The following is a 72,089-nucleotide window of genomic DNA, read 5'->3' as shown; positions in this document are numbered from 1 at the left end:
CAAGATAATGGAGCAACTGATACAGGATTCTATTAGTAAAGAATTAAGTGAGGGTAATATAATTAATGCAAATGGGTTTATGGAAAATAGATCCTGTCAAACTAAATTGATATTTTTTATGTGATTACAAGTTTGTTTGATAAAGATAATAGTGTTGATATAATATACATAGATTTCTGTAGAGCATTTGACTTGGTACCATCTGATACTTTGATTAGAATCATAGAATATTAGGGTTGGAAGAGACCTCAGGAGGTCATCTACTCCAACCCCCTGCTCAAAGCAGGACCAACCCCCAACTAAATCATCCCAGCCAAGGCTTTGTCACACTGGGCCTTAAAAATCTCTAAGGATGGAGATTGCACCACCTCCCTAGGTAACCCATTCCGCTGCTTCACCACCCTTCTAATGAAATAGTGTTTCCTAATATCCAACCTAGAACTCCCCCACTGCAACTTGAGACCATTGTTCTTTGTTTGGTCATCTGCCACCACTGAGAACAGCCTAGCTCCATCCTCTATGGAAACCCCCTTCAGGTAGTTGAAGGCTGCTATCAAATCTCCCCTCACTCTTCTCTTCTGCAGACTAAATAACCCCAGTTCCCTCAGCCTTTCCTTGTAAGTCATGTGCTCCAGCCTCCTAATCATTTTCGTTGTCCTCTGCTGAACTCTCTCCAATTTGTCCACATCCCTTCTGTAGTGGGGGGCCCAAAACGGGATGCAATACTCCAGGTGTGACCTCACCAGTGCCGAGTAGAGGGGAATAATCACTTGCCTCAATCTCTTGGCAATGCTCCTACTAATACAGCCCAATATGTCATTGGCCTTCTTGAATTAAAAGACTAGGATGATATAAAATTAACATGTCACTCATTAACTAGATTAAAAGATGGCAAACTGATAGGTTTCAAAATGTAATTGTAAATGCAGAATCATTATGTAACTGGTGTGTTTCTAGTGGGTTCACAAAGGAATATGTTCTTGGCCCTACATTATTTAATATTTTTATGAATGATCTGGAAGAAAACATAAAATAATCTCCGATAAAGTTTTCAGATGACACAAAAATTGAGGGAGTGGTAAATAATAAAGAGGACAGATCACTGATTCAGACTAATTCGGATTGCATGATAAACTGGGCACAAGCAAACAATATGTGTTTTAATATGTAAATATATGCATCTAGGAACAAAAAATGTAGGCCATTACAGGATGGTGAATTGTGTCCTGGGAAGCAGCGACTCTGAAAAATATTTGGGAGTTGCAGTTGATAATTAACTGAACATGAGCTCCCAATTGCAATAATGTGGCCAAAAGGGCTCGCTAATGCAATCCAGGGATGAATGCACAGGGAAATTCCGAGTAGGAGTAGAGAGGTTATTTTACCTCTGTATTTGAGACTGGGGTGACTGCTGCTGGAATTCTTCAAGAAAGATGTTGATAAATTCGAGACTGTTCAGGGAAGAGCCACAAGAATGATTAAAATATTAGAAGACAGCCTTAAGGAGCTCAATCTATTTAGCTCAACTAGGAGAAGGTTAAGGAGTGACTTGATTACAGTCTATAAGTACCTACGTGGGGAACAAATATTTGATAATAGGTTCTTCAGTCTTTCCCTGCATATACCATGATCCAATTGCTGCAAATTGAAGCTAGACAAATTCAGACTTGGAAAAAGGTATTAATTTTGAACAGCCAGAGTAATTAACCATTGGAACAATTTATGAAATGTGGTGGATTCTCCACCACTGACAATTTTTAAATCAAGACTGGATGTTCTTATAAAAGATATCCTCTAGGAACTAGTTTTAGGGAAGTTCTATGGCCTATGTTATATACAAGGTCAGACTAGATGATCACAGTGGTCCTTTGTGGCCATGGAATCTCTGAATAATCCTAGAAATGTAACATATTAATTATTTATGCTCTGATTCTGAATGAGAATAACACAAATCTAGGATTATTTATCCCTGCTCCAGAGTCAAGAGAAGATTCATTCTTCCACTCATCTGACAATACCACTGTGATATGCCAATGTATTATCAAGCTATACTGTCAATAAATGGCAGAGGATATAAGAAGCAATTCATAGTGCATGAGGTGAGCTACTGTCTGAACTTTATGCTTTATATTTATTTTGGTATGTAGGGAAACACAATTCCTCTGTTCTTTATTTTATTTCCATTATAAAGAAACATGACTTTTTTTACTGTCATCTACTGGTTAAATAAACCAGAATTATAACATTTCTGCTTTTCTGTGAGAAGGCCTTGTCCATCATAAAAGAGTGCAAACACACATCCACGCATCATAAAAAGTCAATAAATATAGTGTTTTACTTTTTGCATTTTATATCTCAGTATGAAATTGAGCATAAATGCAGGACAGGGTCTTAAATTTTGATCCCACATGATTAGCTTAGACCCTGAAGAATTGATTCTAGAACTCCTTTTTTTTTCCAGTTTAGGTAGTCTAAACTTGGATCTGTAACAGCAATGATGGCATCTGGAAGGCATTTTAGTAACAGAAACACAGCCAAAGTATCAGCGGAATGCAACATGTGGACAAAGTGTGCTAACTTCAGTTATGTGGCTAGGTACTTAGCTGCTCTGTGGCATCAAGGCTGCAGACTACCCTTTGATGTAGAACACTAGGATTGTAATATAGAATGTGTTCACGCTGTATGAATTTCTTTTAAAAATATTAATGTAGTCTGCAGTATATACCATAACCTGGTGGTAACCCTTTAAAGATGGTTGACAGCCTTGAGTAGATGAAAAGGGGGCTGTATGTAGGTTTCATTTTTACGTTTGGATAAAATACAGGCTGTTTTTGGCACACACTTTTGGAAGTCTAAGGTTTTTGCTCATGTCTAAGATACACTGTTATCCTTTATGCAAATGAAAGAATAATTCATAATGAATAATATACAGTATTTAACAAAGTTACATTGTTTTCTGTTTGCAGATGGTCAGAATAGGTCACAACATTCTCAGATGTTTTCCCCCATTTACTCAGTTCTGTTTGAAAGGACTGATTTAGTGTGACTCTCCCGTCTAGTTTCTGGTTCCATTATACTTGCACATTTAAGTGTATCCTGAGTGCAGGGACTATAGCTGTGACATACACCGGAGGCACTGTTGTGTCCCACCTTTCCCTGCATAAGGTCCCGTTGCGACCTGGCCTTTACCCATTTGTGACGCTTCTTAAAGGAGGCTACAGAAGTTGTACTGTACTGTATAATTTATCTGAACTTTCACATAACTTTATATTGGTCCACAAGATGACAACAAGTCATGAAAATCTATGTTTACAGAGAAGAGTGAATAAAGAAGTTGGCAATAAAGAAATCGCACAGAGTATTGTTATAAATTATTACTAACTGGGGAAACTAATGAAGCGTTATCCTGTTGAGTACATTATTTTTCTTGATCCTCTGCTATTTTTAATCTTGACAAATAATTTAGATTTAGGGCCCCTGTGTGGGGTGGAGATAATCACTAAGATTTTAACAAGCAAAGTTCAAAAGACTCAGGATTTGCTTTGCAAATGAGATGAGGACATGTGGCAAAATTAAATGTAATGTTGACAAATGTGAAGTAATTTGCATTGAGCCAAAGAATAATAAACACAGGTACCAAACAAATTGAACTACAGGAAGAGCACTTTGAAATGGATGTTGTAGAATGAGTTTACTTTACTCTACTTTAAATCATGGATCATGAGGAGAAGCAATTAAAAAGGCAACTTGCAATATATCATATGCCTTTTCTGTCTGGGTCTGAGTGCACATGCTCAAGATCAGTGCTGTAATTTATTTGAATATCTGACTGTCATGTGTAACATCAGTAGGATTTGCAATTTTATGCTTTTTAAATTAATAGTTTGAGGAGATTTTTTAAAAATAAAGACTGTGGTAAAATTTTCTAATGTCTCATTTTTCAGAAGTGACTTAGACACTTAGGAAACAAAGTCTCTTTGAAAGTCAAATGTTTCCTTCTTTCAGCCTTTCCTCATAAATCTAGCCTATCAGCTATTAATATTTTTGTTGTTGTTGCTCTTCTACAAACTGCATTTAAATTGTGTAGGCTGCATGGCCATCCCTCCCTGTCAGTCTCTGAGGAAGGCCACGCCTCATCACTACTGCGTACCTGTAAAGGTGAGCTCAAAGGGGGGAGTTAGCGTCAACTAGTGACGGCAGTCTACAGTACGGCAGTCTATGAGCTCCAGGCCCAGTCAGGGCAGGGCAGCAGAGCAATCAGTGGGCTCTGGCCCCAGCAGCTCCTCAGTGTCTCGGTTGGTTGGCAGCCCGGGGAGCTCTGGCCAGTCCTCAGGTGGCAGCTCCGGCAACTCCTCAGCATCTTGGTCAGCCAGCAGTCCTGGGAGCTCTCAACAATTCTCATGAGGCAGCCCCGGCAGTTCTTCTGCAGGCTCCAGCAGCAGGTGGGATGCATCCATCTCCTTTGGTGGCTCCACTCAAACTGAGCTGCAGGGCCCACCTTTTGTGCTTCCCCTTTCTGTCCTGCCCTTCCGCTTCCGGCAGGGTGGATGTGGCTCTCTTGGTTCAGCCCACCAGGGGCTGTGTTGTGGCCCCTCCTCATCAATCTCTGAGGGAGGCCAATTGTTAACAGCTTTCTGATAGAGAGAAGTCCACAAAAACAATATTCTATGTGTAGTATCATCAGCGCCATACAGGGAGGGACTCTTACCTCCCTGCACCGTGACAGTGTCTGTGCAATTTTATTAGCAATTTTGGGTGGGCCTGCAACACATTTCATGTCAACTGTCCATCCCACTCCAAAGATAACCTAATCCTCTCCTCCATTATCACCTCATAGAGCTGACCTAAGGATTTTAAGGAGGGTTAGGATGATGATTGTTCAGAATTAACCAGCTCATTTTACATTGAAAATGTGTGGGTGGGAAATATCTTTATCCCTATCTCATCCCAGCTTCCTCCCGAAGAAATTGAGCTGGTTGCCCTAGGGATTGGTTTACATCAGTTTGAACTCGCAGCAATTTGCATTCCTGTGCAAGAACAAAGGCTAGAAACTTACTCTTTTTAAAAATAAAAATGAAGCTATTCCTTTATATTTTTAGTTCTCTCAGATCAGAGAACCTCATGACTAGCTTTATGGCAATGCACTTGTATCCCCAAATTAACTTCATCACTGCAAGATCACACTACAAGTTGTTCACTATCCCTCCTAAACACATGAATAGTTCCATTGATTTGAATAGGAATACTCACATGCTTACGTCGCTTACAGAACTGGGGCCTACGCATCTGTCTTTCAGATTATTTCCCCCAGATATATTATCTTGCATCTGTCTAGTTTGGATCTCATTTTCTTTCTTGCCCATAATTCTACTTTTTCTAGGTATCTTTATACATATATCTCTTTCCTTGCTGATGGTCACAAAACTTCCCATTTTAGACCATTTTAGTGTTACCTGTGAATTTAATTAGCATGCCATGTAGACGATCTTCCAGATCATTATGATGTTAAATAAGATTAGGCCTAGCACTGTCCCTGCAGCATGCTACTAGACACCTCATCCTTCTTGTTGTTTTATGCTTTGCTTACAGTATTTCCAGCCAATTTTATTCATGTGAGAGTGCTCATATTTAGCCAATTTGAGTTAATCTTTCAAGTAAAATGTCATGACTTTGGGACATGATAGCTAATGATCAAATAGCACTATAGTCCAAACTGTCTTGTTACTTCGCCCAACAACCTTGAATACACCCTAACTAGGAGTGATTAAACAATCTTGCAGAACTGAAAATGAGAATATTTAGGGCAGATGAGTAATTGCTCCAAACTGGCTACTGAGATCACGCTGCGAGAATATAACAAAGACATTTTTGCAATCCCCTGTACCGTCAAAGCATGTAGGTAAGTCAACAAAACTTTCTAATAATGATATTGGAGCCTGCAGGCAGATCTAAAAGCATCAGCAAGAATGCCTGAAATCTAACCATTGCTGAGAGCTGGTTGATCAAGGGTAGAAAGGAAGGGAATTGTGATGTCACAATTCCACGAACACATGCATTTCTCATACTTACCAACTAGCATTATATAAGATACAAGAAAAAATAATATTTATTATTCTATTCCAAAGATCATATAAATGTTAATGGCTGCATCTTTTTTTTTTGCAATTTTATTTTAATATACATTTTAATATTAAAACACCTGTCTTATTTTCTCTTCAGTCTTTCAAACAGGATTTAATTGGGGGAAGTCCTATACCCTGTGTTATGCAGACGGTCAGATTAGATAGATGATCACAGTGGTCTCTTCTGTCCTTGAAATCTATGAATCTTTTTTCACTCATGTAAAACAGAAACTGTTTTTTGGGTGGCTTTTCTATATTATACTTACTTACATAGACCAAACCTTCTTCCCAAAACTCCCATTGACTTCAATTAAACTAGGGCCAGTACCAAAATCATTATTTTTTTAAAGTGGTTCATTACTTAATCTTTCCAGAAACATGTTTCGTAAATACAATGTCACTTACCGCTACTTATCCTATCTTGCAATCCTTTTATAGTCTTTCCCACGCTTATTGCAATATTGTCCTGAAAATGCTCACACTCATTGGTGATGGCAAGTCTAGTCAAAAGACTAGACTTTATTCTTAGTCACACCATATACGAGTTCTTAATCATTTAGTACAGTATCTTCTTCCAGTATCATCCTGTAATGTGTGCCTATTTATTGGTTAGTTTGTTTCTCTGTAAATGCACATAGATCATGTTTAATACAAACTGCAAACAAACTTTTCAAAAGTGATGCTCAACTTCAGACATCTTAAAGGGTGCTGGTTGTCAAAGGGCGGGTGTTTGTTGCTTTCCGAAAATTTGGCCACTTTTAAGATGACTCGAGCTTGGCAACCAGATATTTAGGCACCCAAAAATCAAAGGTTATTTGAAGATTTTATTGCCTCATAGAGTTATTTTTCTTATTTATTTGCATAAAGAATAAGATGGGTTCCCAGGATAAGGTATCAGATGACAAGGTTTAGCCCAGGAATACATTTTTTATTATGAAGTTCAACCTCTCTGAAATTTGGGGTTATTAATGGAAATACTGATACCCTTAACTATAGTATTGGGAACTGAAATACAGTCATAAAAGTCTACCAAAGTTTTATTGAAATCTCTACTTTCCTGTACAAAATGCTTTTTAATTAATTTGGAGACTGTGGTAGTGCCGTTCTCACTTATCTAAGATTACTGCTGCCTACTTTTTCCGTCAGAGCCTCTGAACTTGAACCCTGTTTGTTCCATTACATCTGAAAAGGGGCTTTATTTCTCATTACTTGTCTCCTGTTTAACCACTCACGGATATCAATGTACAGTAGCCTTTCATTAAAATAGGTCCAGAATGTTGTATTATGTGAATGGTAAAGATCCCTGCATAAATTACAGTAGGTGAGACATATTCAGTATATTTTAGGTTTTAGTAAATTAGTATATTGTAAAAACAAGGAGGTTTTCATTGAATCTGTAGTAAAATATTCCCCTAAATTATGAGTCCTGATGAATAAGCCTAAAATGCTTTACTTAAAATGTTTAAAGTAGGGCTGTCAAGCAATTAAAAAAATTAACCGTGATTAATTGTGCAATTAAAAAAATCACAATTATCTGCACGATTAATTGCGCTGTTAAACAATAATAGAATATCATTTATGTAAATATTTTTGGATGTTTTCTACATTTTTAAATATATCGAATTGATTTACAACACAGAATAAAAAGTGTAAAGTGCTCACTTTATATTTATTTTTGATTACAAATATTTGCACTGTAAAAAAGAAAAGAAATAGTATTTTTCAATTCACCTAATACAAGAACTGTAGTAAAATCTCTTTATCATGAAAGTTGAACTTACAAATGTACAGTTATGTACAAAAAATAACCGCATTCAAAAATAAAACAATGTAAAACTTTGGAGCCTACAAGTCCACTCAGTCCTACTTCTTATTCAGCCAATCACTCAGACAAACAAGTTTGGTTACAATTTGCAGAAGATAATGCTGCCCGCTTCTTGTTTATAATGTCATCTGAAAGTGAGAACAGGTGTTTGCATGGCACTGTTGTAGCCAGCGTGGCAAGATATTTACATGCCAGATGCGCTAAAGATTCATAAGACCCTTCATGCTTCAACCACCATTCCAGAGGACATGAGTCCATGCTGATGACAGGTTCTACTCAATAACCATCCAAAGCAGAGCGGACCGACGCATGTTCATTTTCATCATCTGAGTCAGATGCCACCAGCAGAAGGTTGATTTTCTTTATTGGTGGTTTGGGTTCTGTAGTTTCCTCATTGGAGTGTTGCTCTTTTTAAGACTTCTGAAAGCATTCTCCACACCTCATCCCTCTCAGATTTTGGAAGGCACTTCAGAGTCTTAAACCTTGGGTCGAGTGCTGTAGCTATTTTTAGAAATCTCACATTGGCACCTTGTTTGTGTTTTGTCAAATCTGCTGTGAAAGTGTTCTTAAAATGAACAACATGTAATGTGTCATCATCTGAGACTGCTTTAACATTACTTATATGGCACAATTTGGGTAAAACAGAACAGAAGACATACAATTCTCCCTCAAGGAGTTCAGTCACAAATTTAATTAAGGCGTTATTTTTTTAATGAACATCTTCAGCATGGAAGCATGTCCTCTGGAATGGTGGCCGAAGCATGAAGGGGCATATGAATGTTTAGCATATCTGGCACGTAAATACCTTGCAACACCAACTACAAAAGTGCCATGAGAATGCCTGTTCTCACTTTCAGGTGACATTGTAAATAAGAAGTAGGCAGCATTATCCCTGTAAATGTAAAGAAACTTGTTTGTCTTAGAGATTGGCTAAACAAGAAATAGGACTGAGTGGACTTGTAGGCTGTAAAGTTTTATATTGTTTTGTTTTTGAGTGCAGTTATAATAACAAAAAACATCTACATTTGTAAGTTATACTTGCACGATAAAGAGATTGCACTATAGTACTTGTATGAGGTGAATTAAAAATACTATTTCTTTTGTCTATCATTTTACAGTGCAAATATTTGTAATAAAAATAATAATATAAAGTGAGCACTGTTCACTTTGTATTCTGTGTTGTAATAGAAATCAATATATTTGAAAATTCAAAAATATTTAATACATTTCAATTGGTATTCTATTTTATAACAGTGCGATTAATCACAATTATTTTTTTAAATCACAATTAATCTGTTTTTAGTTAATCGCGTGACTTAATTGCGATTAATTGACAGCCCTAGTTTAATGTCATTAGCTGTAGTGAGTCAATTCACATCATGAACTTGAATGTACCCATGAGGCCCACACTTTTAAGCAAGCCCCCAATATAATAATGTTTTGTCACTATAAGTGTGATCAGAGTAATATTTAGACTATTAAAAATGGATGGATATCATTCAAAACAAGATAATTGCATTATTATGTTTAATATCACATGGAATGGGAACAGTGTGTCTATATTACTATAATTTGGGGGATAGGTATGCATCAGTGTGAGAGGCAGGAAGATTGTAAGCCCTCTGACGTAGGGACTGTTTGTTTTTTTTATGTTTATACACTGCCTCGCTCATGCCTGATCCATGATTGAGGCCCCAGTCACTACTGAATTACAGATAATAAATAATAATAATTAAAAAGAGAGGAGCAGAGTGCCTGGAGCAAGTGTTTACAAAATGCAAACATATACTATGACATTATGTTTAAGTATTTTAAACCCACCTAAAAAGATTGTTTAGTGCCAGTGGCCACTAGCTATAAATTCATTTTAAGCTTATGAGTTTGAGCTATTAATGGCATTATGCACACACACACACAAAGCTAAAGTTGGGTGGTCACAAGTTGTCACATGCTCTTGTTTTAAGAAAAAATTCTCTCCAACCTGTATAATTCAGTTCTGATCTTCTACTCTTTCTGCATGCATGTGACTTCTATGGATTTCTCTTACACATGTGTACATGTACAGAGGGCATAATATCACAGTTGCAACCTGCTGGATAGATCTGAGATGAAAACTTTTCGCTTAATTTATAAATATTGTTCTTATTAATAAGGCTGAATTAATTGTCAAACATTCATTGTCTGAGATTACCACAATTCCTCCTATGGTTAGAATTATTATTAGTCAATACGATGCATTTTTCAGAAACCCTCCCTAACATGGGCCTGTACCACTAGGAGACTTTTTCAAGCCAGCTCCCTTTAAACAAACAAAATTGAATTGATTCATGTATTATAAATCCCCCTGGGCTATGCTGTTTTCATGACTAATTTCTTTCAGTAACCACAGCTTCAGAGCCTATGACCTTACAACAGCAAGCATGCTGTATGAAAACATGGACTTGTTGTGAGGGTTATGCTTTTGCTCATGTACTGAGCCCCTTGCGGCTTGTTAACTATCCACACAAATACTACTTCAGTTGCCTCTGGGCCAAATGCAGTTAAATTTTGAGGGACCGTGAAAGTAACCTGCCTTCAATGGATGGACACTGCAGTTTAAAAACAAAATAAGGAGTTTAATGACTTTGAAAACAATCTCATCCTAGATTTCAGCCATATGTATAATCTAGAAGCAACAGGTAGAATTCTTCAGAGGAAAAAAGTAGGAATTATATTTTAGCAACAACCTCCCCTCCCGCAAAAAAATACCCTTATTCTTCTACAAAAAGGCTACATATCTCTCTTGCTTTTTATATAATATATGATATTAAAATCGATCGGAGATGGAGAGTAGATGAGAGAGGAGGAGAAGGAGTTGACAGTTCATGTTGGAGTGAGAAGGCGTAAAGAAGTCGTAGGATTCTATAGGATACAGTATAATCATTTATGGTGATATGTCATAATTACATCCAAGTACAATTATAGGAAGTATATTTTTCTGCAGAGAAGAAACTATTAAACCATGATTACAACATTTGTAGACCTGTTTCTGCATACAGAAAGGTATCATCTTTCCTTTAAAGGAACTGTCTCATTACCTCTTGAAAAGCAACAATAATGCATGTTCTGATTTCCTGATAATTGTAGCTTTGGGGAAATTGTCCTGCAAAATAAAAGAAGTTGAAGTGCCCACTTGCTTTTGAGCCAGCAGTTCCTGATACTATACAAGTGACCAGCTTTGGTCAGAGTGCTGTGACGAAGCATATAAAACTGGTTTTGTCCTTCTGAGAGCAGGATTTTTTCTGTTTGTATATTTCTTTTGTAAAGAACAAAGGGGATTGGTCCTAGTGCCACTGCATTGGATGGAGTGCATCTAGTACCTTATAAGGATGAGAAGAAACTGGTATTCCCACCAGCCAGTGAAGAGTGCTCATAAACTCTCACAAACTAAATAGGTACTAAGCTGGTCATTATTTGGATACAAGGCCTAAATGTTGGAGGAAGTGGTGTATGTGGTAAAGTCAGTTGGTTCTTCCCTCTGAGTCACTCCTGAATCAGTGTCCCACCATGGTGCTGGGGCATGATTTGTTGTGGATAAATCATAAGACTGAAGTCATACCCTCTTGTATTCATTGGAAATCCCATAGCAATATTCTCCAGTAGATGACATGTTAACCCTGTGTTCTGGCCAAATTTTGGTTTAGGCAATTTGAATCTGTTTGGGCAATTCAGTGTGGGTAATTTTCCATACTACTCACATATCCGCAGACTCATTAGGAGAGATCATTCTTCACTTTCCTTCTAAAATCTGTTTATGTAATGTTGCTAATGCAGTTTCCACCTCCGCTGTCTTAGAGATCGTCTGCCAAAGGCTGTGCTCTATGGCCAACTTAAGAACTCCAATACAGCAATAAGGTCAAGCAAGGCTTCAAGACATTCAGCATTCCCATTGACAACTGGGAAAATTCTGCCCACAATCATTCAGTTTGGAGAAACCATGTTAAGACTGGTGCAGTCACTGCAGAGATACATCAGAGAGTCCAGGCTGAGGCCTGCAGGCAAGCTAAAAAACAGAGTATGCTTCAACTTCCATTTGGCAAGTGAACCTGTAGCCACTGTGCAAAGGTCATGCATACGGCTCTTTTCCCATAGCATTGCTAAGCACAACTGACGGATCAACTTTAGAATCACAGAATATCAGGGTTGGAAGGGACCTCAGGAGGTCATCTAGTCTAACCCCCTGCTCAAAGCAGGACCAATCCACAGACAGATTTTTGCCCCAGATCCCTAACTGGCCCCCTCAAGAATTGAACTCACAACCCTAGGTTTAGCAGGCCAATGCTCAAATCACTGAGCTATCCCTCCCCCGAACCCCCTACCTCCATCTCGCCTCAGTGGCTACTGCCAGTCACCATCTAGCTCCTACTCACTGGGGCAGATTGCAGTCTATAAACCACTCATCATCGGCAAGGGGGGTTGGACCTGCTGCCTCTGCCTATCTATGGGCTGCCTCTCTGCAGCCCCAGTACCCTTTGTGGGCCCTTAACTCAGCCTGGAGCTTTGCTAGGCTGGAGCTCCCCAGCTCTCTCTGCCCTTCCCCAGCACTGTTCCATCTCAGGTACCCTTCTCAGCTCCCAGGCAGACAGGTCCTTCTCTCTCCAAAAAGCTAGAGACCGAGTGTCTCTTCTTGAGCTCCTGGCTCACAACCCTTTTATAGGGCCAGCTGTGGCCTGATTGTCCCCGATCAGCCTTTCCCCAGCCACAGCCCTCTCCAGAGCTGCTTTTAACCCCTCTGGGCAGGAGCGGGGTAACCACCCCGCTACAGGACGTACAATTCTCCCCCAAAGAGTTTAGTTACAAATTTAATTAATGCACAGCTTTTTTTAACAAGCATCATCATCATGGAAGCATGTCCTCTGGAATGGTGGCTGAAGCACGAAGGGGCATATGGATGTTTACCATATCTGGCACGTAAATACCTTGCAATGCCGGCTACAAAAGTGCCATGCAAATGCCTGTTCTAACTTTCTGGTGACATTGTAAATAAGATGAAGGCAGTGTTATCCCCTGTAAATGTAAACAAACTTGTTTGTCTTATCAATTGGCTTATCAAGAAGTAGGACTGAGCGGACTTCTAAACTCTGAAGTTTGACAGTTTTGTTTTTGAGTGCAGTTATGTAACAAAAAAATCTACATTTGTAAATTGCACTTTCATGACAAAGAGATTGCACTACAGTACTTGTATGAGGTGAATTGAAAAATATTTTATTTGCTTATCATTTTTACAGTACAAATATTTGTAATAAAAATAATATATACTTTGATTTCATTTACAACACAGAATACAATATATATGAATATGTAGAAAAACATCCAAAATATTTAATACATTTCAATTGGTATTCTATTGTTTAACAGTGTGATTAAAACTGTGATTAATCAACAGCCCTAATTTATACCTAATGTACAAATGTGACACGTTAATATGACATCAAAATTCCACTTTTGGAAGTTCCAACTCAGGGTATGAATGGCAAATATGAAATGTTGATCGCCTATTTAAGGACCCACATTTGAAAATTAGTCTTCCCATTGACAAAGTGATTTGGGATCCTTCTGGACAGATATGTACTTGTATGTGTTTAATATATTAATTATTATTAAAAATGAGGACAAATATGTTGTAAGGGTGAAAAAAGAGAAAGTAGAAGTTATACTGACAGTATTTTCAGTTGCAGCATATTCTTCTATCTGGTCAGTTTCTGACAAGAAGTTAATTTGTTCATGTGGAAAACACTCTTATTTTATTGAGGTTATCAAAGACTGTGTTTTATGAAGCTCTCTTCATGCCCTCATTTTTGGAGCCAAATTACAGCTGGGTTTTATAATCTGTATTGTAGAATTTTTTATCTACTTCTATGGAAACAAAGTTGTTGTTTTAATCTTTGATCACATAGTGATTTTCTACATCTGGTCCTGCTTGGTAGAACAAATCAAGAGACTGAACTGAGTTGGGTGAACACAGTCATACACAGTGGACTTCTGCAGACAATGTTCAAATTCAACATATGCTAGTTAGAAAGTATGTAACTATCAATGCTATTTCCAGCAGCTCATTTGCCTGTCTTTATGGTGAAAGTCCTTCTTTGTGGACTCAAATGTAAGACAGGCTTTTTCCTGGCCCCTGTGGGGTAAATTTTACCCTGAGCAATCACCTGCTTTTAAATGTTATAATATTGTTATTTAGTTTGATCACTTTAATCAAAATTACTGGCCTGTGGTCAATAAAGGGAGGCTTTTATTTTAACCATCAATCCCTTATTGATGATTAATCAGATTTTCAATTTCCAAATGTCGCTGCTTATGATTTTGATATATAGCATGGAATGGTTAAAATAGGATGAAATAATTTCACCAGACCTTAAAATAGTGTGAAAAACTGTTGTATTAATATAACTTGCAATTTGTAGTAATATCACAATCATGTATTATTGCTTGTACCTGTTTTGAAGTTGTGGTGGTGTGATATTGGCAGGATATGGAAGATAAAGTTTATTTCCCTAGACCAACGTTTACCCACCTAAGCTTGCAGCATATACTTTTGAAATTAATAATTTTTTTGTAATGATTTACAAGCTCCACCCCTTATATTTATAGAATTGGAACCTTTATTTCAAATGAGATTGCTTAATGAAAGACTGTGGGGACAGTTGAAACTGCGATACAAATGAATGATGACCTTTTGATGACCCTGAATGGAAAAGATCACATTTCAGATCTGGATCTATTTCTCCACACACTGTCCTTTAATGAATGGGTGAAGCAAATATCAAGATATTTGCTCACCGGCTACATGTTTAATTGCATCAGTCAGATGGTGACTGACCTGTTGCAAGTATATATATTATATTAAGAAACTATAGTGAGTTTGAAACTATGGATATGTACGTGACCTTTTCATTTCATTATGAAGTGCTCTGTTAAATTTCACTATATGGATGCATTCTTTAAAAAAGTTCTGGCTTGATAGAGTGATTAATTTGGTGAATTATTACTATTTAGTGAGTAATTTTAGCTGGAACTTGATAACTCTGGCTTTAAAGTAATATACTTTGCTTCATTTCTTAAATGCAATAAGCACATTTACAATGGTAGAGGAAAGGAATTCTGAAAAAAAAGGGGGATTATAAAATGCTGAAAAGATTGATCTTGACTCTTCATTGATAGACAAAAGAGCTGATATAGTCTATTGAAATAATCCCAAGGATCATAGACCTGTGAGTCAAGAGACTTGGATTCTCCTCACTACAGTGCCTTGTAGTGTGATCTTGAGCAAGCCACTTTGGCCCAGCAAAGCATTTATGCATGTGTTTAAGCAGAAGAGTAATAGTGAGAAGAGCTACTAGAATGCTCAAGGAAATGGAGGGCCTCATCTTGTGAGAGGACTCTAATAGAGCTTGGCTTGTTTAGCCTAGCAAAATGAAGGCTGAGAGGAGATGTAGTTGCTTTCTATAAATACATTAGAAGGTAAGCACCCGGTAGAGGAAGATCTATTTAAGTTAAAGAATAGTTTTGGCACAAGAACTAATGGGAACCAAAGGATTCCACCCTCCACACAGATACACGCAATGTATCACAAGTTTTTTTTTTTTTTTCTTCCCCTGAAAAATCAAGGATGTCCACACCTGGAGATGAGGCACGGGAAGGGGTGGACCGGTGCTCTGAGGTGGTACAGAGAATTAACTCTCTCAGGTACTTGGTTCGCTGGTTCTTGCTCAGCTGTGCAGAATCTAACTGATCACCATAGGAGGGGTTGGAAGGAAATTTCCCCCCCAAGTCAGATTGGCAGTGACTTTGGGTTTTGTTTTGTTTTTTTTTACCTTTCTCCTGCTGCATCGGGCACAAGTCACTTGCCAGTATCTTCTGAGTATATCTCATTTAATCAGTTGGAGAGGTTTGGGGTATTAGTACAACTCGCTCCCTTCTATTCTCTGCCTGTGTGGCACATAATAGTTTGGTCTCCTGAGGGCTGTTATACTCTGGTCTAATTTCAACTGTTGGGTTTAATGTGTAGTTCTAGGAGGTGATTGGGGCCTGTGATATACGGAAGGTCAGACTAAATAATCTGATGGTCCCTTCTGGCTTTAAACTCTGTGACTCTCTGACTCCCTATTCAGCAAAGCACTTCACTTCAATAGGACTTAAGCACATGCTTAAAGTTAAGCACATGCTAACTGCTATGATGAATAGGGTTGGACTGCTGAATGCAGACCCTAATTTCCCTATCTCATTTACATCTTTGTAAATCTTTGTTTTTAAACAGGTGGATAATATTTCTTATCTTTGTAAAGCACTATTGACTTAATCCTGAAAGGTGCTGTGCACCTTAAACACCCCCCCACACACACACTGAATTCAAAGCGAGTTGAGAGTGCTCAGCAACCTGCAGGGTCAAGGGCATAAACAGGTGCTGGGCCATTACAAAGTACGACCATTATGAAATGTGTGTATGGCTTCAGTGAGCTCAGACCTTTGTTACGTCACTTAAACTACACTTGTTATGGCCATTTTATGAAACATGTTGTGTTCATACTTTTTTATTCTAAAATGGACATTTATTGAGATGGTATTTTTAAACTAAATTGGATGAGCACATCTTAAAAATATGATGGGATAAATATTCAGCATGGAAATGTAGGCATACAATTTTGAGCATGGTGAATGGAAAATGAGGTTCACAGTTTTGGTTATAATCAATATAGGAGATGGAGTCAAGTCACAGAATGCAGATCCAGACTTTGAAACTTTGACTTCAATGGGTGCTGGATCAGACACTAGACAGTCCAGTCCAGTTAGATCAGGGCCTGGACTAAAGACTTCTGGGTCCTTCGGTCAGCTGTGTCCCTGACTAACTGCTTCATACAATTTCTCTGTTTACCTGTCTGTAAAATGAGTATAATGGTAGTTGCATCCCTCACATGAGGCTTGTGAAGCTTATTGCATTTGTAAGATGTTTTCAGATGCTTGGGTATAAGGTACCATATGAAACTGAAGGAACAGTGTTATTGTTATTGTCTGAGATGGTAAAAATACTGAACATGGAGGATGGATAGATTATCAGAAAGTCATTTGTAGCATTATAATAATTGTACTATTTCAGGAGAAAGAGGTTTGCCTTTTATCACAATTTTTTTCTTATATGGACAAATCAGGATTTTTAAAATAATTTTATGCCAGTTCACATCAGTTATCATAATGGAATATACATCAGCTATCAATAAAATAACATTTCTCTTGTCTAAGATTGCAGTCATACCTGCAGTGCTGTGAGCCTTTGAGTTCCTAAAGACCACAGTAAGCCATATCAGACCTATTGACTGTTGAATGGACATCCCCAACAACACCTAGATACTGCAGAAGGTGATGCTGGTGGTTTCATAGGTGACCAATGTCTCTCTGAACCAAGTGCCCAGTACGGTGCTAGGAGATATTGTGGTATTGTAACTGCTGACTTGGGGATATGGACCCTCTTTAATGCAACAGGAATCCAAAAATTAAAAAAGAAAAGCCATGAGGCTCCAAGAATGTTCTCTTTAGTATCCTCTAAAGGACAAGAAATTTGGTGGAAGGGCTTTGGAATTTGCAGGTTCTCAATCTTATAGTTTCTGGGGTCCTGGAAGGAAGGAAATTCCCAGGTCCGTGAAGGCAGAAGTCATATGCATAGATGGCTGTTGCTTTGTATGGTTGCACTGGCCCCATTCATCCATGGCAGCATGGGTCTCCATGTGGTTATAGAGTAGTATCTACAGTAGAGGCCAAACAAAAAAAATAAAAACAGCTGGGATCTGTATTAATTGTTGACCAAATTTCCCCAAAGAAATCTGATTTGTCTGAAAAGTCAGTGTCAGAGAGAGTAGTTGGTCCCCATCTCTGCCCCTAAAACTATGTGGAGCCCCTTCTGCACTGGGTCCACATGGAAGTCTTCTGTGAGAGCCCAGAAAGGGGAGTAGTGTGGAGTACTGCCAAGGAGGTGCATACACTCTGCTGCTGGGTCGGGGAAAGCATCATTGGAGGAGAATCGTCTCTCTAAGGCTAGGTCTACACTGGGGGGGATTGAATTAAGATATGCAAATTCAGCTGCACGAATAGCATAGCTGAATTCGACGTATCCTATTCAACTTACCCCCCTGTGAGGATGGCAGCAAATCGAGCGCCGCGGCTCCTCCGTCGACAGCGCTTACTCCTCCTGAGGTGGGAGTACGCGCGTCGATTTGGGGATTGATTTATCCATCTAGATGAGACGCGATAAATCGATCCCGGAGAGATCGATTTCTACCTGCCGATCCGGGCAGGTAGTGCAGACTAGCCCTAAGTATAAATGGAAGGGATGAGCCAACTCCTGCTCACTGAAGATCCCATAGCACTTTTTGTAAAAGGAGGGATGCCAGACCCTATAGTCTAGCTAAATTCCACATTTTTATTTCCTTTCTTCATTGATGATCTGGAAGAGGAAGTTAACACACTAATTAAATCAGCAGATGACTTGAAATTGGAAGGAGTTACAAATGCCTGTCAATACAGAGGGAGAAAAATCATCATACAGAGGGAGATTCAGCTTGAAAAAAAATTCAAATACATTTGCGGGGTGATACGTGCATTTTGCAATAATCAGTGGGAGGGGGAATTTGAAAAGTGGTAATATAGAGAGACATAATTGTGGCAGTGGTCAGCAAATTAGACAGAACATACAATGTGATATAGCTGCCAACGAGGCCAATGTGATTTTGTATTACCAGGAACATGACGCCCCCTGAGATAATAACCCTTCTCTATACAGCTCTGGGATGACTACAGCTGGAAAAATGATGGAAAGATATGAAAAAAGTGAAGGGAGAAAAGTATGTGTAACTTGGCTAAATGGCAGCTAGATGTTGGATACAATAACTGCCTACAAACATTCACAGAAACACAAAGAGAGAAAGTGTTCAGTATGATACACAGTCTTATAACTTAGATGAAAGCAATGAAACCAGAAACAGGAAAACCTTAGCTGAAAGTCTGATAAAACTTCCCGACAGTGATGTGTATTAGGTTTTGGAAAAGTGTCCCTAGACAAGTGGTAGAAACCCAAATGTCTGGGTCATTTATCACTTGCCAGGACAAAATAGTAGGAAAAACTGCCATTGAAAATAATACTAGATTGGTAGGGAGGTGGACTGGGTGATTCAATCAGTCTTTTTTGTGTGCGTCTCTCTCTATGTTTTTAAGGTTTAAGTCACCCTAGTGTATAGTTAGGGTTTCCATTTCTGCAGTTTCTAAAGAGCTTGTAACTTCTAATACTCATATCTTTCTAAGATGAGCCTAATTTATGCCTGTGAATGTAACTCCTAGAATTAAATGAGACACATCTTTCTACTAAGAAATGTTGCCATTCGTAACTTACAAAATGGTTGGTCTCTTGTACAACTTTATCTCTTGTCAGGTTTAAGCAACATTATTTCCTTAATACATCCTGTGTTGTTCTCACCCAGAGGTATATGTCCCCCCGGGTGTACTCAGAGGTCTTCCAGGGGATACATCACCTCATTTTGATATTTGCCTAGTTTTACAACAAGCTACATTAAAAGCACTAGCGAAGTCAGTACAAACTAAAATTTCATACGACTTGTTTATACTGCTCTATATATTATACACAGAAATGTAAGTACAATATTTATATTACAATAAATTTATAATTATATGGTAAAACCATGGCCAATCGGAGCTGCGGGGTGGCGGTTGCAGGCATGGGCAGCGCGCACTGCACAAAGCCGCCTGGTCCCTCCACCTAGGGGTCGGACTTGCTGGCCACTTCTGGGAGCAGGGCGGAGCCAGGGCAGGCAGCGAGCCTGCCTTAGCCCTGCTGTGCTACTAACCAGGAGCTGCCTGAGGTAAGTGCCACCCAGCTGGAGCCCTCACCCCCACCTGCAACCCAACCCCCGGCCCCAGCCCTGAGCCCCCTCCTGCACCCTAATTCTCTCCCAGATCCCACACCCTGAACCCCATGCCCCAGGTTTGCACCCCCTCCTGCACCCAAACTCCTTTCCAGAGCCTGCACCCCCTCCTGCATCCCAACCCCCTATCCCAGCCCTGATCCCCCTCCCAGAGCCTGCACCCTGCACTCCTCCCGCACCGCAACCTCCTACGACAGCCCTGAGCTTCCTCCCACACCCAACTGCCTCCTGGAGCCCGCACCCCACACTCCATCTCGCAGTCCAATGCCCTGCCCCAGTCCTGAGCCTACCCCTGCAGTCCAAACCCCATTTCCCCAGCCTGGATCCCCTTCCTCCACCCCAAACTCCTCATCCCCAGCCCCACCCCTAAGCCCGTACCCCCAACCAGAGCCCTTACCACCTCCTGCACTCCTGCCCCAGCCCAAAGGCCCCTCCAGCACCCTGAACCCCTCATTTCTGCACCCCAGCTGGAACCCTTACCCCCTCCCACACCCCAACCCCGTGCCCCAGCCCAGTGAAAGTGAGCGAGGGTGGGGGGAGAGTGAGCAACGGAGGGAGGGGGGCTGGAGTGAGTGGGGCCGGGACAGGGCCTCAGAGAAGGGGCTGGGCAGGGGTCATGGCAAGGGCATGGCAAACCTAGATGAAACCTGGAGGTACACAAGACAAATCAGACTCCTGAAAGGGATATAGTAGTCTAGAAAGGTTGAGATCCACTGTTTTAGACAAAGACAAATGCTTTTCAAAGCTGCTAATTTCACATGCCTATTGTTCAGTAAGATAACACTATCAGAGACATAATTAAAAGGTTTTCCTTTTAAGATATAGCTGTCTTATTGGAAGGGGCAAAGTACCACTGCCCCCTACTAGAAAGTACTTCTGCCTTCTGCTGGACAGGCATCACAGTTCAAATTTAAAATACTCATGATCAGGGCATAGAGTAGCACTCTACCACTATTTTTTTCCCCTTAAATTCAAAAACTGGACAAAAAAATGTTTCAAGTGTTGGTATTTTTAATGAAAACAAGAAAATGTTGTCATAAATGCATTTTTTCACAAACATATCTGTTAATTGATAAGCAATTTTCCATTGAAAAAAGTTTTCACAAAAATCTCTCAACCATCTCTACCATAGACTAAAATAATAATTTAAAAAATCATAAAATATACTTAAATACCAATGACAAAAATGTAATCTCCTTGTGGCTATTCTTCAAGGAGAACAAGAGGCTAGATTCAAAATACAAATTAATCATTGTCAATTATTTATTCAGCTCTATCAGCTGGTCTTATGTCTTATCTGGAAGGGTGCACATCCAGCCATGCATTGTCTTTTTGGGGCCCAATTTTGGGGCATTGAGTCAATAATGATTAACATAGGATAATGCCTATCAGCACCACTTCCTGCAGCACTCTGGGTTTTCCTTGGAGTTCTTTCATTCAAGTATTGACCTGGCATAATATCAGAGATTTTGCAAGATAGCAGCCCAGGTGATAACAAAGTTCATGTATTACTAAGCCAAGAAGTCATGAAATAAAATCAGGTATCTGGAATTCCTAAATATGATCATCTGCATTGTGTAAAATGTACTTATGTGAGAGTGTCATACTGTATTTCAGACTAAAGTGAACAGGTAATTATGGTATTATTATAGACAGCTGAATGAAAACCTCTGTTCAATGTGCAGCTATGGTCAAAAAAGCAAATAAGATATTAGGATGCATAAAGAATTATTTTGTTAATATAGAGACTAATCTACTGCCTTTATATAAACAACAGTGAGGCCTTATTTGGAATAGTATATGTAATACTGGTTACCCCATAACAAAAAGGATACTGTTGAATTAACAGGGGTTCAGAGAAGGGCAAGGAGAATGGTTAAGGGCCTGGAAAACTTCTCATATGAAAAGAGATTGAAAAAAGTGGGATTTTAAATTTTTTTTAGAAAGGAGACAAATAAAGGAGGCTATGAGAAAAATATATCAATGAATGGTATACAGAAGACAGATTGGGAACATCTCATCCTTGTCTCATCACACAAGAACAAAGGAGCATTCATTGAAACTAAAAACTGGTAATTCAAAATTGATAAATGTGTAATAAAACTGAAAATCACATCATGTGTAATTAAATTGTACTCATTGAGGCCAAGAACATAATAAAATTTTAAAAAGAATTGGATACGTTTATGAATATCAAGACTATCTAGAGCAGTTTTAGTTAATTATAACAAATTTTAGAAGGGAGTTCAGTCCCCAAATCAATTTCTAACGATTAGAGATAGGGACCAGACTTAGTTTGAGAGACATATTATCTCTCATCTACTTCTTGTAGGGTTCTTACACCTTCTCTATAGCATCTAGTACTGGGCACTGTCAGAGCCAGGATACTGGATTAGATGAACTTGGGGGTCTAATCCAACCTAGTAATTCCTATGTTCCTTTAATGCCCAAATTATACAAAGGCAAACAAAGAATCAGACAAAGGTCTGATTCTTCTCACATCTCACTGTCATTACAGATTGTCATTTTTGCACATTTTGCCACCTCTGCTCATATTTCCGTTTCAATAATTACATTCTACTTTTCTAAAATTCCTCCTGCGGTTTCAGCTGGACACAGTATTTTCCTGCACTTATTGTACCTAACAGTTATGCAATGTTCCTGTGTGCTTGTAGGATATGTCTACAAAGCCAAAGCGTCTTAACAAGACACAATATATCGATCACTACCCGTTGATACGGCGGGTAGTCTGGACGTACCCAAGCACTAATCAGGGTCTGTGCCAGGCATTTCCTATATGTGTTGAAGCCCATGTTGTGTTGTCTTCACTGCTATTGTTACCTGTACTAGCTGGATTTAAGATATCTTGGGTAGGCTAGTTCATGCACAGCTCTGACATTCCCTCATGAGATAATGTTTTTAACTCCCGAGACTACTCCATTCCAGCAGCGGCTAACTGACAAATGTATAGAGCTAAGATGTTGCAGTCTTTAGTCAGGGAAAACTCCTTTTGAAGATTGCAGGATTTGGTCTAGTCTGTAGAACACTTTGGTATTCTTTGGAGTGAAAGTTACCATCAAATCGTGACTTGCTATATTTATTCATTGATTGATTGATTGTTTTCAAGACTCATAAGTAGAGGAGAAAAATATTAACAACAAAACTGGGGCCACAACGTTTCTCCAACTTTTTTTTTCTAAGCAGCACTAAAATATGTAACATCTTCCTTTGTTAACAAAACGACACTGATAATGTAATGCATTTGGGGCCAGATTATTGAACCCTCATTTACGGTGATGAATACCAGCTCACACTAGGAGCGCGACTGAAGCCAATGTCGTGAGTAAACGCTTACCAATGTACATCAGGGCTCCAACATGTAATCCTGCAGCCATTGTCAGATAATTGTGATAACAGAATCATGAAATTAAAAAATATGACACTATGCTGTACATTTTAATGTTTAAATTCTTTTTAGGGACGTGTTCATTACATCAGCGTTGCTATTCTTTCTTATTGCTGTGGTCATTGTTAGGAAACAGCTTTCATGTACTGTTAACCAAATTAGGAAATATAATCTCACAAAAGATTGAAGGTTTTTTTCTCCTTCAAAGGAAGAAAGAAGGCTGCTAAACTCTCTTTTAGAATGTTATATGCATCTGGAGTTTGGTATTATGGAACCAGCAGGGATTTTTATCAGTGTTCTTCAGAATGGGCAACACCTGCAGCCTATTGGGGATAATGCACTTCATCTCCTCTGGGAAATACACAGTAGACTATTTCCATCCACTAAAATGTAATTATGGCCCTTTGTATCAAAGAAGAGGTTGATTTGAGAAGTTTTTTACATTTGTCAAGTGTATTTTGAAATGAAACCAGCCAACGAAGGGCCTGATCCAACATCAGCTGAAGTCAATGGATGGGCTCCCATTGATTTCAGTGGGCTTTGGATCAGGCCTTAAATGGTACATGCAGATGTACATCTTTTCATGATGCACGTCAATACTGCAGTGGAAGGGCTATGTGTTAATAATATACTTTAAATTACAGTATGTGATTGAATATTAAAGAACGTTTTGAAATGTTGAGCTCCTTTCAAGTGTTGCAACATCAGCGAAAACTTTAAGCATCTCACCTTATTGTTTTTTTCTCTCCTTTGCGCTTCATTTTTGCTGTGTAGCCTATTTTCTTTTTATGTTCAAATACTTTTCTATTTGCAAAAAGATAAACATAGCAAAATACCATACTCAGAAGGAAAAGGATAGGCATATATATTGAAGTTTTTGAGTCTCTGGCTAGTAATAAAGGAGATGGGTAAAGGATATCAGGACAATGAACCTATTAAAAAAGACAATAAATATGCCTATGGATGGTTTAAATATGCTGAGATGGTTAATAGTACCTGATAGCAACAACCCTGTCTGAATGCAATTCCAAATTGCCTTACTGATTTACAAAACTCTCCCTGGATTCATTAAAGCCGCTGTTGTCTCTGCAATGAAATGGGAGCAAATAGTGTCTCGTTCTCTATATCCAGGATACATTAAACTCATTAGGAGAACTAATTTTCTACAATAATAATTATTCCCCACTTATCTAGCCCCTTACATTTCAAGGTGCTAAACAATTAATTCTCCTGACATTTCTGCAAGGTAGGTAAATAAGTATAAATTTCCCCATTTTATACCTGTGAAAAATGAAGCTCAGAGAAGTGAAGTAAACTTTCCCAGTGTCTCGCAGTGAGTCAGTGTCAGAACTGGGATCAGACTTCAGGAAGTTATGGCTTCCAGCCTTTTCATTAGTTCACTAAATTTTGTTGCTACTCTGAGGGTACGTCTTCACTACCCGCAGTATCGGCGGGTAGCGATTGATTTATCGGGGATCGGTATATCGTGTCTCATTAAGAAGCAATATATCGATCCCGAACGCACTCCCTGTTGACTCCGGAACTCCACCGGAGCGAGTGGCGGTAGCGGAGTCGACGGGGGAGCCACGGACGTCGATCCCGTGCCGTGTGGACCCCAGGTAAGTCGATCTAGGATACTTCGACTTCAGCTACGCTATTCACGTAGCTGAAGTTGCGTATCTTAGATCTATCCGCCCCACCCCCCCCAGGGTAGACCAGCCCTGAGTCAAGGTATCTGGTGTTTGTGTTGCCATTCACATTGTAGAAGAACGGCTCTCCACCTCATCAGAAATGTTCTCCTGCACAGGTTATTTTCTCTTCTGCTATGTTGTGAAGCTTGCAGCACACAATTAGAAGCTTTCATATGTCGGAGGCAAGAAGTCCTTCCACTTTCTGCCTAGGCATGGAAGCACAATCCCATCTATCCAAGAGTTCACTTAAATGACAAGTTGAGTGTCAAGGTGTGTTTTTCAGGTTAGTACAATGTATAGAAGGGGTCAGAAGCTAGTGGTTATGTGCTTCGGCTTCCTTCTCAGAAGCCTGGCCAGCTGTCTCCTATGTATAATGTATGCATTGAGACAGATGGTTAGGGTATTTGGCAAACATATGTGTGATGACCTGTATGCTGTTACAGGTCACCTACATACTCCTGCTGTGGAACTGCTTATAATTCCTGCACGTGGGTTTGTCCCCATGAGTAGGGTCCATAGTATCTAACACATTGGGAAATCAAATGATAGGAAAGAATTCAGCTTTGCCGCAACTCATTCTTTAGCAATGTGTTGGGGAAATGGATATAGCTAACATAAGGACTGATCAAACAAAGGAACCAGGTGCCAGGTGACATGAGCTGGATATATAGCCTTGGCCTCTGAACTGTTCCTGTGGCAAATAAACTTATGACACAAAGTCTCTTTTGATGGAACTCTACAATATAAGTACTCTCCCTTTTTAACACTGAGGTCCAACGTAGTTTTAGATTTCTTGTATATAGCTTTTGACCAGTGGATATTTGAGAAGGCATTCTAGTTAGTTAAACTGCTGAAGTTCTAAAAAGAAAAGCTTATTTTCTGCTTTTGGCACATTGAAAATCATGAACAGATCTTTCAAATGTCATTCCTTTTGATAGACCTGAGTCATTTTAGTCCCACAGTTACTGTCTCATTAATTAGTTTCTAGTCTCATTGAACTCAGTAGGATTACTCACAGGCATAAAGTTAAGCACATACATAAGTAGTTGCAGAATCTGGGCCTTATATAGAACTCTTCGCTTTTGCTGAGAGCTTTATCCTCTTCTGTGACTTTCTTTTCTTGGTGGCTTAAGTATCCCATGGTTGAAGAAGACACAAGGGAATTCAGGGAATAACTAAAGGGAGATCTTTACTATGGAAGGGTAAGTGTATTTCAGACTATTTAGCCATATTGTATAAATACATAAAAATGATATATAAAATCCTGAACAAATTATCACATCTTTTAATACAGGGGCTTGAAAGATGAGAATGTTTACTTCCCGCTCTCGCCCCCCTCACACACACCAAGAAGTCATACTTCTTGCCATATCTGTGTTTTTTTTTCTTAGGATATCTATAATCTAAGCAGTGGGAGATTGGAGTGTAATACCATAGCACACTGAGAACATTGTGTTATCTAGCAACAGCCAATATGAGTGTAATAACTTTTTAATGGTTAAACACACATGTGAACAGCAGGTCCACTAGCCCTGAATAATTATTTTTCACAGCAAGATCTAGATCCTGGCCCCTATCTCCAGGCAGGCACTTCATTTACTGACTGGTGTTCAGTTCTTTCTTTCAGTCGATAATGCCAGTTTGAGAAGTATTTGAAAGAAAGTGTGTGTGTGGGGAGGGGGGGTTTAGAAAGTTGTATGCAGAACTTTTTCCACACCTGATATCGACAAGATCCTATGCAATGGCATTTCAGTGTTTGCATCATCCCTAGATTCTTCCCTTAAAACATTTTTTAAAGCTAAGTTTAAACTCTGATCAAAACAGCTAACGTGAGAATTCAGAAAACAGGCCACTTACATTCAGTTGAATCTTAGTTGAATACTTTAAAGTCTGTTGTTAAAATGAGGACATATACTTAGTAACATTTTAATTGGTTACAGGCTCAGACTGGATCTCTACATCCCCCCTGGAACTTCAAGAAATTCAGAACTGGATCCAGACTTTGCATCTTTAATTCTAATCCATTATAAAGAACAATGGGGCCATAAACATTCGGGGGGCGGGAGGGGTGATTTGAGAATTGGATTTTTCTTTTCTCATCAATTAATTTTGGAATGGAGCCCTCATCGTCTGTTTTAAAGGTTTAATTATAAACCCTATAAATATTCCTTTCTCTTTTTATTAAACTTTTAAAATTTAATTTCTTTTTACTCTTAACTTTACTTCCAAACATATGTGTCAATATCTTACCCCTTAGAAGTATATGCTATCTTGGTTTCCAGCTATAAATTAAGAAATCTGTAGTTAATTTTAAGCACCAGAACTCTCTTCTTAGACTATATGATTTCCAATTATATAAGTACACAACCAGTTCCTACTGTGAAAACAACATATTATTTTAATAGAAGTTCAAAGATATTATCACTTTGCCAAGAGGAAAAAAGTAGGGAAAAAGGCAATTATCATAAATAAAAGAATGCAGCGAATTTGCTAGTCAAATGGACCGTGGGAATTAGCTCCAGTTGTGCATAGGTCACAGGAAGGGAATTGCTAAGGATTGATAGTCCCCTCTGACTACCATTAGTTCTAAACACTGGTCCAATGCATTGATTTCAGCACAATTGCTGCTTATATAGTTCCTGATCCAAAGCTCATTGAAGTCCATGGAAAGGCTTCCACTGACTTCAGTTGGCTTTTGGTCAGGCTCTTATACCAGTGGAAATAAGGAGAGAATCAGGTCCAATATCCATGCAAGACAATAGTCTACCTGTTAGACTCTGCTCTAGGCATTTCTACTATGCACTTACCTTCACCTCCCACAGTTCAGGTCCTTAGTTTCAACTGATGCATTTCTGGACGATATAGAGTTCTTTCGATGATAAATGTTAATTATTACCCCTAAAGTAGGTAGCGACTACAATGCCTCTCTGTGTCTGTCTAATATCTGGAATATTTGCAGTACATTTTGATTAAAAGATAAGGTGGACTTCAATCATGTCTTACATTATCTAACTGCCCAGCTCATGGTAAGAGAGCGGAGCATTCTGCTGAAAGCTTTGCTCTTTTAAAATGTTCCCCAGCTATAATGAAATTGCACTTAAGAATTCCAGCAACAGCTGTGAAGATTACTGTTTCATTTTTGAGATATAAAGAAGTGTGAAAAGAGCAATACCAAGAAATAGGCAGCAGCGGATGAATATTAACCCCATGGCATGGCTAATCTGTATGCTAGGAATCATTTGTTCTAATAATCAGAATTTAATGTTATGTACCTGCTGATGAGCAGAAACATATTTTTCTTCCCTAAAATGAAAAGCTTTCTAGGCTTCCTGAAGCCATTAAAGAAACTGAAGCTAAATTTCCACTGGTGTCTGTGTGATGGATTAGTCATGCAACTGCTAGAAACAAGAAGTGTTGTGTATTTATTCCATTGCACACAACACGGCAAAACATCCCCTTAAGGACTGAGTGCCATATGTTCCCCTTTCACATCAAAATATGCGAAGAAGAACAAAAAAAAAATCAAAAAACCCACATGACTTTTGAAACACAGACAATGGACTGAAATCTTCCCCATTCCACAGCATTGGTGGGTAAATGATGCAGGAAATGGGGGAAAGGCGTAGAGATCGAGAAAACCTGAGAAATCCTGTCCTGATCCCCACTGATTCCTGGCCTTGCAGGCAGATAGATTTTACCTCCAGAATTTCTCTCAGGGGCCCCCTTAACAACAGTAGCATTGTTGACTCTAGCTATTTATCTTAGCTTAGAAGGTATTTATATGGCCCTCATTACCACAGTATCTGAGCATCAGTCAGTCTTAATGTATTTATCCTTATAGCACCCCTATGAGGTAAGGAAGTGCTATTATCCCCGTTTGACAGATAGAAAACGGAGAAAGAGAGAGAGTGACTTGCTCAAGGACACAGGAATCCTGTGGCAGAACAAGGAACTGAAGCCAGGTTGCCTGAGTCCCAGCAAGCACTGCTAACCATTACCCTCTTGCTCAGATGCTAGCGGTGTAGGTCCAATGCCTGCACTCTGGGACCCACTCAGATGGAGCTCACTAAGGGCCTGTTCCAATGCCTGTCAAAGTCAGTGTATCAATGGCAAGTCCAAGACCAAGTGTCAGAGGATTAATTCGTGCTAGTTTAAGCAGCACTTACTAATTTAGAAGGGTTTTTAGCATGGAGTTTAGTCTATGGAGCAGTGAAATTCTGCTATGCAGAGCGTCAGTTCCAACCTCTTCTGTTTCACTGCCTATGCTTCCTTTCTCTACGCATTCCACGGGGCACAGAGTTTTTGCAAAGGGAACAGAAGCAGTTACATAGTGGGCAGGAAAGCTCCTATGTAGCCACCTTTTCTGTCTGCATAGCTACACCGAAGCTTTCTGTATAGGTTTTGCTTCCCTTGACATTGCACAGTGGTGAAACGCTGTACCCTAAGTAGACAGGTTGATCTTCTTGTTGATATATTTATAAAACTCCCATGGTCAGCAATAGAATTTACATGGTTGTAGAACCACCTCAAGGACAGAAATATCCCCGTTTTTATATTGGTTATTTTAACAAATCAAGTACCTGAACTGAACTATCTACAAATTAAGGCACAGACTGCAATGCCAAGAATGCAGTAATTCCTGGGTTTCTGTCTAAATTCGAAGATTTTTAAAAATTCTAAAAACGAATGCCACAAAAGAGAAATATGGTTTATGATGCAGATTAAAGACCCTACTTTCAGGCAGAAAGAGATGGGCATCTGGTAGATAATAAAAGGATTAATCAATATGTCACTTGACTTTTCAAAGGGATAGGATAATTTAAAAGCACATATCACAACTTTATTCCAAAACTGTAGACTGGGCTCATGTGTCATTTTTCTACCATAGCTGACACTTTTTGAATCATTTTTTCAGGGTATGTCTACTTAAGTAGGAACAAAGAGAGGAAATGTTCTTCCTTTAAAAAAGTAATGGTACAAAAAGTCCCTCAAGGCTTTTCTTCAGCTCATTAAAAGCTACAGGGGAGATTTTCAAAGGTACAAAATCTGTGCCCACATACCATTGGAAATCATTGAGAGCTGTGTGCTTAACTCCCATTTGTGCCTTTGACAATCTCCTCCAGCTCTTGCAATATGCCAACTAGTGATATTCATAAGACATTACTGTGTTGGGCCCTGTGGAGTGTGCAAAAAGGAGAAGGAGGGTTCATGCCACTAGATTCCCTACCCATGTGCACCTGTATAGGGCCAGGGCATAATGTAGGCCTTGCACTTTCCTGATCACAAGAGGTATGCAAGCCAATGCTAGCCTCTCTAAAATGTGTGGAATATAACAAGGCTGCACTGATCCTTCTCTCCTGAGGCCATCATTGCTGCTCAGACAGAGGAGTGCACTGAGTCCGAACTCTAGCATTCTAGGAGGCGTTGTGCTTGTCTGAGGCACAGTGGGGTCTGGAACTCCTCTTGGGGCAGTGTACCTCTGCACCATCCTTCATGTGACACTGCACCTGCAAGATACAATATAGCTCCTAATCTTGGTTGCTCATATTCTTCCCTTCATCTGCCAGAGGCTAACTATTTACATGTACACATACATGCAGTTAGTGAGCCCTTTCCAACAATCCTCAGTCATGGACAATCCCCATTGAAGTCATGAGGAGGGTAGGATCTGAAGCAGTCTTAACAGCAGCATAGTTACTGTAGGGGCTTTTTTTGCATCGGGGATTGACTACCTGTGGAAATTGACTGGCAGAATTATAGCAGCATAACGATATCACTGTAGCTATGCTGGTATAGCTTCCTGTGTGGAGATGTAAAAAGTGACTCTATTCTATTCTGATGACTCTGCTTCTAAAGCCATTCAATTTTGCCATGAAGTCAAACCCTAGTCAATAGGATGGTGCTAATGTTGTCTCAGTTTCACTGGCAGACCATCTCTCAAACAGACCTTCGATTTCTCCCAGTACATGGTAAGCTGTCTTCAGGAATCTGAAAAGGAACTTTGAGGGCTGGAAAAAGAAATCTTTTAAGGAAGTAAAGAGTTTTATTGACTGAGGATGAAATGATTCCATTCAAGGAACAGACACTTCATAATTGAGTGTTCAAAATGCAAACGCTTTAGCTTTTTCTCTGACCCCATGTCTCCGCCAGGTCATGGGCGGCCAGATCTAATGGTCAGAGCTGGAGTCCAGTCACAAGACAGGGGTCGAGAGCCAGCTGGGCCAGGATACCAGGAGATCAGAAGCAGGAGACAAACCAGAGATCAGAACCACAAGTCAAACGCCTGGAGTCAAGACAGGTTGGGATGTCAGGAAGTCAAGCTAGGGGAGCAGGAGCAGAAAGCACACAGTCCAGAGCAGGGTGGATCCCAGGGGTTCAGAGAACTTCCTGTTCCTGGTTTAAGTAGGGTCAGTAGGACAATTGGCTGCTCTGGGACTCAGCCAATAGTATCTCGAGGCAGAGCCTCAAACTGGGGCTGGGCTTCATGAGTCCTGGGTAAGCAGTTGTTAGCAGGCTGCCAAATGAAGGATTAGAGCACGACTGCTCATGTGGACCTGGTTTCGAGCCTCTAACTTCCCAGTCAATCAGGTACCACAGTTTACCCCTCTTGACCTTGGAAGTGAGGACTTTGTGGACAATATATCCCTCCTAACCTTGTGCGTGCACTAGTGGGGGGCGGAGATTGGGCTGTATGGGGAAATGTGTTCTCAGTGTAGGGTTTTAGGAGTGAGACATGGAATATGGGGTGGACTTTAAGGGATTGAGGGAGCTGGCACTCAAAGGACACAAGACTGATTTGTTGCCGAATCCGGTACAGACCAAGGAACTGGTGGTGTAGTTTCCAAGAGGGTCTGTCTGTGTAGAGGTCTTATGCAGAAAGTCATTCCTTTTGTCTCACAGAGTCAGCGGGGCCTTGCTACCTATGTTTGTCCTCATGTTTTCTGTAGTCCTCCTTTGCCTTCTCAAGGTATCCCTTCACCTCTTTTTGGATGTGATGGATGTTTTGTACTAGGTCCAAGCCAATGGCTTGGGGGAAGATGTCAGTAGTTGTGAGTGAAATCAGGGGTGGTACCCATAGTTGACAAAGAAGAGCTGTGGCCTGTGGATGTGTGGTCTGCATTGTTACACAAGAACTTGGCATATGGCAATAATGAAGACCGGTCATCCTGGTGATGGTTAGTGCAGCATCGTAGATATTGCTCTAGGATTGATTCTTTCCATTTGGTCATTCGACTCAGGATGGTAGGCAGAGGACAGGTGCAGATAGACCCCTAATAGACATAGGGCAATGGTCCCCAAACTGGGGGGAGTGGAGGAACATTCAGGGGGTGCGGTGGGGCCTAGGCCAACCCCCATGGGGAGTGGGTAGGGAGTGCTACCTAGCCTCAATCTATCCCCAGCTCCACTCCAGCTCTGGTCCCAGCCCTGCCCCCAGCCGAGGCCCTGGCTTTGGCTCCCAGCACCGTCCTCAGATGCTGACCATGGCTTGGCTCCCGGCCGTGGCTCCCACTTCCAGCCATGACCCCGCTCATTTCTGCGGCTTTCAGCCCCACCCACAGCTTTGCTCCCGCTCCCAGCTGCAGCCTGGGCCAGCACCCATAGGGAGCAGGGAGGCAGCGCCACCCAGCTCTGCTCCGGCTCCGGCCCTGGCCCCATCCCTCGCCGAGGCCCCAGCTTCAGCTCCCAGCCCCAAATGTGCCCTGGCCCAGTTCTCAGTCCCCAACTGTGGCCTGGCTCCCGGCTCCCAGCCCTGGCCCCCCTCCTGGCCGTGGCTCCTGCTCCGAGCTGTGGTGCCTGGACACAACTCCTGCTCCTGTCTGTGGCTTCCCAGATGTGGCTCTGGCCCCAGCTGTGACAGCCTTGGCTCCCAGCCCCCGCTCCCAGGGCGGTGTGGACAGATTACATTATAGGTATGGGGGGGGCATGACATAAAAAGTTTGGGGACCACTGACATAGGGCCTCCTGCTAGAAGTGTGCAGTGAACTGGGCCCTCTGCTTCTTGAAGGTGACAGGATCCGGGAGGCCATGAAGATGGACTGTGTTGTTTATCCAGAGATGGGTGGTTTCTCCTGAGGAGGGTAAACTTGTGCAGGGAATGAAGTGCACACTACTTGGCTATAGAGTACACAAGGGCCATCACTGATGTCCGTAACACTGATGCTCATGCTCCCCAGCTTCTGCTTTCCAGTGTCTGCACCAGGTTGACCCTTGTCTGTGTCTTGGCAGCTACCTTCTTTAGATGGTCGTGGAAAGTTTGTGTGCAATCCAGCTTCACTCTGAGATAGGTTAGAGTGGGATAATGTTGTACAGTGTTGCTGCAGAAGGTCACTTTCAGGGTGTGCTTAGTGCTCCTGTTATCAAGATGAAATTCAGTGACTGTTGTTTTGTGGGGGTTTGGCTTGAGCCTCTATTTTAGAAATATTTCCCCATGGTGTTTAGGTCCCTGTTCAAGGTGGACTCTATGTCACTGAAGGTGGCTGCTTGTGTTGACAGGGCAAGATCATCACATATGCAAATTTGTGTGATTTCATTGGCGGCATATTGCTTGTGTAGACATTGAAGGGTGTCAGCGCAAGTACCGAGCCTCCTGTAGGTTCATTGTTGTGGAACTGGGGCAAAGTGACTTCACCACCCAAATGGACACGTAACTGCCTATTGCTCAGCATTGTTCATAGTAGGTGTAGTGTTTTGAGGAAGGGGATGATCCTTGCGAGCTTCAGCATCAGGCATTTAATCCAGACTGTATCGTAGGCCAATGACAGGTCTACAAAGGCTGCACCGGTCTTAGATTTCCTCTGGAATCTGGTCTCGATATGCATTACAAGGGCCAAAACTTGGTTGCAGCAACTGTGTTTAGCCCAGAATCCTGACACCACAAGAGGGCTGATTCTCCGGAGGATGATACATTCTAGGAGTTTGTTGGTAGTGCACAGGATATTGGACTATAGCTTCCCAGGTTGTTGGTTGGCTTGCCCAGTTTGAGTGTGGTAATGAATATCACCTCCCACCAGCTTTTTGGATGCTTCCGGATTCCATGGTTTTGGTGTACAGCTTTTGCCAGCCATTGGAATCCCCTGGGGCCTACCTGATGAAGAAATTCCAGGAAGATACCATCTCCGCCGGCCTTTCTTCATTGCAGCTAAACCTTCCTTCACTTAGTCTATACTGATGGCTACGGGGTCTTGTGAAGGGATTGAGGTCATTATCCGATGTAGTTGACAATGTATCTCTCGCTTGGTGTTTTTGTTGAATAGCCCTTTTGTGCTCTCCACCAATTTGGAGGCTACGGAGTTGGGCCACACTTTTGATATTCTGACTGATTAGTGGCTTCAAGACATCATAGTAAGGCCCAGGCATGGCGTCTAGAGTGTGTGAATTTCAGACCTTCAACACACTCAATCCACCAATGGCATCTGGTTGAGACTAGAGACAGGGCCTTTGCAACCTGTGGGCTGCCTAAATGATTGTATTGCTGGTGAAGGTCCTGGTTCTCTTTTGTCCAGCAGAGAGTGTATTCTTCCTGGAAGCCCCGGGGGACACTCTTCTTGGCAGTGGCAGTAAAGAGGCCAGTGAACAGTGATAACATTCTGGTGTTGCGGGGATTTGGATCACCAGTTTTTTTTATGGCTTCCTTATAGCAGTGCCAGTCAGCTTTGGCCAGGTTCCACCATGGTATTCATTATGACAGAATCACAGGGATTTTGATGCGGTCATGGGTGATGATGGGTCTATCTTGGCTGTTGGGAATGTCGGAAAGCATTTTATGGGATGCATGAAGTATGTTCCAGCTTTGATCTTTGGAAACAATGGTGAAATCCGGGTTGTAATCGCATTGTGGAAAGTTGCTCACTGTTTGGGATAGATAACCAGTTGCAGATATTCCACGGACATCCAATCCATGAGGTATTCACCATCAGTTTCATTTACTTCATCACCCCACATACTGTGGTGGTTGTTAAAGTCACCAATATATATGGCTGGGATTGGTGTACTTGGGAGCGCTGGCGTTGGCCATTTCAAGTTAGGGGCTTTATACATGTTAGTAATGTGTAGTTCCCCTAGCTTGATGGTGGAGGTGGAGGTAGCTTCTTCTTCAGTTGGAGGGAAGACGTCAAAATCCGTGATGGTGTTCTTCACATATGAGGCCAGGCCATATTTCAGATGATAGTGGCTAGTCATGAGGTTGTTACATGGATATGGTAATGGCTAGCCTGTTGGTCATTAGAGACATGGGTTTCTTGGAGTGTAAAGACGTCAATGTTATGCACCTTTAACATGTTCACGAGATACTAGCACTTCACGCAGGAAAGTCCCTCAGTGTTGAATTGGAGGATCCTAGTTCCAGAACTTTGTTCAGTCACCGGGTTCATGATATCAGTTGTGATTTCTTGCTTAACAGAGTGGGCTTCATGAAGCCTGCCATTTTCCACTTCATCGTGGATTTATATAGTGGCATTATGATATTTTATGTTTTATTATCTATCCCTTTCCTAATGATTCCTAACATTCTGTTTGCTTTTTTGACTGCTGCTGCACATTGAGTGGATGTTTTCAGAGAACTATCCATGATGACTCCAAGATCTCTTTCTTGAGTAGTACCAGCTAATTTAGACCCCATCATTTTGTTTGTATAGTTGAGATTATGTTTTTGAGTGCATTGCTTTGCATTTATTAACACTGCATTTCATCTGCCATTTTGTTGCCCAATCATCCAGTTCAGTTTTGTGAGATACCTTTGTAACTCTTCACAATCTGCTTTTGACTTAACTATCTTGAGTAATTTTATATCACCTGCAAATTTTGCCACCTCATTGTTCACTCCTTTTCCCAGATCATTTATGAATATGTTGAACAGCACTGGTCCCAGTACAAATTCCTGGGTGACACTGCTAATTATCTTGCTCCATTCTGAAGAGCTAAAGGTAAAAACCATTACTTTCTACCCTTTGTTTCCTATTGGGGTGCCAGGAAGTCAAGCCGGGGTAGCAGAAGCGGGAAGCACACAGTCCAGAGCAAGGGGATCCCAGTTGCTCACATTTCCTGTTTCTGCTGCTAGCTTAAGTAAGGTCAGCAGGCCAATCAGCTGCTCTGGGACTCTGTCAGTAAGACCTCAGGGGTGGAGCCTCAAACAGGGGCTGGGCTTCATGGGTCCTGGATAAGCCACACTGTGGAAGGTTAGAGCATGGCTGCTCCTGAAGACCTGGGTTTTAAGCACATGGGTCATGACACCACATTTCCTATAAAGACGGGGAGTCAGATATATTAAAAATATGCTAAAGAAAAATAATACACTCTTAAATCCTAAAAGAATAATGACAAAAAGTAATGTGCATTAGCTGAAGAATGAAAATTAAGCACATTTGTGAAGACAGGCAGGGAGAGTTGGTGACATCCAGAACAAACCTAATGGTTATGCTGGCAAATATCATAGCCCTAAAAATGCAGAGAAGTCTCCTTTGATCAGAAAACCAATGTAAGAACTGAGTGAGAAGTTTTAATAATATGGTTCTGTCAGCGCTATTAAATCATAACATCTTCCAGGACTCTGAGTAGTGTTTCTTATAGAGTACAAAGAATCTTTCATAGAAATTTGTCAGAAGAAATAAGAATGACTGCTCACCTCACTGTATTTGCAGAGAAATTAAAGACAAACAAACACTTCTCTGCCCAGGCTATCCCATAAACCTTCACTTTCATGGATTCATTCATAAAATAAAAGGAAACAAATAAAAACAAACAAAGCTTCCTTGTTGATGATGGAATACACATATAGCTAAGCAATTATTGTTTTGTTTTGACTGGCTTAGTTTGGGATATTATATGCCTAGGGAAATAATATGTAGTGCTGGAAACAGAAGCAGTAGGGAAGATTTAGAAGGGCTTATTCTCCTAACAGGATTTATGGAGAGAATCACTCTCTTAAATCCACCAAAACCCCCAAAACACATTTTTCAAACATGTACACTTGACAAATAAACTTTATTTGATCTCTAGAAGAACTTAAATGGGATTTAGTATATTTGATGCAGTTACTCATGAAATCTTATTCTAAAAAATAATTCAAAGTGCCAAACTGTCAAAGGGACTGAAAATCATCCGAAGGATCAAAACAAAAAGAAAAGAATAATACATATATTTGGTGAACTGGGGAGAGGTATATAGTGAGTTACCCCATCTTTTTAAAACAACTTTAATGATCTAAAAATGGACTAATGGCATGTTAATGAAATATTAAAATAATGGCATGTTAATGAAATATTAAAATGATACTGAATAGAGAGGTGCTTTGAATTCCAGCCAGGCTAATACAAAGGGACACAGAAAGGTTAGAAATATGGGCAGAAAACAACATGAGACTCAGATTGGAAAAATCATGCCTCCTTGGTTCTTGGGCCATAATGCAAACCTACAACCACTTTTGCTCCAAGTACCCACTGGAACTTAGCCAGACCAAAGGGTTTAGGGCCCAAATCCTGAGAGCTATTTAGGCACCTAATTATCATTGAAATCAGTGAGAAGTAGATACCTAAATACCTTTGAGGATGTGGGCCTCATCCAGGGGTGGGCAAACTTTTTGGCCTGCGGGTCACATCTGGGTATGGAAATTGTATGGCAGGCCATGAATGCTCATGGAATTGGGGGAGAGGTTGAGGGCTCTAGCTGGGGGTGCAGGCTCTGGGGTGAGGCCAGAAATGAGGAGTTCAGGGTGCAGGAGGGTGCTCCAGGCTGCAGCAGAGGGTTGGAGTGTGTTTGTGGGGAGGTGAGAGCTCCAGCTGTGGGTGCGGGCTCTGGGGTGAATCTGAGGATGAGGGGTAGGGGGCATAGGAGGGTGCTTCAGGCTGGGACTGAGGGATTTGGAGGGTGGGAGGGGGATCAGGGCTGGGGCAGGGGATTGGAGCATGGGAGGGGGTCAGGGGTGCAGACTCTGGGCGGCACTTACCTCAAGCAGCTCCCGGAAGCAGTGGCATGTCTTCCCTCCGGCTCCTATGTGGAGATGTGGCCAGGCAGCTCTGCATGCTGCCCCGTCTGCAGCCACTGCCCCTGGAGCTCCCACTGGCCGCAGTTACACATAAGAGCCAGATGGGGGACCTGCGTGGAGCCATGACATGCATGGAACGGAACAAGCCCCCAACTCTGCTCCCCGGCTGGAGTGCCGGAGTTGGGCAAGCCCCCAGAACCTGCTCCCTGGCAGGAGCACAAGGGTCTGATGGACAGGACACAGCCCTCAGGCCATAGTTTACCCACCCCAGGCCTAATCCAAGATTTTTAAATTTCTCCATGTCACAGCTAGTTCCAAATCAGCATGTAATTTCTGCTGCTAACACTCTAGCCTTGATAATAATGTCATCTCTCACAGGTCACCTCTCTACCATGGTGATGCATTGGGAAGAGGATGATGGGAATCAGGATTTTCACAGTCAGGGAAACAAAAAATTATGATGTCCAACAGGATACTGAATTAATTCATCAGCTGCACATTATTCTTCCTCAGAGCTGTTTGAACCCAGCAATCTTCATACTTCACAGGCAGCCTTGTAAATAGTTATTCTACCTTGAAAGGAGCAAATGTGAACCCAGACCTCAAACCACTGATTGACAAACTTTAAAACTCCCTCTTCCTCAAATCCCCAGATTCAGCCTAACAACAAACTCCAGAATGTGGTCAGTTTCGTGTACTGAGCCAGAAACTATCTCAAACAGTTCCATGATTGTCATGACAGCCAGTTTCTGGAGGAGTTATTGTCATGAACACAGAAGTCCCTGCAGACAATCAGCTTCTGTGACTCTAACATCAAATCAGACAACATTCTGGCTGTTCAGCCATGGGACCTGAAGTGCAGCGATACCAAAGCCATCTTCACTACATCCTTGGACTCAGATATAAGGTGGACACAATATTAATCAAATATGGCTTAGAGCACTATCTACATTTAAGGCCAGCACAACTCCATTACCTCTTGGGATATCTGCTTAGCTGAGAACCACACAGGAGACAACTGGCCTAACAATCATCCTGTAGCATCATCCAGCAAGGTGTCAGTAGCATATGAAAAATTCAGGGTTTCATGCATGCTCACATAACAGAAGGTGATAACCATATTAGCCACAAGCTTGTGTTACACAGTGAGAATGATAGACTGGGCTTCCTCTTCCTAGGTATGCTGTGTAAATGTTTGACCACCATAACACTTACAAGAAACAGAAGTTGCTGGGAGCTGGTGTGGATCTTCACAGTGGTGGAAGGGTGAATCTCTGTTACTATAGACTGCCTTTTTTTGTAACAACCCATTTTTAAAATCACACATATATTTATTAGTTTCAATAAAACCAAACCAAATGAAACCAATAGATGTTAGGGTTCACATATCAAAGTAGAGTGAGATTATTTGCAGTGTCTTTTTTTCCTGAATCTTCTTTCCAGCCATTTATCGTAGGTGAGCCGTCCTGTACAGACCGCTCATGAGATGACAATTAGATTCTCCACTGGAATTCATGACTATCATCATTAATAAAGACGCCAATGCCTTACACGTGTTTCTAAATAGGTCGTAAAGAATAAAAGACAGGTTTCTGCAGCAAAATGATAGGCACTTTTTAGGGATACCTTTGCCCACTGAGCTATTCCAAGTCTCCTTTCACCATACCCCTTTTGTGTAGATTAATGACTTCACTGTAGAGCCCATGTCAAACAAAGTTACAGTAACACAGTGAGCTCCCAAGAGGTAACAGTGTTGAACCCTGCAGACCTTTGCAAGAAGTGTTTTCTAAGTATCTGTACATTTGGTGTCAGATTGAATACATCTGGGATAGATTTAGAGTGAGTTTGTTTTTTAGCAGAGTTATCCAACTGTTCAACACTTATTGGAAGTCATTCTTATCCCTTAGATAACTGCAACCTATTTATTAATCAACTATATGAAGAAGTCGATGAAAACATTCATGAGAACTTAGGAATTAGCAAAAAATTTGGAAAACTTGAAAAGTAAGTGTTATACTGAAATACCAACCAAACACTTTTTTCTAAAGTGTCTCCTTAGGGCTGAAGGTTATTTTTATTACATGTATATTGGATTAGAGATATTCATTTGGGGTGAAGCCAATGGGAACACTGCCATTAACTTCAATAGAGTCAAGATTTCAGCCTTATTTATTTATCTAAAGACATTATATTATAGCTGTTCATTTCTTTCCAATTAGCAAGAACAATAAAACAATACAATTTGACAACCGTCTCTAATTACAGGGCTAGAATCTACCAGTTCTTATTCATAGCGGGGAGAGCAAGAATAAAAAGCCTCCTGCACCATTTGTGTGGCCGATATATGGGCCTGGCAGAATTCCAGAACTCCACTGCATCTTCTGTACTTCTCTGGGGCCACATGGTAGCATAAAGGGGCAGGGAGGTATAGGAATCAGAAGGGGATAGCAAGCTGCACCCCATTCCAGGATTCCCTGAGCCAGCATGTCTCCCATTGCACCCTCTGGAATGTACACTGCTTCTTACTATGGGTAATGCCCAGTTTGCACAATGTAGCCCTCAGCACTCATATTCCTTATCCCATTGTGACTTCCTGGAAGGTGCTCTACCGCATCAGCTGGTGGGCAGAGGGAGTGAGTCCCACAGGAGAGGAGTTGAGAATAGGCTCTTTGGGACTACAACCAGAGCTGTTGTGAGTGGAGGGAGTTAAGACAAAAAGTGGATTAACATTTTCTTCTAAAAATAGTGAATGGAGGGGGAGAACCTAGACTTTGTCCCAGCCAAGATTGCAATAGATGGGGAGAAATTCAGATTCGCTGAAGGGCTCAAGTTAGCACTCCAGAGCTCTCAGTTGGTTCAAAGTATTCATACGCCTGTTATCGTAGGCATCATCAGGTGGCACTGTTACAATATGAACAGTTACAACTCTATATAAATAGCAATAATTAAGAAGAGATGAGAAATAGAGCTCATAGAAGGTACAGAAGAGGAGGCGCATAAAGAAGAAAAGACATTGAAGAGGAAAGGGAGCATTGATACGTCTCACAGATGTATTTAATTCAGTATTTAAACAAGAGTCCGAGAAGCTATGTCTATCATAAATCACAAGAAGCCATCTGTGGTGCTTTATAAATGTCTCTTTGTGACCCAGAGCCTGACTCACAATAAGGTTATTTTCTTTGCAGTAGAGTCAAGAGCCAATATAAGATTAAAGAATCTGAGATGAATTGGGTCCAAGAAGTGAAACAATTTGGCTAAAAACTCCTGGACAGGTAACAGTTTTTACATGAGAAATATGAATGTAAATTGGGCATTCTGCAGATCATAACAAACAACTGGAACACTGTCTACTTTCTTTGTAGTAATAACGTATTATTTCAAGAAGAATTAATAACAGATATTTTCCTTTCCCTTATTTATACACTACCTATAAAGGTTCAAAGAAATTTTAATGCCCTTCTAGGAAACTCTATACCTTTCTGAATTTTAATGGAACATGAGTAAATTTTATGCTTATTGAAAGACACGCTTTTTATGTGTTTGCCTAGTTACTCTGGTGTCTCTGTTAAATGCTGTGAATGATAAACATGTGTCCTTCCCAGATGCATAACACACTGAAAGTATAGTAAACTATACTTAGCAGTAGTGGTAAACACTGAAACATCACAAATGAAATTTACAGGTAACCATCGATACCTTAAAGAGTAATATCAATTCATTTCAAATTACCTAGAACTGGACTCAAAGACAAATATCCTCATTGCTTTTACAGCTTAGAGGCTAGTTTCAGACTTGAAACTAAAAGGCTAAATTACTTAAGGCTAGATTATTAGTATCCTTTGAAATAGCATGCAGGAAAGGGAGCCAGGGAGCCTGGCAAGGAGCCATCTTCTGTGCATGGCCTGTGCAAGGGCTATGTAATGACTAGTGTTAACAGCATCTCTGCCAATATATGGTGCTGTATCTTTATCTTAGTGCTAAGTTATTGTCTTGTTTTGATGTGATGTTGTTATATATGGCCAGGAAGATGAAATATGAGGGGAGTTGGAGGAAGGCTTTAGTCCTGCCTGGAGTGCTGGAGTTGTTACTTACAGTGTCCCAATAAACCCTTTATTATATAAGCGAATATTACAATTACTCACAATAGCGTCCTGTATCAGGAACTGCTCATCCTCTGGGAAGCAAATTAACCTAAAAAGGCACAGGCAGAGGGTGGGGGAGGTGGTGCTATGGCCAAGGCTGACCCTAGACCAAATGGTGCCCCAAACGAGGAGTGTCTTTGGTACCACACCCCTCCATTTGTTCAACTTTGGAATATCTTATTTTATTGCATTTGTAGCCCATTTCATGACTTTGATGCATTGTTTGCATGCATGATTTATCCCTGTCATATAAGATGTTAATTTTTCATGCTAAGATCTGTAAATCTGTAGTTATTCATGCCATATATAAGCAAATAAAAATCTTTTCCTCTAAGCTTATAGAAACATTTTCATTTTAATTATAACTGAAATGTATTAACATTAAGAAATTCAACTGTGCACGAACATTGTGTGGACCAGTATTAAATAGTGTTACAGTAGGTGACAGTTTTATAATGTTAATCCTAGTCCTTTAGTTCAAAAGGTCGCTTTTCTCACATTGGCCCTCGTGAACTGAAGCACAACATCAGAGAGAACCAAAGTCTGGCCAATGGCATTTTCAAGCAATAAAATAGCAAGTAATATCAGTCTCTTGTTGGCCATTGTCAATTGAAGATATGTTTTAATGAGCCTCAGCTTAGAAAAGCTGCACTCACCACTCGCAACTGTGACCGGAGCATGAGCAGAATTCTCAAAGCTATCCACACATTAGGAAAAGTGTCCTTCAGCTCTGCATTATGAATGAACTGGAAAATTTGGAGTGGAGAGTCCTTCCCATGTGCAAAATGTGATGGATGTTGTCCAATTTGACACAGAGATCTTTATCATTGATGTCTGAACATTCCCCAGGTGTCAGTGTCTGGTGAAGGTCTGTACAATTGTTCAAGAGTGCTTTCCTGTCAACTGGAAGCTTCCTAAGGTCTTTTCATGGTGCTTCATTTGTCTGAACTTTTTTTCGATGGACACTCGAGCAGTGTTAATGAGCAAGTGAAAAAATACCCTTTTGAATTTTTCTTCCAAGCTTAGCATCACCTCATCTCTTCGCTCATAACCAAACTCTCTTCTTTGATGAATACGAGTTTCCTTGAAGACAGGCTCAACTCCTAAGTTTTCTGCCATTTCTTTGACAACAGCAATGACATCTTCAAATCCATTGTCTCTAAAGGCCATAACAAAATTAAGGCAGCTTCTCATCAAAGTAGTAGCAGGTACAATGTCCATTGACTGAGTTTGTAATGCTTTGCTTACAATGTTTACTTGGAACAGGGCATCCTGCCAAACCACAATTGAGACTAGAAATTTGAAGTCAGTGATCTGGTTTGTTAGGCTTTGTGTCTCGTGTCGGATTCTGGTCTTAGCTTTACTCGACTGCACCAGTTCCATCAGGGCATTGTAAACCTCAGTCACTTGGTACCTCACTGGCCTTAGGCTGTCAATGCAGCTCTCCCAGCAAATGTCACTTAGCAGCGTCACAGTCAGATCTGCAACATTGCCTTTGAGGCTGTTCCACCTGATAGTTGATGCTGAAAACAGGACATGTATCCTTTGCAGTACTCTGAAGAGAGATATTGAATCTAAAGAAGATGACAATGCATCTGACACAACCAGGTTGAGGGAATGGCAGCCACAAGGCATAAAGAAAGCTCTTGGATTCAGTGCAAGGATCCTTGCCTGGACACCACTGTTTCTTCCCTTCATGTTCGTGCCGCTGTCATAGCCTTGGCCACTGCTGTCCTAAAGCTTTATTTTATTTCCATTCAAAACGTTCATAAACAGTTCTGTTAGGCCTTTTCCAGTAGAGTAGTTCACAGACTGGAAACAGACAAAGTGTTCCTTTACTTGGATACAGCCATCCTTGTCAACAACAAATCTTACCATAAGTGACATCTTTTCACTGTGACTAATGTTGAGAGTGAAGTCCATTATTACAGCATAGTACTTCGCTTTGCCAATCCACATCAATATGTTATCAAGCATCTTTCTTGCCATAAGGTCAATCAATTCATTTTGCAGTACTGCATTGCTGCAGTAATGATCCATAGCTTCTTTATGTACTACTCTACATAGGTGCTCATGCATGATATTGTTGTATTTCCAAAGGCACTCTACCAAAGTGAGGAAATTTCTGTTATGTTCAGTGAACAAGTTATGTCACGAGCCCCAGAAAGCCAAACTATTCTTTGCAAGGAAGAGTGTAATTGAGATCAGACACTTGAGCACGTTTTCCTGTGCTGGGTTTCTACATTAATAATATATTGGATTTTTGCATTTATGTATTCATTCAGCTTAAGCCTGGACTCGACCTCCATCCATTAGGTATAGGCCATAAAAGGGCTGAGCACCTTTGCATGTTGCTTCAGAACATCAGCTAAATTATACCAGTAATTGAAAGGTGTCAACTGTCTAAAATGGGCCATCCTGATTATCACTACAAAAGGTTTTTTTTCTCCTGCTGATAATACCTCATCTTAATTAATTAGCCTCTTACAGTTGGTATGGCTACTTCCACCTTTTCATGTTCTCTGTGTGTATATATATTTCTTACTATATATTCCATTCTACGCATCTGATGAAGTGGGCTGTAGCCCACAAAAGCTTATGCTCTAATAAATTTGTTAGTCTCTAAGGTGCCACAAGTACTTGTTCTTTTTGCGGATACAGACTAACACGGCTGCTACTCTGAAACCTGTCATTCTTCTTCATTGTTTCTCTCCTTTTCATGTAAACTGGATTTTTCTTTGTCATTACTCTCCTTTTCATGTGAGCCACATTCTTCTTTATCATCACTCACCTTTACACTGCCAGGAAAACTGGACAATTCTCTATCACTTTCTTCATATTTCCATTCCTTATCTTCAGGTAAATCTACTAATTTCTTAATAATAGGACTTCCATTATTTACGCTTCACTCCTCAATTTCTTCTGCACTGGGATAATTGCTACTGCGTAAAGCCCGATCTGCACTCTGTTTCAGATATTTTCCCATCAAATTTGCCCCTTGCTGCAAACTACATTGCAAATGAGCTTTTCGCTTCTTATACTGAGCTTTTGAAGGCTTCTTTGGGAGCATCTTTTATTTACTATGGGTGAAAACAGATGGTATTAGGGAGAGCAAAAGTCCATGTTCTGCAGTCTTAGAAAGTCATGAAACATTGTGCATTAAGCATGGAAAAGAAGTAATAATATTTCTTTTATATTGTTGCTTAGATACGGGTTTTATATACCGTATATACTTGTTCATAAGCCGAATGTTTTTGGTAAAAAAGTGATGCATCAAAGAGTGGGTGTCAGCTTATAAATGGGTCTACACCAATATTTGATGATTTAAAACTCTATGGAATAATTGAATCGAATATCTAATCAGGGATCGGCAACCTTTGGCACGCGACCCGCCAGGGTAAGCCCCCTGGCGGGCTGGGCCGGTTTGTTTACCTATCGTGTCCGCAGGTTCGGCTGATCGCGGCTCCCACTGGTCGCAGTTCCCCGCTCCAGGCCATAGGGGTGTCAGGAAGCGGCGGCCAGCACATCCCTCGGCCTGCACCGCTTCCCACCGCCCCCATTGGCCTGGAACAGCAAACCGCGGCCATAGGGAGCTGAGGGGCTCCAGGCCTGCAGATGCTCCAAGTAAACAAAATGTCCCGACCCGCCAGTGCCTTACCCTGATGGGCTGGGAGCCAAAGTTTTCCAACCCTTGAAATATAGGGTCGGCTTATGAAAGGGTCATACAGTTTTTGATATTTTTACCTATCCATTTTGGGGGGTCGGCTTATAAATGAACGGGCTAATGAACGAGTATATACAGTATATATCTGGTGTCTCATTAAATATGTCCTTTATCAGTCGCTACTTACACTCTTCAAGTCTTAAAACACAAGTACACTTTCACAATTATACTATAAAACAAGGTTCACAATATTGCAGTTATGCTCTCACTTCACTTCAGTTCGGTCTTATATCTCACTGACTGACTGGTGACTTATATACCCATGAAATATATAAGGGAGGGATAGCTCAGTGGTTTGAGCATTGACCTGCTAAACCCAGGGTTGTGAGTTCAATCCTTGAGGGGGCCACTTAGGGATCTGGGGTAAAATCAGTACTTGGTCCTGCTAGTGAAGGCAGGGGGCTGGACTCAATGACCTTTCAAGGTCCCTTCCAGCTCTAGGAGACAGGAAGTCATGGCTGACAACATTCTAGGAGGTTTGAGGAAAATGTAGTTCTTGGAAAGCTCCATGAGATTCTGCAAAGGTCCAGAACATTCTAGGAGGTTAATGAAAAATGAATCCACATATGGAATACCTGTTTAAATACTTCAAACATTCTATTTTTCCTTTTGTTGTAAACAACAAAAATACCACTGTGAGCCCAGTGCCCCCCAAGCCTAGCATGCTAGGTGGTCGCCTGGGTCACCTACCCCTAAATTAGGCCCTGGTCATAGCCCTGGCCTTTCCACACTCTCTCACAGAGCACTGCTAATGCTCCATCTTTTTTGTTCTATTAGATGTAGAAAAGTACACAACCTCTGTCTGCACCAAGCATCCCCAGGAAAGGTTGTGCCTTCTAAGTGAATATATCTGAATGGACTTCAAAGTAGTGAGAAAGTTCAGTGTTTAGGGTGCTGTCTTGGGACTCAGGAAACCAGAAGTCATGGGGATAATAGCACTGCCCTGCCTCATAGGGGTGTTGTGAGAATAAAAATATCTGTAGTAGGGACAAAATGTTGCCTGTTCTTGAGGTGACCAAACACCATGGCTTGGTTTGCATATGAGAGGAAAGGACATGATCCTTTTTCCAGCTCAAGTTGTGGATTTGTTTGTAAGATCATGTTGCTGTGAACCTTCAAAATGTAGTTAGAATTCTAGTAACTACAGTACTGCAAATAGCTGATCTTTTAAACACTGGAAGTGATTTAAACCGTAACACAAAAAGAAAGAAATCATTAGAAACAGATTGAGAGGAGAGACTAAAGACTAAAAAGAGACAAAAAATGACAGCCCTTGACCCTGATAGATAGATGATCACAGTCAGCAATTTCTGGAGCTAGCCATAAGAGTGCTAATCCCAATGATTTCTCTGTGTATTAAATTACCTTAGAAATCACAAGACTTCACTTAATGCAACATGTTTATTTTGAATTCTATTACATCTCCAGCTATGAAAACATTATCAATGTCTTTTAAAAGCTATAATTAGATATGGGCCTGAGCCACAAAGTTGGACTCTGAATGCTAAAGGAAGTCCAGGGTTGGTGGAGATGCTGAATCTAGGTTTTTGATTTAGACATTTAATAATCATAATCATAACCACAATAATACAAGTATAGAGACAGAGGTCAGTGGTCTAGAACAGAGGCAGATCCAAATGTCCCAAAAAGGTTAGGGCAACACTGGAGAATATTTGGATCTGGGGAAGTTGCTTCGGGTCCATCTTTAATTACGATCTTGACATATGGGGCAATTCTTCTCTCAGCCCAAATAAGCAAAGAATAATCAAAGAACCAGACTGTGAATGCCTTATTCATGGTGTTGAGCATCAATATATGAGCAGTCCCTTGAGGGTCAGTAAGACTAACTCACCGGAGTAAGTGCTAATTAGTGTGAGGTAAGGGATTCACAGTTTGGCCCAACAGTGTCTATTATGTTCCATTATTTAAGGAACCAGAGTCAAACATGGGTCGTGTCCATGAAGTCCAGTTCACAGTCTTGCTTTTGTTACGAATTCTCGTTTCACAGACATGGTGTGTTATCCTGGACTATGTAACTCAAAGGGGGGGGGGAGGGGAGCGGTTCAGTTGATTTGAACAAGAAAGATTTTGAGAATATGCTGCTATAAGTTTCAGAGGGGTAGCCGTGTTAGTCTGAATCTGTAAAAAGCAACAGAGGGTCCTGTGGCACCTTTAAGACTAAGTATAGTCTTTTAGTCTTAAAGGTGCCACAGGACCCTCTATTGCTTTCTGCTATAAGTTGAGTTCTACCTTCCATTTTAAAGTTTGCAACAATTCACTATAGTATATGCACACTGATTGTCACAAACATTAAAATGCAAGGTAGGGGTATAATAATTGAGCAATAAAAAGAAATAAATTAATTTAGCAATACCCTAAAGCAAAATATATATCCCATTTTCTGATAAACTAAACTATTATTTTCTTGACAAGTATACTGATTCATCATTGCATGAAATTTGGTATTTAAACAGCAACTTCATTTTTAAAAAAAATTATAAGTAGAAATATTCCTACCTTAGACAGCAATGAACGATAGCTACATTCAGAATAGTGTTATTATTTGTACAGCCTGATGACAACATGTAAAACTAGTGTGTGTTTCTTTTTGCTGATGAAAACTATCTAAAAAAAGTTGATTAATAGGATTTAGGTGTGATACACTAAACCTGTCTCAGTTACATGGAGCGATAGATGTTGTCAGGGTAGAAAGGATAGTCCACATCTTTAAATCATTATAGAATTTTACTTTGTAAATGTTCCTTGAACTACCAAAGCATCATCTGCAGGACCACACATGGTCTGATGTTTAATAGACTTGAGAGATGTTAATGGACTGAGATTTCTAGCTGCTTCAAGGTTTGAAGGCTTGCAGCAGTCTCTGAACATTAATCCCCTCCTGTTTATTAAGACAGAGCATAGTATTTTAAATGACTGGATTTAAATTTAATGAGCCACTTTGGGTTAGACTTCAGGAGCACATTAGAGTGTTTATTATGTTTTGGTATTAAATGCTTAATGATTTTTAACAAACATTTGTAAGCAAACACCTCAATTAGCTGCTGGTGTTACGAATGGATTTACAAGTTTAAGGCACTGGCATTTGGGTTCATTTGGACATTCTTTTTAAGTACAATGGAATTTAGGATCATTTAATGGACTCTGTGTTGGGCTGCAATGAGAACACTTTAAAAAGTGAGCCAAGGACAATTATTTAGCTGCAGTTCATATTTGACATTTTTTAAATATCTAGGGCTAAATGTTGCTTTTGGTTACAGTATGCAACCTTTGAGGGGGGTCATACATGTAGAAATGAGAACATAATTTGGCCCTTCTGCACTACAGATGCATGAGCACACCCAAGGGCAGCATTTGGTCTTCTAGTAGTAGTACATGAAATTGTGGTCAACCAATCAAACCTTGTAAGACAAAGGCAAACCATTTTATTCATAAAATTTAGGGAAAGGAGAGACTCTTCATAAATCCTATGGGTAGATCTCCCGATCATATACAGTATGTTTATCGCAACTACCCTTTTATAGACAGGGGTGCACACTGTTAACCACCATCTACCATGCCTGCTCCTGCATGAGGCCCTGCAAACATTTTGAGAGGAAACAGAAGCATAGTTTTGGCTCTTCCATGTTAACAGTTTTTGGGTTCATCTTTCCCCTTTGCACACTTTCTTGAAGAAAAGGGAATGAATGGGACTTTTTTAATATAAATACTGGATTTCTAATGATTTACTTGATTTCTAATGATTAATTATAGTTATTTACACATTGCTGTTGGAGAGCATAAGATTTTTGCCCTGGCTAGTTTACAGACTAGGAATCATTCTGCAAATCCTTATGCACTTTAATTAGTACTTGCTCATGCACTTTGCATAATTGATTTCAATGGCATTACTTGCATGAGTCAATCTAACAGAATCTGCTCCTTCATTAAGAAAATAGAGTATTCTAGAAAATATATAAAATATTCATGAAATTGCCATTAAACACAATTTTGGTCTTAGTATGGAAATAATAATCATATTTGAAAATGTGTTAGCTGGTTATATTAATCACAACCAGCTAACTGATTTTAAAACATGATATGCCTGTCTCCAATAGTTGCTAAGTCATGTTTACCATCCCACTGGAGAAATGTAATGCCAGACAAGCTAAATGTATTAAGCATGGTAAAGGACTAATTCAGTCAATCCTACCACATGTTAGTTAAGCGGATTTCTAACATGACACTTTTTACCCAGCATATACATGGTCTTAGAGACAAAGAGTAAAAGACAGCAATAATCAATGGAGGCGGAGGAGGGGTATGTGAAGCAAAGCAGGTTTCCTCAACCAACCAATATTTAATTTTCAAATAATGGTACTGTACACCAAGCAGACATCGTATGTCTGTTTTATTTATTTTCTGATGTTTGACATACTAGCAATTAGTTATGGAAGTAAATTTAGTAGTAAAATGGTATACGTATGTTCACAGAGAAGGATATAGTACGTATTAAAAAGCTTGTGAAAATAGTGGAGAAAAGCATAAGAACCAATGGCTGGAATTTAAAGTCAGACAAATTCATATTAGAAACAATGCACAAAGTTTTAACAGTAAATGTGATTAACCACTGGAACAAACTACCAAGGAAAATAGCGGATTCTCCATCTCTTGATGTCCTTGAATCACAACTGGATATCTTTCTGCAAGGTATGTTTTAGCCAAACACAAATTATGGACTCAATGCAGGGGTAACTGGTTGGAATTCTGTGGCCTGTGATATATAGTACATCAGACTAGATGATCTAATGATCTCTTCTGGCTTTAAAATACATGCGTCTATGAAAATGTGTCCATTTACTTTAAGGCTGAGTTTTAATAAATACTCCTTTGCTTGGGTGTTCATTCACAGTAGGAGATGACTGTCGTATGAAAACATTCTGTTTTATTGAGTACTCAATTATTTTAATCCATCATCTATTGAGAGGCAATGCATGTAGAACACTGTGTAAGTCAGGATAGTACTTTGTAGACACACAATACTGTCACAATTGTTGTTGTGTGTGTGTAACACTGATGCCCCTGGGTGGGTCAGCAGCAGCAGGGATTGAACCTGACACCTCTGACTCTTAATAGAGGAGTCGCTCCTGCCTGAACTCACACCCCACATCTAAAGCTGTAGCAGTCTTATCAACCTATAGTTGGCCTAGCCACGACACAGAGCGAGACAGTGTCATACCAAGGAGGCATAGTTTACTGTTATAAAGATATTTGTATCATTCTGTACTGTAGACACCAATCTGCAGGCATATAAAAAGAAAATTTATTTGTTGCAGGGTACTTTCCAGCACAGTCCACCCAGGGTGTGGCACTACTATCACCCTGACATCAGTTTCCCTCCAGCTCAGTCCTGTAAAGTACACCCACTCCATAGGGTGTAGTTAATGTTCCCCTTCATTAAGGTTGTTTATTAGAAGACAGCAAAAAATGTATCCCTTGTTCAACTTTATGGCAGGGCTCTCTTCCAAGTCCTTGTAGTCCTTTCCAATTAGCCTGGTGTCAGGGCTTCACCATTCCAGTTGTCCCTTCCCCAGAGCTCCACAGCTATCACTGATATCACAGCTTCAGACATAAGTTCTCTCAGCTCCCAGCCACAGGTTTACCCTTCCCTAGGCCTCTATCTGTAAGGAGACTACACCAGGTCTTTCCCAACCTCGGGCCCTCCCTCACTCTACAATACTCCCTGCCTTTTTATTTCCTTTCTTGTTCATATAATTAGTTTCATGTCTCAGATATCTGATAACACTGCCTCCCTCCCACCCACCCCCACCTCAGTTTGGTCATAAGTGATCCTTCTGGGGGAACTACAAGACCCAGAAACCTAGTCTTAAAAGGATGAGGTCTTGGAACAGAGCTGGCTAACCCTACTCCTAGGCCACAACTACTCCTAAAGGCAACAGTTGGAATCCTTCTAAATTGAAATTCCTCCCATTTAGATCATAGAATCTTTCACCTTGAACCTCTAGTGGTTCCTGAAATCCATCCAGTGCATTGTGGTAGGATTGACTGAATTAGTCTTATACCATACTTAATACATTTATCTTGTCTGGCATTATACTTCTCTAGTGAATCTGACAAAATATCCCCTGGCAGCTTGTTATAGTTCTTTTCTACAGAGCTTACTCTGGAATAATTTATGACTCATATATGGTTAAGAATAATTTTCACGCTGTACTAAAGTTTATTCTTTTGGATGCAGTGTACATGATAGTTGAAGAATTTTGGTTTCTGAGTTTATTGCCTCTGTGAAGTAGCAGCATTAAATTGATTTGAGACCTCTTTCATTTTATGTTCTTCTTCTGAACACTTCACTCTCATGTCTTTTTTAATCAAATCCAGTGCATGCCACAGTGAAAACAGGAATCTTTTCTCACTGCTTTAAGAATGCAATTCTGTGCAAAAGCTTACATATCCTTACATTAAAAAAACAACACAAACATTTGTTGAGACAGAGTTCTTACTGTTGTGCTATGACTTTGCTTTGTTCATAGAATTATCTTTTTAGCTATAATCTCTGCTATTTTACCACTTGTAAATTGTGATTTTTTAATCGTTATTTTACATGTACTCATTTATTAGTTAGGCACTATTTCTCAGCGCTTTCAGTACGGAATCAGAAGTTGTATATTGTTTACGGTTGCATTTGTATATAAGTGTTATAACAAAAACTACTACTAGAACTGGTCTAAATTTTCTGAACTTTGATTTTTGTTCAATGACATTTTTCATTGTAATTATAAATTTGGATAAAAAAGAAAACTTTTTGCAAAAAGTTTCACCAATAATTCATCCTATTTTTCAACCAACTATAGACTGGTAGGACAGTTTTCAAATTGTGATTAAAATTTTTGCCAAAAGGCAAAACTTTCACAAAAATATTTCCCATTTTTCAACCAGCTCTAGCTATGACTCATTAGATCTGTCAGGAATTTCCTGTCAAAATGATTTTTCGATAGAAAATCAGTTTCTGCAAAATTAAAATGTTCTACTGGGAAAATTGAAATGAAAATTTCATTTCAGAATGGTATGACCCACATTGAAATATTTTTACCTGTTGAATTGAACTGAAAATTAAACTTCATCTGCCTCTGGTTCTGGCATGTATCATGGAAGTTGTAGCTTGAGTTTTTCACGTCTCCATAGTCCATACGGTGCTACTTGGCTGGACGCCATCTTCCACGATGCATTATAGTCTCTCCTCTGACCAAAATATGTCATACCTCATGGGAATCACATTACTTGTGGCACATAAATAGGAGATATAGATCATCCAGGAACCCTGACCATTAGGGAGGAATAAGGTCAGGAGGCACCTGAACAAGAAGTCCCATGAGACACTGCATACAATAGGCAGATACAATTTAATGTTGAAACTAACTCACAATGAAATATTTTGATTTGGTTCAACCACCAACATGAACAATTTAAACACTTCAAAACAGAAATTGTAAACTTTTGTTCCATGAAAAATTGATTTTTGACGTGATTCAAGATGAAAATCAGTGCTGAAATACTGGAATTTCCAAGAAGAGAGAAATTCCAATTTTCATTCAGCTCTGCTACTTAAATAATATTATTTAGGAGTAAACTCTGCCTGCAAAACCTCACTGGCACCCTTTTTAGAGCAGTATAGAACTGTACCGACACAAAGCTATGTCTTTGAAGCATGATAGAACTAGAACTCAAATTTGCTAAATGTATAAAGAGGAATTTGGAATATTTCTGAAGTACAAACTGAGGTTTAAAGGCTCGTGTATTACTAGCACATGGGCTTTGATAGATTCTGTTTACTGTGTTCATCCAACACCTATTCTTTGGTATTTTAAATAGTAATAGATAGTTATATAGCACTATTATTAAGCTATATATAATGCCAGCTCTGGCAGTGAATAAACAATGTCTGAATCTAAATTATATGATGGAAAATTCAGACAGAGAACAGCAATTTTCCCCCCAAAAAACTGACCACGACTGTTTTAGTTTCCAGAACTGAAAACTCTACAAATCTGATATTTGATGCATGCAAAACATACAAATGACAGCTTTCTATATACCCTCACTGAAAAATAATTTTCAATGAGGTTTTCTGTATAATGTTACTCCCTTTCTGTGTGGGTAGAGAATACACGGAGTTTTCCAAATGATCTGTTGTGCACAACTAAATTGTGTCATTTTTTTCTGCAAACCCAACACAGGGATTATTCGGAGCTGCCTCGCACTGGGAGAGCACAGGTGACTCTACAGTGTCCTACTGAATGATACAGCCCGCTCTTCCCAGTGTAACCTTCCTGTTGCATGCTGATGCATCGTGGGGGCCCTTTCAGGTGATGCATGCTCCCATAGCCACATGAAAGGACCATTGTCTGTATTGGGATGGGAACATGAGTGCTCTTTCCTGTGGAGTGCAGAAAGCGACAGGAAGTTCCTCGTCCCCTTCTCACTATACACTCATAATTCAGCCTTCATATCTATAGAGGGTTGTTAATCAGCTACAGAGTCTTTCACTCACTGGTTTGAATCCAATCCAGGCTTGCGGCAGGTCCATGACCACACACTCTTACTATCTGATAGTCTGTATGAAAGTAATTGTTGGTCATAGTCCAGCTTCTAAATATTGTGCTATGAATATGCATTTCATTATTTAACCAGCAGTTCAAGTATCCCTTGAGGTGGGATCAGGGAATGGAACTGAGATGGAGTCTTTGTGGGCAGCTGGGTAAGAGAGAAGGGAGTGTAGATCAGGTTTACATGGCTTGATGGGGAGGAACTTTTAGAGGTTTGGTAGGAGTTTGATAAATGAGTGAACTGTTGAGGGCCATTCATCACTCTTAACATGCCTCTGTTTGGCACTACACATACAAGTCTGAGCATGTGCATCATATTTGTATTATTCTTGCCATTAAAATAATCTTGTCAAATGTAATAAATGAGATGAAATCACAAATGCAGGGTCAAAAGTAAAGATAAATATATGGTAACATTTCTCCTTTTAAGATAAAATTTAAGGTAATTAAAATATTATTCTCCTCGCTGAAGTCAAATAGATTGTACCAGCATAAAGTGAAAGGAAAATTTGGTCCAGTCATGATATCTACAACCTAACTGGAGTAAGCATTGTAACTGTACAAAAGTGAAATTGAAAAATGGCAAAATTCTTTTGCTAAGATATGAATCACAATGTCTCTCTTCTTCATTTTCTATCAGGAATGGAATCTAAACGATATTACCCATCTAAGTTGGCAGCAACAAGGGCCAGGTTCTGTATCTAGGGGTTCCGTTTCAATAACGCAATGCAAAACCAGCTCGAGCCCCCACCCAGTGACCTGGGACAATTACATACCACCCCCTGGGTGCCTCTAAGAGGCAATACTTCCCCTCTCACAAGCACAGAGTCTGAGTGTAGCAGAAAATGTTTAATAACATGAGGTAAACGACATCAGCATTAAATTGGGAAAACACCACAAACAGGATTCATAACACAAACCGTGAGCAAAAAACCCACCCCAGCAAACTGGGCTGTGTCCTTTCCCTTTGGTTCTTGAATCCAGCAACCCAAAAATCACCCAGAGTCCCCAAAGTCCAACACCCCCAAAGTCTCTTGGGTACAGCAACCACCCAAAGTCCCATAAGTCCAACAACCCACAAAGTCTCTGTCCCTGGTCAGTGCAGCCCCAGAGTAAAAGGGGGGCACGCAGGATGTTAAGGGGCACCTTACGTGATCCGAGGCCGGACGGCCATCTCTCCGTGGGGTTCCGCCGCAGCCTTCACCACGAGCCAGTCCACTTCCTGCTGTCCCACGAACCACTCCGCTCTACGAGCTGCTCCGCTCCGCTCACCGACCTGTGAGCCGCTCCAGCCGTCCTTGCAAACAGCTCCGCTCACCATTCCTTGGGCCGCTCCAACCGTCCCCGCAAGGGTCCGCGCCACTCGCTGCTCCTCCAGTCGTCCCCACAAATTGCTCCGCCAGCTGCTTAGCAATATAGCTTCAGGCTCCCCCACTGGTTAACACAGCACTTAATAACTTTAACTCTTTTGTGATTTCAGCTCAGAGTAGGGGAGCCCTAGTGCTGGTGCACCATTGGCCCAAAGCAAATTCAGCTCAGCAGCCTGTAACTAGACTCCTAATGGAATCAAAGTTAGCTCTGATATTCAACAGTGGAGAGAGGAATTGGTGTTTCAAGCTCTTGGGGGGAGGGGACAGGGCATACCATCAGGTACAAATAAAGAACATATCAGATATTAAACTGATAAGAACAGATATAACTTAGAGAATGTTTTCACTTCAAGGTCCCAGAAGCAAAGACAAGGTTTTCATCTTGAGGCCAAAAGACCAAAAACATCAAGACGCTTGATCACGGCCTTGGATAGACCAAGAGACTACCAACACTTTACCTGTCCCCATCCTCTCTCCATTCACTGGAGTTTTGTAACCCATGCCCCTTGTCAAGCAAGTGCTACTTAGGTAATGGTGAAGGACTCACTCAGTCCTTCTGTCATACAACAGTTCCACTGGCCTTGATTCACAGAATAAGGGTAACAAAACTTTATTCTTCCTGCCCCAGTGACAGAGAAACTGGGGGTCTCACACCAGCAAAAGTAACCACTTTCAGTTGCTGTTGTTTCATGCCAGGCGGGTGGGTGTGCCTATGCAAACAAGATCAGCCCCTGGAGTTCTTTTCCACACTTGCCATAATTCACCACCAGATGTCAGGGTAGAGCTCATCCTGACTCTGCTTACACAGAAAAAGTATGTAACTAGGTGACACTTTCTAGAGATACTTTGGGCAATATAAATTCACTGAATATTGAATTAAAGTACAATAAGCACACATAGACTTTTAAAATCTGCATTTTTCAGAACTTCTTGACCAGCATATTCCACAACGCTTAGCCACTATTCACTACTTCATGATCATGATATTTCAAATTGTCTGAGTAATATTATACATGAAGTGAAGAGGCTTTTTTCAGCTGCAAACACATATGTACTGTTTTCAGCATTCATTGGACAGCTATGTATTACTTTGAAGTGATAGATTTTTTCCACCTGTCTGGATTCTTTTGTTCCAAACTGTATCCCTCAATTATTGGACACATATTTCAAGTTGTAAGAGAATTAATTTAGTGCTTCTTGATTTAGTACCCCCCAAAACAGACAATCTATACAAAGTTCATTTGTTTCCATGATAAACACAGAGTCCAATTCTTCTTCCTTTGGAGTCAATGAATGTTTTGCTATTGACTTCATATGGTGGAAAAAGTGGAACCCAAAAACCCAAGCCAGGTTTGTTGAAAGACTTGCTAAGTTTTACACACAACTAGAAAACCTGGATTCATTTTCAAGAAAAGCTGTGCCATTTTATAACTTTGCAAAATCCACAGTTATAATATGAAAATTTGTAAGTTTTGAGTGAATTGTGTGTTAAGATTTGGGACTGTTTAAATCCTATGTTCACACAATGGGGTACAAACATAGAGAATGAAACTGAAGAAAACATTTTCACAGAGATGCAAAGCAAAATCACTGAACTTTTACTTCTCACAAACATACAAAATTAGGCACTCCAATAAATTGGTGCCAGGATACCAAAATGAATACATGGATTCCATCAGATATCACTTTTTTGTGTACCTCCAAACAGTGAGTTGGCCCAAGTTTTAAACTGATTCCTTGCTAGACTGCCTAGACCAGTGGTGGGCAACCTGCAGCCCATCAGGGTAATCTGCTGGCGGGCTGCCAGACTGTTTGTTTACATTTGCACGGCTGCCCAAAGCTCCCAGTGGCTGCGGTTCGCAAGTTGCCCACCACTGGCCTAGACTGAGGAGAAATACTGTGTGGAAAAAAAAAAAACATGCACCAGAATAGGTTTCCTTGCCCGCTCCTATCCCATAAGGAGAAGGTGATATACTTATGATAAAAAATTAAGGCTCAGATCCACAAAAGGGACTGAGTGTCACAATGCCTAACTTAGGTGCCTAGAAAATCATAAGAAGAACACTGAAATCCACAAAGCCTGAGTTAGGTGCCCAGGCTCCTGGTACAATGCATGGGGACAGAGAAGCATCTTAGAATACAATCCACAAAGCCAGCCCACTAGGTGGGGAGCCACCTAAGCAGGGGCCGGTGCTACCATTTAGGCAAACTAGGCGGTTGCCTAGGGTACCAAAATTTGGGGGCTCCAAAAAGCGGTGCCCCCAATTTTTTTTTACAGTGTTCCTATGCCCCCTCCCCAAGCACGGTCGCCGCTCCACTTCTCCCACCTTCCAGGCTTGCAGCGCCAATCAGCTTTTTAGCGCCACAAGCCTGGGAGGGGAGGAGAATTAGAGTGGGGGTGGCGTGCTTGGGGAGGAGGCGGAGCAGAGGTGAGCTGGGCTGGGGAGCTGCCACACGGCTCCCCGGGCCAGGGGGGGTGGGGAGCTGCCGCGGGAGTGCCTCAGGGTGTGGGGGGAGCTGCCGCGGAGGTCCCCACCCCAGCTCACCTCTGCTACGCCCCCTCCCCGAGCACACCATCGCTGCTCCACTTCTCCCGCGTCCCAGGCTTGCGGCGCCAATCAGCTGTTTGGCGCCGCAAGCCTGGGAGGGGAGGAGAATTAGAGCGGGGGCGGCGTGCTTGGGGAGGAGGCGGAGCAGAGGTAAGCTGGGATTGGGAGCTGCCACACGGCTCCCCAGGGGATGAGCTGCCACGCAGGGGGGGCGCCTCAGGGTGGAGGGGGGGACGGGGAGCTACCGCAGGGTGGGGGGGGGCGCAAGGTGGAAGTTTCACCTAGGGCGCGAAACTTCCTTGCACCGGCCCTGCTCCTAAGCTAATCAGTGGCTAATGCTGACAAGAGGAGTGTGTGCTAAGCCATGCCCTTCTCAGAGTTTGGCACCTATGTCCAGGCTGCCAGGTGGTGCCTATCTTTGTTTGTGGTTCATGAACTGGGGGAAGACAGGTGTTGCCTAAATCATGTGTGGGGCCCAATCTGATAGCTGTGCTCAGAGGCTGAATAACTCCACACAGAAGGAGGAGGAGGAGGGGCCCTCCCTTATAACCTTTAGCCTAGCGATTAGGGTACTTACCCAGGATGTGGGAAATGCCTAGTTCAACTTCCCCCTCTGTCTGATGAAGGGAAGGAATTTGAACTGGGATGTCACCTCTCATATGAAATCCATAACCATGAGGATATGGGACATTTTGGTGTGGGTGTCCTTCAATCTCTCCTATTGCAGCTCTACCACCCTAATTAAATAATTAAATATTAATTGAGGGAGATAAATTGTTAGAATGACTCTAGAGCCTAGTGGTTAGGGCACTGCCCTGTGAGGTGGTAGATTCCTGTTCAAATAACTTCTCCTGCGGAGTGGGGGGCTTGAACATCCAGGCTGAGTACTCTAACCATAAGGCTAAAGGTTATAAGGAAGCTACTCCTGAGCTGTGTTCTGGAGTTAGGTGGCCTGGGTATGTCTGCTGGATCAGGCCCTGCACACGAGTTAGGCAGGCGAATACCTGTCTTTCCCCTTGTTCGTAAGTCACTCTGGGGCTTAGATGGGAGATAGGTGTCTGGGCATCTAGAGTGGGGCAGTAGTGCACATGATCTGAAGTTGAAACATGGGCACCTAGAGCACTTTTACTAAAAAACCTTAGGATCTGAGTGACTCGAGGCACCTACAGGGTTAGGTGGCAGTTTGTAGACCAGAGTGGTACCTGAAAATGTTGGGCACCTAAGTACCTTTGTGACTCCTACCTTAAATTACTTTCACTAATACAATAGGGAACACATTTATTTGCATTCATTTGTTAAAGGTACTATATGTTAACAGTAAGAACTACTGGCTTGAATTGATTCCTGTCTGTGGTCAAACTTCCTGCTACTGTTTGCAAACTACAATTAATCAAGGAAAATATGGCTCTTCTATTTATATACTACGAATATACATATTCAGAAACAGGTGAAACTGTAAATAGGTCATCTATGGGCTTGTAGAAAGGGATCACTCAATCCAGCACCAGGCCCATCTGCTGCCCCAGTTTCCCCCTCCTTCTAAATAAAAAAACACACAACAGGTACTTTCAAGTTAACTCTCCCTTTCCTGTGGTCAGACTATTAAAATAGTTTTTCAAGAGCCTCTGATTGGGTTCCAGCTCTTGGTGCAGGGTACTCTGTTATCCTCATTTAAGGGTGTGTATCTAATATAAGAACATAAGAATGGCCATACTGGGTCAGACCAAAGGTCCCTCTAGCACAGTATCCTGTCTTCCGACAGTAGTCAGTGCCAGGTGCCCCAGAGGGAATGAATAGAACAGGAAATCATCAAGTGATCCATCCCCTGTTGCCCATTCCCAGGTTCTGGCAAACAGAGACTAGGGACACCATCTCTGCCCATCCTGGCTAAGAGTCATTGACAGACCAATCCTCCATGAACTTATCTAGTTCTTTTTTGAACCCTGTTATAGTCTTGGCCTTCACAAAATCCTCTGGCAAGGAGTTCCACAGGTTGACTGTGCATTGTGTGAAAAAATACTTCCTTTTGTTTGTTTTAAACCTGCTGCCTATTAATAGTCCTTTAGCCCTCCCTGGACTCAAACTATTATTCTGCACTTGGTTTTCCTACAGCTCTTCCTCTAGGGCTGCATCTAACAGTCTGTTATAGCCTCCCCAGCAGGCTCCTGTCCCCTTGTAGGCCTCATGCACCCGATCTTCTGCTTAGAAACTACGGAGATTCTCTATGCTACTGTTTCCCTCTACAGACTCCCTGAGCTAACTATTAAAGCAGCTGGTTGGTTTGCCGTTAGCCTGTAGGTCTGATATCTGACATCTGACTGGCTAAATTAGGCTCAAGTGAGGCTGAGCCCAACTCCTTTGAAGAGCCAGCCTTGGAACAGCTGCATGAGGGTGTGCATGAGCCCAGGATCAGTGCCCTCTGACAGGGCTTACGTGTGTATTTTTGTCATGTGCTTGTTTTGTTTTATTTTTCAAAAGAGACATTTTTTCAAATTAGAGCCAGCTCCTCAGCTGGTGTAAATCTGCATAGCTCTAATTAAGTCAACAGTGGGGAAGATCTGGTCCATAATCTTCTTTGACCTCAAAGGATGAAGCTGGCCATCATATTTGTCATAGGCACTACCTATGGACCTAAGGCAATGATAATCAACCTGTGACTCTTGGAGTAAAGAAATAAATGAATGCCTGAAAAAGACAGCTCTGGAGAAGAGGGAACCTACAGCCAGAGAGAGCAAGCAAGAAAGAAGTAGGGCCTAGAAGCTGATACATGTATTGGAGGAGACAACACAGAAAGATGAAGTACGGGAAGCAGTGGAGAAACCAGAAAGCAGGATCACTGTAGCAAGAAAACAGCGTGTCGCTCTCATCAAGAGCTGTGGGCTGGAGTCTGTGCTCAATCACCACTGTGGCTGCTGAGCCAGCATAGCTTTGAGAACCAATTAGTCCTGTAAATCCCAGATTTCACTGATTTATTTTGCTGTAATTTCTAGCTATAGAGATTTTTTTCTTTTTTTTTTTTTTACTCTGTGTTGTGTCTTTCTTATGAGAAAAACATTTGGAAAGAGTTTCCAAAACATCTCAATATGGCCTAAAGGTTTTGCTGGACCCAAGGCTCCAGTTCTTGTCTTCTCTTCCTTAATACCTGCAGCAATCTTTGACACAGGGAAGATGCAGACTGGCAGTGATATTATTGGGGCTGAGGGAGAGGGTTCTAGCAGAGTGTAGCAATCAGTCAGGGAGGTGGAGCTAATAGAAAGGGCAGTTAGAGACAGTTGACAAGAGGGGACCAAATGTGTCACTTGGTTGGGAGACAACAAAACCAGACTGTGAAATGAAAGAAACCATTGCCAAGGGTTTGGGTGTAATTATGACCACATGTCTTGCTAGTCCTGCCCCTGTCCTTATGTGACAGAGTGGTCTGCCGCGTGAAGACAGTACTGCCTAGTGGTCAACCACCCTGCCACGTGGCATGGCCCTTTACTGGTTTGAAAGGTCCAATATAAGGATCTAAGGTGGATATGGAAGGAGAGGGAGCAGTCCCAGGAATGAGTGGTGCTTGGGAGGAAATCCCATCACTGTATCTTTAAGAGCCTTGGGTCAGGAGTCTCACAGAGAGGGTGGGACAAGGCTCCATTCTCATCGAACCAATCAGGAATGAGCTGGGAGATGGGGACTCGAATGTTTGCTATTCATACATAACACAGCAGACATCAGCAGGAGTAGGCTACTAAACCCTCTAAGCCTAAGAACTAAGTGGGGCCAGCTGAGGGAGAAGCTGGCTAAGGCCCTACAGCAGGATAAAGGAGACCCTGCTACAGGAGGAAAGTGTGGCTTATCCTGCTGAAGAAGTCCTTCTCCTCGTATCACTTTATAATAACTGCTCATATAATGTACAAGAAGATGATTATGGGGTAATAAGTATCTGAATTACTCAGTCCAAGGAAGAGAGCTGGGGATCCTGCTTTGAGAAGAAACAGTGACTATTTGAAGTACACTTGGTTCTAGGAGGAGAGCTGGGGCCTTTTGGTTCAAGGAAAGAGACAATAGCTACAGTAACTCCTCACTTAAAGTCGTCCCGGTTAACCTTGTTTCATTGTTGCAGATCAATTAGAGAACATGCTTGTTTAAAGTTGCGCAATGCTCCCTTATAATGTTGTTTGGCAGCCGCCTGCTTTGTCCACTGCTTGCAGGAAGAGCAGCCCGTTGGAGCTAGCTGGTGGGGGCTTGGAACCAGGGTGGACCGGCAGCCCCTCTATCAGCTCCCCTAAGTTCCCTGTGCTGCAGGCACTCAGCAGGCTATCAATTGCCAGGCAATTCAGCTGTCCCTCCCCCCACTGCAGTGTGCTGCTCCTGTACTCTGCCTTGAGCTGCTCCCGGGAGCCTCTTGCTTCCTGGGGGAGCGAGAGGGGCAAGTGGGGTGCTAATGTCACAGTGTCACAGTGTCCCCACCGCTCCTGCTTCCCTGCTCCTTTACCCCATCTCCACAGTGGGAGCGGGGGAAATGCTCAGGACGGAGGGAGCTTGCTGGCAGCAGCTTCTGTCTCAACTTGCTGATCTACTTAAAAAGGCAGTGTACTTAGAGTGGGGTCAGTACTTAAAGGGGCAATGCGCATCTCTCTCTTATACAGGGTGTGTGTCTCTGTCTCTCTCTGCCATGCTGTCTCCCCTCCCTCCATTTGTGCTGCCTGGTAGAGTGTGAGGTTATATTAACAACAAGGTGTTAACCATTGGGGGTTCAGCCAAAGGCTAGTTCATCATTTAGCAGTAAGGCATTCCCTGGGCAATATCCCATCCTCTTCCACTCTCCTACTTCACCACCTCAGCCAAACTTCACAATCGTCATTCCTATGTACAGTATTAAATTGTTTGTTTAAAACTTATACTCTGTGTGTGTGTGTGTGTGTGTGTGTGTGTGTGTGTGTGTGTGTGTGTGTATATCTATATATAGAAAGAGAGAGGCTTTTGTCTGGCAAAAAAAAAAAAAAAAGTCCCTGGACCCTAACCTTGCCTATTTACATTAATTCTTATGGGAAAATTGGATTCACTTAACATTGTTTCACTTAAAGTAGCATTTTTCAGGAACATAACTACAATGTTAACCTGGGAGATTGGACTAGTATGCATGTTATTCACACATAACACAGCAGACACCAGCAGGAGTAGGCTACTAAATCCTCTAAGCCTGAGGACTAAGTGGCTCCAGAGATGCAGTCCTGGGGACCAATGTTCCACTAGAGGACCAGAGAACTCTGAGTTGAACCCAGGATTGACTATTTTTTGAAGGGAGTGTTTCTTTTGTGACTTTGAGTTCCATGAAGGGAATTGAAATTTTAAGTGATCTGGCCATAGGACTAGGTCAAAGAAGACCCACACATATGTGGTACACAGGAGGTGGCAAAGAAAGGGAAGACATAATCACCCCATATCCAGTCTCAAGGGGGTCCTGGCTGGTGAGTTACTTCCATGCATGTGGGGCTTGCTCTGGGGTAGGACCCCATAACACCTTGTCAGGGAAGGCTTCAGAATGTCCTTCTGCTGCAATTAACTGGATGCATCTGTTACTATCATTTTTTATGTTAAATACCTCAAACTCATGTCAGTAAGGACTTTGGAGAAAGACAGGAGGGAGCAATCTCCTGGGGAAATCTCCTGAGGAGAGGGGCTGTGTGTCAGAGAAAAAATACAGTAGAAACCAGCTGGTGTAGGTTATGGGTCTTGCTTTGGATGTTAGAGGTCATGGGTACAAATCCTGAGGCACGCATAGTATATAGAGTGAAAATTGCTAGAAGAGGAAGAATTATCCACTGGTAAGAGCCCAAGACTAGTTTTTGGGAAACTTAAAATCAATTCCCACTTCTGCCATGGACTTTGGTGTGACACCAGGCAAGCCACTTAGTTTATTTGGGCTTCAGTTCCTGATCAGTAAAAGGGAGATAATAGCACTTTTGTACCTCAGAGTGGTGTTTTCAGGATAAATATATTAAAGATTGTGAAGAGCTTGGATATTATGAACTCTGACAGAATCAGGGGTATGTTGCTTTTTTAAACAAAAAGCTACATTTGAAAATTTATAGGTTTAGGATTGGTATTAACCACTAAGGCTGTGATCTTGAAAACACTTACACACGTGTTTTACTTTACCACTGTGTGTAAATCACTGTGACTACTTATGGTAGTGACATTTACTATGTGCATAAGTGTTTGCAGGATCAGAGCTAACTGTAAAAACTTCTGTAGCTGGCTAACATTGGTGTGCTTGCCAGCCCTCAGCATACTTCCCACTTTTCACTGTATGTATTATAAAAAGTCACTGGAGACCAGGCAAGTTCATCAGCGAGGTACTACACTTAGAGCTGGTCCCATTAAAGTCAATAGCAAAATGCTCATCAACTTCAGTGGGTCTCAGCGGCATAGAAAAAATAGGCCTAATGCTTTGAACAGAACTGGTAAAAAAAATTTGTATTCCAACATTGTTCCATACAAAGCTTGCATTTTTTATTAAAACTGTTCCCATTCTTTGGACCAGCCATAATTTGGAGACCTCCACATTTTCACTTTCTCTTCCAATTAAAGTCTTCCAGATAGGGTATATGTTTTGGATATTTAGGGCACAGAACTTGGAATCTGTGATGTATGGACCTGGTTTGAGATTCACATTTTACCAATTTTTACCTGCTTCTGTCTGCTGCGGTAAGCAGCAATCCCAAGATTGGAGTTCATGGATTCCTAGTGCAGAGAGAGCATCTCCCGCCTAGCTCTTTTTTTCTCTCCTTGCCCCCCACAAATCACACTCATGAGACCCCATCCTTGGTTCCCATTGAAAGGTGTTTAAGAAGCTGGGAGACTTGAACATCTTCAAGAGGTGACATTTGCCCATCTTCTCTTTTTGGGGGGTTGACTGCCAAAAAGGTCATTTGCTATCCCACAAGGCTTTCTGATGAACAAGGTGCCACCCTGCCCAATGTAGCAGCAGCAGATCTTGGAAACTGTCCACTGCACTAGGCGATTGAGCACTATAGGGCCCAGACCAGATCTCAGCTAAGCGTGGGGCAAACCCTACCTCCAACTGCTGTGTAAGTAAATAAAAAACATTGTTGAATGATTTATTTTTTAGAAGTTGAGAAATGTGTTAAATACATCATTAATGGCAGGATTGTGACTTCAACGTTATGATTAAAAATGAATAGCATCCTATTGCCTTACATAAGATGGGACCCCATAACAATTATACCTTGTCTGATGCCGCTTTCTTTGGTATTCCTTTAGAGCTTCTTTGGGATAGTGTTTATGATTGATTCGTTCATCAAGTTTTAAATCCAATAGAGATTATTATGATCCTCTAACTTGACCTCCTGCATAACATAGGCCACAGAGCTTTACCCAATGATGCCTGCATCACACCTAATAACTCGTATTTGGCCATGACAATTCACATAGTGCCCTGTAATACTTGCAATTATCATATATGAGCAATCAGTATAAAGTAATATGAGGACAAGGACTACTACTTAGAATATTGTTTTAAATAGTAGCCATACGTGCTCCTTATGGGTTTTATTTAAGGTTTTAGAGAGGCATAAGAGCTCCACACGTTATCACCACAAATGAAAAATATGAACAATCTGGGGAGGCACGCAGTGTCTTAAGATGAGTGAAGTTAATGGTATGACATGTTGAAGAAACTATCCCAAACTACACTTTTAAAAAAGCAGTAAATACTTGGAATGATGATTTCTCTAGGGTGCCAAGTGTTCGCGTGGAGGGAGTACTCTGTTTTGCTGGTGTTGTCAAAAAGGATACACAAATCCCTGCCTGAGATAGATACATATCAGATGATTAATTTGTTTCAACATTCTAAATGGAACACTGACTCATCCCTGCATAAAATATATTTCACTTTCTTTATAAACACATTTTATGATAGCAATAAGCAAACCAAAGGGGTGAGATAATGATAAGATCTCAGCATTTTGGCCGTACTTTATGGCTCACAATGCCTTAGGGATAGATTTTCAGAATAACCACACCTCTGGTTTTGTATTCTGGCCTGTATACAGAGTCTTGAAGTGAAAAACTGTATTAATCTAATCTTACAAACGTGCTGTGTGTGAGCTGATTGTCTTTCTTCTCTCTGTAAAACAAGATGATGCACCTCAAGATCCCTTCCAGGTGATTTAGGGATTAACACAGACTAAGCCATCCAGTCCTGTCAGCTTTACTTGTGTTTTTAGTCCTTACTCAATGGGACAACTCATGTGAGTTAGGATTGCATGGAAAGGCCTTAGAGCCATTACAATCAGGCTTGTGCAGGAAAACTTGGAAAAATTAATGATAGATAATTAGTGTCCATTGTCTGCTAGGCATTTTGGATAAACAGGGTGGTACTTAACTGCTGACAGACCAGGTGACAGCTTATGCCAAGGCCCCTAGACCTCACTGACCTCTGACAAATGCGTAGCTGGAAACCGGTCTGGATCATCTGTGTATTAGTATTGTTAAAATAGGCATTAGAGTCATAAAAATGTGTTTAGACTTTATGAAATGCTTGTGAGTTGCTGCATACATTAATATCACTTAGAATATCCGTATCCCATGTTATAGGGCAGTATTTAAGTATTTGCTCTGTAAACTGTAAAGCCCCACAGTCAGAATAGAAGCATCACCAAGTGTGAAATACTAGCTTTCCACAAGAGCTGTCATCTCCTGCCCAACAAAAGAAGGCCCATTGACACCAGACAAGCCATTGAGGAACATCAGAGGACAAAAGACTTTGTTGATTGCTCTCCCAGGGCCATGAAGAGGAGATGTGCAGGTGCACACCTCCCATCAGCTTGAACTCTGGGGGGAGGGAATAAAAATCCCTAACAGGAAGGAACTGGATCTCTGTGCTGCTTGGACTTGAAGAGGACAAGATTCCTAAGCATAAGCAAGGGATCCACATCTGCTTGGCCTGGGCTAGTCTAAGAGGCCACATAGAGTTTGCATATTACAGCAGCTTCTATCACCTTTTGGAAAATAACACTTATTTTTGTGTGCATGTTTACCTGCTTTAGCCTTGTTAATAACTCTCATTTCTTTTTCTTAGTTAATGAACCATTAGTTAAGTTATTATAGGATTGTTTACAAGCAGTATCTTTGGTATTGGATCTAAGGTGCAATTGACCTGGGGTAAGTGACTGGTCTTTTAGGACTGGGAGTTGTGTTTTGTGGTGTAAGGGACCATCGATCAGAAAGGGAAGTTAACTTGGGTGGCAAGATAGACCGGAGTACCCAAGGGGAACTATTTGTGACTCCATATTAAGGCTGGTATAGCACTTGAGGAGTTTACACTTGATATATGGTTGGTGAATCTAGATATTGAACACACAACCAGTTTGGGGTTTGTGCCCTGCTTCTTCACGGTCTTCCCTGAGGTTAGTACTCATGCTCCTGAGCTTCTCCAGTCCAGACAGCTTGACTCCTAATAAGCAATCTCCTCTCCAATTTAGAGTTGGCTTACATGTGCCTCAAGAGGGGGCTACAACAAAGCGTTGCCAATTCCGGCATCTTGCAGCCTATGGTGCTTTTCATAAATCCCCAGCTCCTGCAGTTGTGTGACTATGTGATAATATCATTTAATCTCTTGTGGGGGTAAGGGGAGTAGAGAAAAAGCTAAAAGCCATGAACCCTGAATCTTCAAAAACTAGAAGGCAAATAAAAAGAACCTGACATGCACATTTTTTTTTTTAGTTGCATGATTTTTTTTCAGCCAGTCTCATGACTTTTGAGGATTGAATCTGGAATGGGAATGTTTGGGATTGGCAATGCAGCTGACTGCACAGCTGCTCAAGGGCCTCTTTCAATAGCAATCTGTGGGAAGCACAGAGAGTACTCACCAGGCACCCCTCTCGGAGCAAGTCAGTGAATAAAAGAGCCCCAGGAGGAGGACAGCCAGGGCCACCGGCCCATGGAGCAAAGTTGGCATTCTGTGAGAAACAATCTGTGAATGGATGGAATAGACTGCTTCATGCCATACACCTGGAGCAGCCCTGAGACAGCATATGATTGTCTGTAGCAGAACTTCCCTGATGTTCCTCTAGGGTTGGTACAACCTGCCCTACCCTCCTGCACCAGGAAAGGGGCATGAAAACCACAATTTGGCCTTTAAAGTTTAGTAACGGTTTTTAAAATAAAGACACTTTAGAACACACTTTAAAGTGGAAAACATTTGCACTTAAAATTGCTTTGTCAAGGAACTGTTTAAAATGCAAAGAGAAAAGCTGCAGCGAAACATTTAAAAACTTGGAACCAAATATATGGTATCAGGACTAATTGAGTGAATGATTGAGACCATCTTGTCCTAAATGCCAACAATTACTTAATGGAGCAAAAGCCCACACACAGCAATGCCTTTCTCCCCGAGAGTTGGCTGCAGGCAGCACCCCTTCCCCCCTCACCACTCTTATTTTCAATTTCCATTCCCTGCAGCCTCTCCCAAACCACATACACCCCAGCCAGGAGGAGAAGGGAAATCTATTAGAGTTTTAGTGCATATTTCCTTGCTGATCAGCAACCAAAATAAATCATGTCTTTATTCTGAGCCTGGTGCTGAGATCCCTATTTGAGGTACTTCAATAAGACATTTGCTTGAGCAAGGATTTAGTTCTCCTTATATTACCATTAAGTATTAACATCATGGTTGTTTAATATCAAAACTGATCTATTTTAACCATATGACTGTAAAAACAGAGAGAGTTTGTGAGATTCTTCAGGGGAAAAATAGCTCACTGGAGCCATGAAAATAATTATGGTTGGATGCTATAGCCTATCTTCTAGAACAGAGGAACTCCACTCTATATTAGAGTCTGTACAGGGAGCATTACACATACTTTTGCATAGTAAACATGCATTACACATACTCATTTTGATAAACAAAGGGATAGATTTTTTTTTCTGAGCTAGAATAGGAGTTCATATTTAACACATTATCACCACTTGCCCTTTCAGACACTGAAATAAGATAGGTCAGAAAGTTGGCCTCACTGCTGGCTTTTAAACTATTAATCACAACCTATCATTTTTAGCTGGGACAAAACCCAGCATTTTAAACATGTTTCAGATATACTGCTCTGTGTTTTTGTACTGTACATGAGCTATCTTTCCAATAACAAGATTTGATCTACTATGTCTTAATTTCATTATGTGTTATAGTAATCAATCACAGCTGCGAAAGGAAACATACTTGAGCATAATTTCATTCCTTTAGATCAAACTGAAAACAAACTTTGTACTGTATGTCATGGAATACATTAAATATCTCATACTTCAGATCACATCCTAGACATGATATATCAATCATCCACAATTCCATTTCTTTCTGCAAATTATGGGCCCCTTTTCCGGAGTGTTACTGGATGACCTTTCACTGTGTTCAAAGGATAGTATAACAAAGTGGCACTATAGCGATCATTTTACATTCTTCTCTTATTTTATATTTCCACAATCCGTTGAAATAAAAACACATTACGTGTCTAAAAAATCATCCAAGAAACTGTACATTCATACATTCATACAGATTACATACATTCACTTGATCAGCCAGTGGTAGAAGTGGTTAGGCACCAGGAGTATAAGACTACAAACTACAACTCCTATAAACTATTAACACAAATGATGAGAAGCTCAGGATTGTCCGAGTCCATGGATTTAAACAGACAGATTTAGTTTCTAGGCCTGAATAGAGTAAGTATATCCTTATGTAGGCAGGGAGCTCAGAGTGATTGCTGGTAGCCTCATTATAAACCTAGATTGGAAAAGATGAGTTTCTGACGCAGGGTTTTATATTCTAGTCCTTTCCTGTGGAGCTGACCGAACAAGAAAAGAGCAAAATGCAATTGCAGAGCTTTCAAGCTGTGTCTCACCAGGCCTTTCTATTCCTGAGAGCTGCAATATGAATTATGGAAGCAGCCTTGTGTTCTTGCCTCCTGTCAGTCAATCAGGATTCACCTGATGAGTCAGAAAGTTTTGCCTTAGGAAAGACTAAATAAAAACTCGTGTAAGAAGGATGTCAGGGTTTGGTCCAATCTCAAGAATTTTCTTCTGATATTCAGCCTAATTTTTTCTTGTTTTTATTTTACCCCAAAATGTGTTGTTATTCTGAGCAAAGACAGGTTTCATATCAGAATGTTATTTTTAGAAAACTCCAAGGCCAGCTTCTCTAGGGGCAGACTATTAAGCCATCCTAAAATATGGATGATAACAAGGTGGGTGGGTTAAGGAGGAGGGGGAAATTCTCCATGGAACTTTTTCTGTTTCCACAATGAATCTGCCATTTCAGAAGCTTTATTTTTGCTATGCAGTCATATCTGCTTCACTTCCTCCTGCTGCATGCTCTAGGTCAAATTCACATGCAACTGACTTAAATGGATTTGCACCCATCTATATCAATTGTGAATTTGGCTTTCTGTGGCTATTGTGATTGATATGGTGACTATTAAAGCCAATGGCAAAGCTTCAGTGGTGCAGGGTCAGGACCATAATTACTTCCACTTATCAGGCATTGTATGTGTCTCTTGAATAAATGTTTAGTGTAAAGCCAAAATGCTTCCTGTATAAAACACCATCCTCAATAATCCCCTAAAATTCCCCACAAACACACTGTTTGTTTTTAGCTAAATGACATTTTAAGAACAAATTAAACCAATATCAGATATTTAAAAAATACATGGACAGTGATGTCTTAAAAAGTCCAATAAAATCAGTATCACTCCTTTTAAAAATACCACAGGTGCTATGTTCTTTAAAATGCCATATAAAATCAGTGTCACTCCCTGTAAAAGACCACAGGCAATGAGTTCTTAAGTGCTGTCCTTAAAAAAAATGATCCTTTTAAGAGGCACACAAAATGTTAGATAATCATTAGTCCAGAGACATTAGTCCAGATGTCTCTGTTATCTTAAATAAAAAATCTCGATTCATTTTTAAAACACTTGAAAATATACTTCTAGTAAAATAAGCATGCAGTGGAAGGAAAAATATATATGGAAAGAAAAATAATTGCTTTTGAACAAATACACAACTCATGTGCTATTTGTGTGTGTGTATTTGGGAAGCAAAAATATTATAAAAGAATTAAGATTGAAAGTATATGTCAGTGGAGTCCCACTGAGAGCTTCAACAATTTCACAGTAAAGGACACATTTCCAAGTGAATATAGCCCCATGCTATAGAAAACTATGTCTGAGGTTTTTACATTAATTTCTTTTTTTTTTTTTTTGCCATGATTGACCTGTTTTGTATGATAAACTGTGTTGATTATATAATATTTTATGGGTTTTCTACACAGGGACACTCAGGAAAATTAATCCAAATTAACTAAATATGTGAATGTCAAGTGGTTTAGTTAAATTACATTAAACTCCTTTGTAGACACTCTTTCAGAACTACCGTGGCCTAATTTGGTTTAGTTTAATGTGAATTAAGCTAAACCAAATTAAGGCCACCTTAATGCTGAACGAGTATCTACAGAGTGGTTTAATGCAGTTCAACAATTCCACTTAAAATTTACACCTTTAGTTAATTTGGATTAACCTTCCTTCTTGTCCTTTGTAAACAAGCCTTTAGGTTTGTATTTTGACTATATTAAGTGTATTATCTGGCAACCCAGTTTTCACTGTGCAGTTTTTTTTCTTTTTAGAGAGTAACACTGT

This window comes from Trachemys scripta, chromosome 1, assembly GCF_013100865.1.
Source record: "Trachemys scripta elegans isolate TJP31775 chromosome 1, CAS_Tse_1.0, whole genome shotgun sequence".
NCBI classification, from domain to species: domain Eukaryota; kingdom Metazoa; phylum Chordata; order Testudines; family Emydidae; genus Trachemys; species Trachemys scripta.
Note: the sequence above shows the minus strand (reverse complement) of the source record.